We start from the raw sequence: 57566 nt of genomic DNA, 5'->3' as shown, positions 1-57566 counted from the left end.
TCTCCATTTAATTTTGAAAATAATCAAATAAGAAGTTAAACGAATAAAAGAGGACTGAAGAAAAAATGTTAAGTTTTTGTGATAATATTGAATATTATGATATTTTTATGAAAAAATTGATTATTTTGAAAGTTTGTATGGGAACACGAGAAATTTTCGTCTAAAATATATGGTCGTTATTTTTATCGTCAATGGATTTCAAAATCCTCAAACATGTATGTTTCTAGTAACGCAAGCGTGAAGATACCTACGTTACTGGCTTACTGGTAAATGCATTCTGTCTTCAACCCAATACTGGCCACCTAAATTTATGCGTAATCCAAGTAAAACAATAATAACATAATAACAACAACAACAATAAAAATAAGTAAAAAGAGAAATTAGAGACCCAATCGAAGAAAGAGGCATTTGATCATCCAAGGTTTATCTACAACCCTCTTACAAGGCAAATCTCAGATTTAAAACTTTTAGACGGCACACTAGAAAATTCACCTTGCAGCTAACTAGAGCAGCACCCAACTCTCCTAAGAACCGAGGAATCCTCCTTGACATTGATTCTCTCCCCCTGACCCGGCACAGTTGTGGCCGCATCATCCCCCATCTCAACTGCCCTCTTGCTGACAATCTTGTATATACTCGTCAACACCTCCGCAAAAGCATTTTCCACATTGGTGGACTCCAAGGCTGATGTCTCCATGAAATAGAGGCCCTCTCGCTCTGCAAAGGATCTGGCATCCTCGGTTGGGACCGTAACCAAGTGGCGCAAGTCACACTTGTTCCCGACCAACATGACAACCATGTTAGGGTCAGTGTGCTCCCGCAGTTCCCGCAGCCACCGCTCGGCATTTTCAAAGGTCGTATGGCGTGTTACATCGTAGACGAGTAGTGCACCAACAGCACCGCGGTAGTATGCGCTTGTGATTGCACGGTATCTGCAAAGATGTTGAGAGGAGAAAAATATATATATATATTATCAGTGTGCAAGAAATAATTAGAACTGCACTGGGTAGCCATGAGCAAAAAATAAATAAAGGTGCCAATTTCTGAATGCATAGAGGGAGGAAGAGGAGTGATCATCCCATCATGTACCTGATCACAGGCAGATCAGCTTTTTACTGGACTAATATCTCACTGATTTTGAAGTCAGAAAGCTTTTTATCCTTACTGTACAATTGTAATGAGAGGTCCGGATGCTGCCCGTGTGATCATCAGGTACCTTAGAACAAGGGAATTTGGAGGGGGGAGCCAAAATTTATGTGTGTGGGTGGGTTGGGGGTATTAGATGCTGGTCCCCACTCTGCCACCCCGGACACTTTGTTTGCCCCTTACTAGAATGAAATGAGATGACCACAAGTACACATCATTGATCCAAAACAGCACAATAAAGCACACTGCAAAACTCAAAATTCGGTAAACCAAACCTATTTTGAATGTAACCATTTCAGATGGTATAACCACCGTATTAAGCTTTGATTTTAACACATTATATTAGTTCATTCTTTGTTATTAAGAAATAAGAACTGAAATAAAATGGAATTATACATTCATGTAACATGATCTACTAAAAAGGTACATGTTACATCAATCAGGTGCACCTTGATTGGTACAGAATATGAAACTTTTATTTGCTTTACAGAACAAATTGGATTCAGTTCTTGAGAATATATTGCAGATTTACTTTTAAGAAGATATATTGCAGAAATTATAAAAGAGTAAGCTCGTAGTAATTGTTGCTGTCAAATCCTTATAAAGCAAGTAAAAATTTCATATTGTGCATCCGACTTGTTCTGTAAAGCAAGTAAACATCAGTAATTGTGCAGCAACAATTACTGATGTTTGCTTATTCTATAAGCTTACTCTTTTATAATCTAACAAATCAAAGATGGGTTTAAATGTTAAATTGACAGCAACAATTACTGATGTTTGCTTATTCTATGAGCTTACTCTTTTATAATCACTGCAATATATTTTTCTTAGAAGCAAATCTGCAATTTAACAAATGAAAATCACCACATTTTTGTACCATTCCTTATTCTAATTCTCATTTGTATAGTCTTCAAACTATACTTAAAAGCATATGTATATAATTTTCTTGTACCAGGTTTCCATTTTGACAAAGCTTGTTATTTTAGAATTTAAAAACTTAATTAACTCCCCTTGACCAGCTTGAGCTGAGGTCATACAACTAAAAGGATAACTACTACTCACTAATTGTGGTATAACAGTAAATCAATTATCCATTAAAAAACTGTAAGCAACCAACCACGGATCAAACTAACAAAACAACCGACACTTCAGATTTCAGGTAGGGTTTTGTAGAATAATCTTCGGCTAATACCTTTCTTGTCCAGCTGTATCCCAAATCTGAGTCTTGAGCACCTTTCCTTCCACCGTGAGACTTCGTGTGGCGAACTCCACACCAATAGTCGACTTTGATTCCAAGTTGAACTCGTTCCTAGTGAACCGAGAGAGCAAATTCGACTTGCCTACGCCAGAATCGCCGATCAACACCACCTTGAACAGATAATCGTAGTCGTCTTCAGTTCTGTAGCCCGCCATAAATACTTTCTGGATTAAATTTTGGAGGTGGCAAGGATTTTGAAATAGAGTGAACAAGCTACGAAAGAGAAGATGAGAAGGCGGTGTCTTTACCTCTTCAGTGGGAAAGGCACAATTTATTATTTTGTAATTTAACTTTTTAATTTAGATATATATATATATTTTTTGCAAGGGATGTGATGAGATGAGACACATATAGGCGCGGCTTCAGTCTTCAGGTCACGGAGGGAAGTAAAAATTGATCAAAATTGCCCCCGCATTTAATAAGTTGGCAGCTGGGAGCGTTTCGTTCATCAGTTTTAAAGCTCGTAAAAACCGCGTACCAACTACCAGGGCTGTCAGTAGGGCTGGCAAAAAAATTCGTAGTTCGTTATTCGATTCAGGTTTGATTCAAGTTCAATGCACAAACTTCTCCATGCATTGCAATGCACCATAGTCTATCTCTCTCTCTATATATATAGGAGATGAAATTGTCAAAATCCGATAACATTCTTCTTGATGCAAACTTCTGTACAAAATTGCAGACTTCTTATTGATACTTATTCACAAGTATTGATCTTGGTATTAGGCATGTCTTAGAACCTGAAACAATTCACAGGTATTGATATTAATCAGAGAATTTTCAATGCTTTGTTTATGTTGTTTGCTTGCCAGTACATATTGGTTTACATGCTTTACTTATTCACAGGTACTGTTCCTGACACATTTTGCACAAATGAAAAAAAAATGTGCTGGGGGACGCCCTCGGGGATTAGTACAAATTAGAGTTGTAAATTTCGTGCTCGGGGACGCGCTTGGGGATTGGTTCAAATTTAGAGCTGTAAATTTTTGCTCGGGGATGAATTTGGGGATTCGTTTTTGTTTTAAAAAATAAAAATTTAACTCATTTACAATGAAACTTAAACATTTGAATGCAGTTGATTAAACGTTTTCCTTTATATGTTTAAATTATACGATTGTTTCGCTGCATTTGGCTGTGTTTTTGTTATTTTTTTTAACAGAGCGTTTTTCTCTTCAGGCAACGAAATTCTATACAATAAATAAATATTGGTACTGTTATTGCGCTGTATGAAGTAAAACCTGATCTTTTTGTCACCGACATTCTAGAAAGTTGGGAAATGCGAACGGGTACTTTGTTTGGGGTACAATTATCAACTTCCATATATAAAATATAATAATATAATAATATTTGAGCAATAACTAATTAATACTTTTGTTATTTAGTTTATTATTTTTGTTGTAAAAAAATATTAAACATATTACTTTTATTTACACGTCTTATTCTTTAATTAAATAATTAAATTTGTCGGAAGATATATTATTGTTTTTTAATTCTTTCATTTTATAAAAAAATATAATTTTATTGAAATTGATTGCACATTTATTTTTATTTTTTATTAGTAATATCTTTGCATATGTACGAAATAAATAAGTTTTGATGGTCTAGTTGTAAAATATAATAAAACTAATTATTATACTATTATTATTTATTATTCGCCCGCTACTATTTCATTACCCGATAATTTTAATGAGTAAGGATAGAATAGGGTAAAATTAATTATTAATGGGTAAGAGTTAGTATGAATAAAGTCATTCTTAGTGAGCATGGATATGAAAATACTTTCACTCTATCTGTATCGTACCTATTGCAACAAATATCCTTGGAACTGGCCGTTTTTACTATCCTCCCTCTGTGATTGCTCTAATCGGGTAAGCTTATAGGAATAAGGTATGTATTTTGGTTGTTGTCGATGACGAGAACCCGACGAGTTGTCTCATTTCTTCTCTCTGTCTTCTTCTTCCTCCTTTCTCAATGGTGACTGTCCTGGTCCAGTTGATTAAGTTCCCGGTTTTGGTTTGATTCAGTTTCATCTCGGTTGAGTGGTGACTGTCTTAGTTCGGTTTGATTTAGTGCCCTCTTCTTTCCTCCTCTCGAGTGGTAACTGTCCCGATCTGGTTTGATTCAGTGCCTCTCGGCTGTGAACTCCTCTGGGCGGTGTCGAATTCTGAAAGAAGAAGACATTTCATCATCAAGAATGAGTTCGATGCGGCATAGTCCACGAGATATCCAACTCGAAGAAATTACTACTGTCTCTACATTCTCAGAGAAGAAAATCAAAAAGTCCACCTATTTGTTATTTGAGCGTGAATAGATCAATTCGCATTCTCTGATTTCACGTATCTTTTATTTTCTGACATAGCAAATTAGATGATTGTACAAGTAACTCAATATATAGGTTTTAATGATTCTTAATTTTAACAAAAAAATTAATAACTACTTTGTAAATCATTGGATCAATGCAATCGCTTTCAACCAAAAAAAAATTCAAGACGACATTTTTTAATGATGAAAATTGTGTAAATTTTATATTGTATATAAAGTTTATATAAACAAGATATTATTTATCACTATAATAGTGTGAATTCGTATTCTTCGAATTAACCTTTGACTCTCTTTTTTTTATTATAAATATGCAATTCATTGTAGCAAATCTTTATGTATGGAACATCCTAAAACATATGATCAACTAGGTGCGTCTGTTGCGGCTTTGCCACAACCCAAATTTGGTTGGTTATGCTGACGTCCATTTCTTTTTTCTTCTCAACGCATACAATATACAGTACCATAATCTCACTTGTTTTTCTGATAGCGCAATCAACTATTTGGAATGTTTCCTTATTCGGAATATTTCATTATTGTCTCAACTAATGTTTTAGCAAATGAACCACCACTTTACGTCTTGAATCAGCATTTCAGCTTGCAAGTCCTCAGTACAGGCCTTCGAATATCCATATCAGAGTTAATGTAAAAGCGGAAGTAATACAAATAAAAAGTCAGTCAATACAACCTGACATGTTCCAAATTAGTTTCTGATAGTTCAAACGAAACCAATTAGTACGAAATTCTGGGAGTTATCTTGAAAAATCTTTTTGATTGAATGTGCACAAAAGGAATCATACATCCAACCCAAAAGAGGTTCTACTTATAGTCATACTAACAACATCAGAAGTCACAGCTTGTGGTAAGATCCATTATTGACCAACGAATGCTAAACTACCTATTTTGAAGATTTACAAATGAGGCAATCTTTCTAAATGCTACAACTTTTATAGTATATAATAACAGAACAAACAATGAGGAAGAAGTGAGTTAACATATCAATTTATTTCTTCAAAATATAGGCTAGAAGGATTCCTAGCGAAGGCCACAATGGCTGTAGAGAAACCAATTTGCTTGTTGCTCACTTCCCGTCTAAGTGATTCCTGCATTTTGAAATTTTGTGAAATCATACTTATATGAAAAGCAGCAGTTTGGTTAGTTAGAGTTGTTCTGAGTGCAAATACTATTTGACTCGGAATGTTACGAAAGAGAAATAAGTCATAAAATAGAGAGTTAATTGTAAATTCAGGATTGTCCCCCCCCCCCCCCCCCTTTCCTTCCTTTGAAGGAAAAATCCTCGACTTCTGATTGTCAACGGAATACTTGTTCGGATTATTATTCTTTTCATCAAAATACAACTACATAAGACTGAATTGAGGACACGAATATGGACATGGTTTTCCTTCTTATCCAAATCGGGAGCATTTCCTTTATTTTGGCAAGATCACCAACATTGATGTGTTAGTTGTGGTCCATCCTAAATTATATTCAATTTCTAACTTGAATTTGTAAGTGACAACCTAGGCCTGATTACATCTGTTAGAATTTGATGGGACCATATATGTACACCTTAATGACAGCAACTGATAGTGAAAGAGTGAATGAAACAGTAAAGCTCCTCTGATTTCATTCGAGCTGCTCATTTTTTTAATCTTTTTTTTCTTCCTACGAACCACTTAAATACATACTGGACTAACTTGGAAACTTATGAATTGACTAAATGTAGAATGCACGGCCTTCTTCCAGTTAAATACAGAACATGCAAAAGGGCAGATATGAAACTCTTACATGTCCAAGTAATGCCTAATTCTAGTTGAAGTATCTCGATATACTACCAGTCAACCTCAAAACTTTTGGAAATTGCTAGTGCTTGTGAAGTCATCCCTGCGTAAGAATGGTGGAAATAAAGTGAAAATATTAGAATTGGAGGAGAGGATACTGTAATACGGACTATGGAATACAGTGGTACAAACCCAGTAACAATTGGTTAATTGTAAATTGTAGAAGGGCGACATAATTAAATTGACATGGAAGAATAAAGTAATCAAATGTAGGGGGACTGAACACCTGCATAAGAATGGTGAAGAGCGACGTAAGGGTTTGTGCTAGCTCTTAGGACTGCAATACATTATTGAGAGAAGAAAAGAGGACTGAAAGCAAAGAGACGAATGATAGTAAATTTTACATATTAAATGCGTTGGAAATCACTTAATGTGGAACTTTTAGACCATCTAAAAGTGCTGATGTTGTAACTATCTAAAATGATAGCGACAAAATTATGTGAAATGTGGATTTTACATTGCAGATACATTTTCGTATGAATTTTTGTTTAATGGTTCAGCTCAACTATTTGAACTTTGAAAGGAGGAAAAGAAAACGGTCTGTATCACAAACCAAGCTGCGCTATGCATAGTACAATGGACTGATCTTTTTCTTTTCCCTTTTTTTCATATGTTAATTATTCATGCATGATATACCATATAGATCTTCAAATAGCTGTCTACAAAGGTTATATGCATTGCTATGAGAGCTTAGGTTAATCAAGTGACAGTTGCGACACAATTATCCATCTCATCACTTGTACCTGGCACACCCAAAAACAGGCCAATTTTTTAGGATTTAAATCTGCAATTTGGCACTTGGCATTTTGGGTGAGGAATATAAATATTGCAAGTTTAAAAAAATATGTATTATACCTGACCTATATATTATGTACATGTAGAGGGGAAGAAAAGATTACACGGTCGATAGCAGTCACACCGAATATAGCCTCTACAGAAACTGCTTCCCTAAGAAGATGACCATCTGAACCCTGGAGAACACATAGAACCATGTTGTTAGCAGAAAAAAAAATAAAAAAATTATGTGAAATGTGGATTTTAGATTATAAATACATTTTTGTATGAATTTTTGTTTAACGGTTCAGATCAAATATTTGAACTTTAAAAGGAGGAAAAGAAAACGGTCTGTATCACAAACCAAGCTGCACTATGCATAGTACAATGGGCTCATCTTTTTCTTTTCCCTTTTTTTTCATATGTTAATTTTTCATGCATGATATACCATATAGATCTTGAAATAGCTGTCTGCAAAGGTTATATGCATTGCTATGAGAGCTTAGGTTAATCAAGTGACATTTTTGACACAATTATCCACCTCATCACTTATACCTGGCATACCCAAAAACAGGCCATTTTTTTAAATTAAATTAAAATCTCCAATTTGGCACTTGACATTTTGCAAGTTTACAAAAATCTGTATTATATCTGACCTATATATTATGTACATGTAGCGAGAGAGAGAGAGATAGAGAGGAAGAAATGATTACACGGTCATTAATTTTCATACCAAATATAGCCTCTACAACAACTGCTTCTCCGAGAAGATGACCATCTCAACCCTGGAGAACACATAGAACCATGTTGTTAGCACCAAGGGTAAAAATAAAGGAAAAAAAACAGAGAGAAAATCAAAGTAAGAGTGGTGGAAAACATAAAGCATAAAATGATGCACTGCTGTTATTTTCTAGATTACTTATTCTTACTGTCGTGTGATCCTCAAGGTCATTGTCCTAATCGAAAGATAAAAGTGTGAACAATAGAAATTGGAACAGTGAAGCTATGGTAACATGCATAGTGCTGAATGATCCGTAATATGAGTCAAAAGCTTCATTGTGAAAGTCTAAACAATCGACATGTACCAGTTGACACGATATCTTTAGGGAAATATAAGTGCTGACCAAATTGTAAATTTGTTTGACAATTTTCGTACTACTTATTTAGTTAGGTAGAAAATCACATAATCTAGTAATACTAAACCATTGAAAAGGATGAAGGTAGAAAATCACTTTATCTAGCAAAATCTATACAATTTAGCAGGGGAGGCGAAGGATTAAGGCAGGGGTAAACTAAATTAAGTATTACCTGAAAGTTACACTGAACTTGTAAAAATCATATGGGAGTTAAAAATTAGTGAAATTCTCAGCTGGTGAACCAAGAATAACTTGGGTGGCATTCCTTTGGGTGATTGCTGCCTGAAGCTTCAAGCCTGAACTATAGAAAATCATTGCATTTCATGAGCAACAATTAGGGGAAAAAAAATGAAGTATGCAGATATAAATAAGAAGTTCAGATTGTTGGTGACTCTTGAGGCAACTAATGTAGGTTGCAATTACTATTTGAGAATGCAATTTGATTATAAGTGTACGAGAATTGCCAGAAAGGGAAATAATGCTCCCAGAAGGAGATATAGCCCTTGCCAAGGTGGGTAAATCTTCAATTGGTCATTATGGCAGGAAATTGTACAAAATCAGAAGGAATTACCAATTGAGCTAACTATTAGATTTGGTGATAAATTATCTATGATCCAACGACTATCAATTTGAAGGGACGAATCAATTTTTAGTGAGAAACTGCAATAGTTGGGGAAAACTTTGATGGGATAAAAATATTATACCAGCGAGAGGTAGCGGAGCAGATGCAGGCTGAGTCGACGGGGCGGAGGTTGAACCTGCGTTTGGCAGTAGATGGAGAGGAAGTTCACCAAACCGCAGGAGAAAAGGGGAGAATACACGCCGAACATAAAAGGGAAAAACGCGGAGGGCGGGAAGTGAAACACGTAGCAGGGAGGAAACACGTGGCGAGCGAGAGTGAGCGTAGGCGACCTTGTAAGTGACGCGAGGCACTATGGAGGCGGGTTTTGCTGAGATCTTGTGGGTAGGGGTAAGTGAGGGATCCGTTAAGTGAAGCTGACGACTGGAAACGTCAGTGGAGTGAATCTGAGTTGTTGAGAACACATCAGACGGTAGAAAGAGGTGGTTACACTGTTCATTGCTGACCTCACAACTCATTGAAAATTAAGGTAGTATAATAAGTACTGTTTGAAAAGCATCTTCGAAGAAAATGTCACTTGAGCAACACATGATGTCTTCTGAGTTCTTATTGATATATTATATGCGATCTGACACAATATATATATATTTTTTTTGCATAAATATGAAAAATTCATTTTAAGATGCTACACATGTTAAATGTCTTTTAATAAGCTCAGGCAATCGTGATACATTGATTACATTCCTTAAAAAAAATATGTTGTGAGAATGTGAGTTTCAAATTCTGACAAATAACAAATGGACTAAATGAGTTCAGAAATATAGACATAAAAAAGATATCATATTTAAAACGTCTAGCAAAAGTACTTTGGAAACAAAAATTCATAATAAAAAATATCAAAATTTTCAGAAAAAAATCATCTTATAAATTAATATAACTAGTTTTTAACATATATATATACAAGAGTGAGTCTATGGTACTATGCATATCACGGGTTGTTACCGTGCTACGGCTCTATATTCGAGTTTTCAAATCCTAACGGTCGATCCGAACTGTTCATCTTGTTCTCCAGATTAATATGTGTTTGGAGACCAAATTTTACATTTTTTGAAAATTTTTTACTATTTTTTTAGATATTTAAAAAATCACTTGATCTGAAAATTCTGGACCATCCAAAAACAGTGATTTTCAATAAATCTAAAAAAATAGTAAAAAATTTTCAAAAAATGTAAAATTTGGTCTCCAAACACATTAATATGGAGAATAAGATGAACGGTTCGGATCGACCGTTAGGATTTGAAAACTCGAATATAGAGCCGTAACACGGTAACAAATCGTAAGATGCATAGTACCATAGACTCACTCTATATACAATATAACATGCAGTCATAGATCCTCTATTAAAATTTGGTAACTATAAATATGTGCATGACCCATAAGAACTCACAGAGACCCTTGCCATAGAGAATCAAGAACTGTTAGAAAAGATTAATCTCGTCTTAGGATGAGATCGATGGCTCCGTAATGGGAAAGACCATGAGTCCATGATCCACAATTGCATTAACAGTGGTGGATGTATATATATTGAATGAGGGTAAGTTTGTTTTCAAATTTTTATACTTATGCATGATTTTTAATACAGTTTAAGATAAAATGCCATGAATACTATAAACTTAGGTTATGTTTGGTTGTGGAGTAAAGTTAAACCGGATTAAATTTCTTACTCCAAGCTAAACTGGAGTAAGTTAACCATGTTTGGTGAAGTAAGCTAAACCACCTCTCTAGGTGGTGTAACTTACTCCGATTTAGCTCAAATCTTACTCCATCTTAAACCGTCTAAGTTATTCCTCGTTTGACTCCTTAAGCGTGGAGTAAGGAGTTTACTCAACCTCTTACTCCACAATCAAATATGGCCTTAGTCTTTATATGCAGCATGCAAATTTTATATAGTTGATTTTCATTTATATTTGATATTTATAGCTTAAAAGTCTTATTCCGTCTCTAATTAATTGTATAAAGAGAAATATCTTCCGACCACATTAGATCAGGCTTATATATATGATGAGCAAGCTAAGCAGAAAAGATAAACTTACTTGTACGATCAGTACTCTTGTTTCAGAAAGCAAGCAATGGGAATAGGGGTGTCAATGGGTACGGTACGGGTCGGGTGGAGACATTTTCATACCCATACCCATTAAAATTGACCTTACCCATACCCTACCCATACCCATTAAAAATTGATCTTACCCTACCCTACCCTTACCCGTTAATATTATCGGGTAACGAAACGGTAGCGGGTGAATAACGGATAATACTAGTATAATAATTAGTTTTATTATATTTTACAAATTAAACATCAAAAACTCATTCATTTTAACACATATATAATTGCATTTCTAATAAAAATTAAAATAAATGTGCAATCAATTCCAACTAAATTATTTTTTATAAAGAATAAAAATTGAAAAATACGAATATACATTTAAGTGGGTTAGAAATTGAATTAAATATACATTAATTTAAGTGGGTTGGGAATTGAATTGAATATATATTTGAATTTTATAATTACCTTATAGGGTAACGGGTACGAAATAGTCATTACCCATACTCTTACCCATTTATTTAACGAAAAAAAATTCTTACCCATACCCATACCCAATAAGCTAACGAAAAAAAAATCTTACCCATACCCGCCTTATCGAATACGATACGGGTCGGGTAAACGGCTAAAAAGGTACCATTGACACCCCTAAATGGGAAGAGTTATAAATTATGCTTTGTATAAATATTTCGGTCAAGCGAGAGAGACGCATCTGACGTGTACATTGATCCACATTTCACAAGCGGTTGAAGGCCGACAACGCAACTCTTTTTAAGCTGAAACACGGTACCGCAAAGATATAAGTGGTCTGTAGCTTTGCGGATCTTGTAAGAAGGCCGTCAGACTAGCCCATTGGGAAAAACACATCATTTTAGATCGATACGGTTCTCTCCGACTCTCTGTAGCTGGTGGGGATAAGTCGATAATATCATGTTCTGTTTACTTGGTTTTTGCGTATCCAATTAGCAAAATTGCTTCAATTTAAAGTTTATGTTAAAGGAAGGACTGACCAAAGTCGGTAAGCTTTCGACATAGCGAAAGGGACTTAAAAGTCAGCGACAGTGAGCTCTCAATCAGTGCAATATTATTGCAACGAATCTGAATATTGTATCTCTAGACAGTGACCTAGTATATATTTTTGGATTCTATACGCCTGTATCGTTCCTCTATACAGCATTACACAATTTGTTTCTACTTTCTACGTGTTCCGTCTAATTTTCAACTTATACAGTACTCGGTACTTTTCTCTCCAATTTATACAACGTAATCAATTAGTCCATAAAAGCGTAATCAATTAACGAATAGAACTATTGGCTATTTTTACCGGAGGTGATTGAACAGGTTTTACTCGTTTCGGTTAATCCACTACTATGAAATTTTATTTTGGTATTTAATGGGCCGAATTTTCTCCTTTAATTTCACATTAAGTAGAATTACTATGGACTAATTTGTCATATAATTGATTATATTCAACTTCGGTAACTCAGTTGAATATTTCGTAATAATATTTTTCTTAAGAAAAATTAACCTTTGGTCTGTAAAAAACCCAAAATTTTTAAATATATCATAACTCCAAAAATAATAAATCAAATAACCACGTTTTCTGAAAAATTCGAATTTTGATACGGCCGCATCCCTTAGATGTGGCCACTTTTATGGGGGCTGCATCTAGGGGATGCATACCATTTCTGGGTGGCCGCATCTAGGGGCTGAGGCCCCCTTTTTTTCTTTTTCTTTTTTCTCTTCCCCTGCACGTTTTTTTTTCCATAAAACGTGATTATTTGATTTATTAATTTTTGGGGTATGGTGTTTTTAAAAATTACGAGTAAAAGACATCATCTTCTGTGTGTATGAGAGGTCATAAGTTAGAAATTCCAATAAAAATTCTTATGAACATTGGAATTTGAAAGGTTAATTTTTATTTCTCTCTAAAAAAAATTACTTACGTTAAGAAAAAGGCATTTCAGATAGTAGATAGGGCTTAAAAAAATTGAAAGCTTTTCTTAAATCAACTTCACATTTCCCTTAAAGAAAACATTGAGCTTAAATTTGTTACATGTGGAATATTGATGTAACTTGTGTTGGGAAATTAATAAGCTGACAGATTTAATGCATATAAATAGCTTGACTTCAAATTAAAGAAGTGGCCCAACTTCACATAATTTATAGAGAACGATGAGTTTTAAATGCGTTACATGTGGAATATTGATGTAACATGCGTTGGAGATTAATTACGACAGAATAATATATCCGTATGAATAATTCGGAGTAGATTAGGTGTTCTAAATTTATCGAGCTTTTTTTTTAGTTTAACTTCAAAATTCATCAGATTAATTTGAAATGACAAATTTAAACGGTTGAAATCAATATAATTCACAAGTGATGCGTTCACAAGTGATGCGTTCACTCAAATAAATTAATTTTAATGAAAAAAGTGGCCTAATTAATTTGTCCTTTGATAAACTTAAGAGCACCCTAGATCTGATCGAATATTTGATTTTAAATTAAGGAAGTGGCCTAATCCGAATAAACTTAAACTTCAATAATTATGGAGGTGCAAATCATGTCTTAATTAGAGACCAAAAAGAAAACTAGGAAGCATAATTCCTGGACATTATGCCAAAATGAAATACGCGAAAATAGATCACTAACCGTTGATATCCAGTTACAAAATTTTTTTTGAAGGTCAGTTAGCGAGCGCTTACCGACTATTTCATTAAAGAAATAAAAAGAGTTGTACATAAATATTTACACCACCGGACTCAGCAAATGAAATTTATAACGTTTACAAAGTAAACAAAACACTAAGGAAAATGGAAAACAGTGAAGCATGGTTGAATCCCGTCATTCGGTCAAATGACCAGCAGCCACTGTTGTACTTGTTGCTGGGTCTCTGCCGCCAGACGAGTGGCGCTCTTCTCGTCACCCTGAAATGTCCGTCTGTTTCTCTCCCTCCACAATGCCCACACACCTGCCGCCCACGTCGCATCCCACGAACCGCATGCTTCTTTATCCCCTGGGCGCCTATTTGCTATCCAGAAATCAACCACCGTGGAGATATGTCCAGCGGTACCGAGAATGGCTGCTACACCGCACAGGCGCTGCCAGAATGCCTCGGCATATGGGCACAGTAAAAATATGTGATCTCTTGTCTCCTGATTGGCATTCCCACACAGTTTGCATCCATATGCGACATGGCATCCCCTTCCAACGAGAACCTGCTGAGTTAATATTTTGTTTTGGATTGCTACCCACAAGAAGACTCTAACCTTGTACGGGGCCTTTATCTTCCAGAGTTGCTTGTAGAAAGGGCATACGAGGCCTCTGTCTTGCATGATGCGATAGGCGGAGGCAGTGGTGAAGGTGCCATTCTCGGTCCAACGCCAAGACAGTGAACCGTCATTTGCCCTTACTGCCGAGATGACAAACAACGGTATGAGGTCCTGTAAACTGCGTATGAAAAATGAATCAATTTGCACTGCTGCAAGGTGAGCCACCGATTGGATGCCGTATAAACGATTAATCGTCATAGCCCAGTGTCCCTGAGGTTCACTCTCAAGTTTCCATAACCACTTCAGGAGAAGTGCCTCGTTTTGCGCCGCAAGATTAATGATTCCCATCCCTCCATTTGATCTTAGTGCGCACACCCTTTCCCAATTAACAAGACAGTTACAAAAATTACAAAAATAGGATGTGGGTGGTCCATAAGTGTGTCAATAGGATGTTAATCCAAAAATTACAAAAATAGGTGTCAATTCCCATCCCTCCAGTTACAAAAATTACAAATGTTTGTTGGATCTTAATCCAACGTTAAAGTGATATAATATGGAATTAAGATATTAGACAATCTATGTATTCAATAGGATGTGGTCCACAAGTGTGTAAAACAATTTGGACAAATATTAAATCATTGATGGACTGATTCTGAGATTTGCAATTAAGAAAACTGCATTTTTGAGCCCAGTGCGGGTGGTCCACCCGCACTGGATCTGAGTGCACCCGCACTCAGAACTTAGCCAAATTATGGGAGGTTTTTGGGAGCCCAGTGCGGGTGGCTCACCCGCACTGGACCTGAGTGCACCCGCACTCAGTACTTAACCAATTTTTGGGAACTTCAGAACAATGCAGGAAAAAGTCCGAGCGCAGTGCGGGTGAACCACTCGCACTGAGGACTTAGTCGATTTTTTGGAAGTTCAATGCAGGAAAAAGTCCGAGTGCAGTGCGGGTGATTCACCCGCACTGAGGACTTGGTCAATTTCAGAAGTTCTGTTTTAAGCCTAGTGCGGGTGGCTCACCCGCACTGAACCAGAGTGCGGACGCACTTAGGATACATAATATTTTAGGGGCTGAATTTTAAGGCGGTTACTTAGACACATTTTGACCCAATGCGGGTGAACCACCCACACTCGTGTAGCCAGAAGTGTATAACTATATATAGATGGGTCCCCAAGGCACAAGATGAACCAACTCAACTCAGAATTCTTAAAAGAGGTTATTCTTAGACAGAATTCTGAGAGTCTTCTCACTTCTTTCACCATCAAAGAATTGAGAGGAGAAATCCATTAGAAATTTGGAAAGGATTTCTCAAGGGCGATCTTGTTACTTTGGAAGACCTAATCTAAGATTCAACCAAAAGGGCGTGAAAAGAAAAGCTTGCAAGAGTCTTGTCTCGCGCTCACGGAGACGGTTGCTTCTCCAACCTAGGGTTTGATATTCCATGGCAAACGACATGGAATCAGGTATTGTATTCCGCACTAAATATTATGTTTTGGATCTCTTTGGCATAGGACGGTCTTAGCTTAAGGTGGGGATTGTTTCTTCTTCCCTGGGGTGTAAGTGTTTGACTCCTAGATGAGATGTAATTGTTTGATCTCTAGATAAGACGTAATTGTTTGGCCTTTATGATTCCCAACAATGTTGACTTTGAGACAGTATAAGATTGTAATGTCATTAATATTTTTATTGTTTTTTTAAAAGAAAAATAGAGGTCAAAGTCTTCAAAATTTTATACCTCTATTTTTTTTTTATGGTCAGCGTGAAGTGCTCATACCAATACAATAAAGAATTTTTTTCATAGAGTCTCGAATCCACAATCTCTCATATCAGAAAACATGTATCTTTGTCACTATATAAATTAAAGAATGATTCTTTAATATTCTTATTCTTAGAGAAACATTTTCAACAAATTACAATTTCTTACATTTTTAATATTTATAATAATAATATTATTCACATCATTCTCTATTTTATTTGTAAATGAAATCGTTAATTTTGATAGAACGATCAAAATTACAAAACCGTAATAAAATGCGTGTGGACTATAGACAAAGTTGCCAAGCTGCTTGTCGTTTGCCTCATAATAGGAGAGAAATTGGAATATCTATTTGCACAATTTACAGTGACAGAAGTTTAAAAATTCAAATAATAAAATAACATTGCAAAATTCGACATAATGTTACTTTTTTTATGCGTAAATATTTTTTTTTACATTTGAATATTGTTTGCTAAAATCCAATAATTTGAAACCACTGTCCATATTATTGGATTTAGTGAAGCTCTTGATTACTAATCAAAGAAAATTTGAATATTGCAATTTTTACATGTGTAAAAAAAGTTTTTACAATTGTGTAGTTGATTATCTTAAATTATTCTTAAAGAAAGAGCTTTATCAATTAGTTCTGAGAGTGAGAGCTATTTGTCATGAGCGAAAAGGATGTCAACTGTGTGACTCATGTGAGTGCATTACTTTAACGAAACTCGAAGGAAGTATCGTAGGACCTCCGGAGAATACTATCTTGGAAGGACACAAAACTGGGTTGATTAACAGTCATAAGTTATTTACTCCTTACTGGTATTAATTACATTCAGAGTTAAATCTTTATTCTGAAAAAAGAAAAATGTGGCAGAGAGGAATAATGCAGTATGAGACCACCAAGATTCTTGGACAAAAGCTGCCCAGCCAACAGAGCCTAAGCAGAGTTGACACCGCAAAACCTAGTTTTTTAATGCCAAGACAACGAGAGAAAATTGAATGATACCATCTTTCACCAGTAAGTAATCAGGCCGTAAGAAGATGCCATTTGAGAAATTGCTTGTAACTTGAATTTAGTCGTCCATCTCACGTCTCCTTCCAAACCAAATGCCGACATTACTGTCAGTCTATCACTTTCTCTATGTTATTCTCTCTATTCCCCTGGATCTCATCCTTGTTCTTCTACACCCTCAACCCGTGTGGTAAATTGTGTTGATGTAACAATGAAATTTATAATTAGAATTTAACAATATATTTGTATCTGACAAAAAAAAATTATCAACGGAAAAAGAATTATGAAATCATGTTAAAACATTAATTATTTTTTATTAAATACTGCTCAACCAAAATGACAGTCATAATGTGGTAATTGCAGTATGAGAACTATTAAAGGAAAGATAACATAACACTTTTACAAGAAAATCGAGAGTCATTTTTTTAAAAGGTCTTTTGAGAAAATCAAACTTGCAAATTGACTATCAAACTCAATCGAAAATGCTAATATGCTACGCGTAGCATAGAGGGCCTCCATGCAACGGCTCAATATTTGAGTTTTCAAAATCCTAACGGTCGATTCGAACCGTTCAACATAATCTCCATATGAATATGTACTTGCAAATCAAAATTTACATTTTTTAGAATTTTTTTACTATTTTTTAGATAGATGAAAAAATCACTTGATGTAAAAATTATGTACCATTCAGATCAAGTGATTTTCTACCTATATAAAAAAATAGTAAAAAAATTTTGAAAAATATAAAATTTGGTTTGCAAGTACATATTCATATGGAGGTCATGTTGAACTGTTCATGTTAACTATTAGGATTTTAAAAACTCAAATATTGAGTCGTTGTACGGAGGCCCTCTATGCTACGCGTAGCACCGTAGCCAACTCCAAACTCAATAATCATTTTTCATGTTAAGTAGCTTGGTAGTTTTAGATTCATTCAACACAATTGGTTTACTTGTTTCTAAGTTGATATTGGACAAGCCGACTTCCCGTTGAAATCAAATTTCAACTATGAATATACCAGATTAGGTGTATGCCCATCTAAACTCCACACGCACACTTAGCCATAAAAAGCAGCGCCACATAAAGATCAGTAAACTGCGCAGATATATGATATATCCACTTCACCCACCATCTTACCTAAATACTCATCAGCAGGGAGGTTCGTTGCCATTTCACCATTGTAGCATTTCTCACTTGTACTATTCCCAAGTTGTACTTCAATAAAATGATACCTCTCTCAAACACCCAGTTCATTTATGAAGAACCATCTATTCAAATTCTTTCTAAAGAGATGTCTGAAAGTCTTCTTATGAAGTTCGCAGACAGGAGTGAGTTCGATTTTGATTACGAGAAAAGCGGCTTGTGGTCGCCACTGGTCCCTCGGTCAGTGTTTTTGAGCTCATCAGGGGTAATATTGACCAATGATGATATGCTAGAAGAGCTAAGAATGGCCGCAGATTGTCACCGATACAAAAAAAATAGAAAGGTACACTAATCAGAGTTCAATATTTCTTGGATTATGAACACAAACACAGAATGTGTTCAATTTTGAATTCTTCATTTGTTTCCTCTAATACATCCTGTTTGAATGTTTATGACTTTGTGTTTTGCATTTGACTCTCTTCGATCGGTTTTGTAGGTATTCTGTTGTTGGTTCTTGAGATCATGGCGGTGTTGTGCATGAATATCCTCTGGGATTTTATCTTTTCATTTTTTTTTTTTTACTTTTTTTTTTCGGCGAGACATATTTAGTACTTAGTAGGGCACTGAAGGTGTGTCATGATAGCAAAACGAGATATTGTTATATTATGCAAGAAGTACATTACAAGAATGGGACAATATCCTCGTAAAAAGTGATTATCTACGAGAGTATACCGATATAAAGATGTTTTTTTTTCTATTAGTAATAATAGTATTTGCAACGATATACCGACAGCATTCCTCACGAATATTGGTATTGCCAAGATAGTAGAGTAAGAAATGAAGTGTAGTGTGCTACCATGATAGTAAAAAGGGATTTTTTTTTTTTTTTTTCTTCTTATCTTCTGCAAGAGATCTGTATATAAATATTATCAACATAAAAGTGTTTATTTTTTAAAAGAACATTTTTTGAACCAAATAGCTGCATTATTTTGTAACTGCTTCGTTCCTTTATTTACATTATAACTACCTTCTCACTTGCTCTTCCTGAAAACCCACTCAGGAAACAAGCTAACTATATCATGTCAAAATTTAATCATTATACATCATAATATCTTTCACAGAAAACTTGAAAGACAATGAAATTGTTGTCAGACGGGGGCTGGGATCCCTTCCTGCAAAGCTTCCTTGCCAGTAATTCCTTCTTTCAAGTTCTTAAAATAGATCTCATAATCCTTCTCTGGCGGTGGATTTGTGGGGTCCACTACAAAAGGCTCACTGAATGGCACTGTACTTTTAACCTACATGTAATCACCAAAGAATTAGAGAGCATGACTGAAAATCTATTAAAAAATGACCCTCCAACAACATACCATTTGTTTTTTTAAGTAATTGTTGTTTCTGCCGGTATTAAGCTAGCTAGTGCCAATACAAAGTTCCAGTTAGGTTCAGCCTTTCAGGATATACATATCTGAAACACCATACTCAAATCTTATAAAGTTTCTTTGTAACAGTATTTGCTTTACCTCGAAAGTCTTGTCACAAGCATTTGGGCTATCTAGCGCTGCTATGCATATCCGTGCAATCTCCTCTCTTGCAATCTTGCCCTGCAATTACAGATATTAAAATCTCAAGTTTATATGGGTGGGGACCTCACAAATATACAATAACCATCCTGTAGAATCCTCTATCATATCCTTATACTTCAAAAAATGCTCAAAATCATTCCTCCATCAGTTTTGTTCTTAAAAGAGACGAGGGAGAAAAGAGGGGCAGTATGGGGATTTTCAGAAAGATTGGGAACTCCAGACAGATGAAGGGTACAATTGATATACTAACATTTGAATATTTTTGTAAGGTTCTTTTGGATATATTACACATTGAAAACATAGCCAATATTTGGGAGTTTTGTAGGAAGGCACTTTATATTTCTTTAAAGAAACCATATATACTACAAACTAAAGATACCGTTATGTTGTCTCCTTGGTCAAATATAAGATCAGCTCCAGCTGGTTCCTCAGTCAATGCACAAGGTCGAACGATTGCGTAAGGAATGCCACTTTCTCTTATCACATCTTCCCCCTATACCCAGAAATTTGTAAAATAAATAAATAAATAGATGGTCAAAGAATGGAAATAACAGAATTGTAAGTTCTAACTTGATACTATCTGTAGGTATAATAAAAAGATCATGTCATAATCCTGAAGAAATAATTACTACCACTCAAGTTAATTTATAATTAATTTAAATTTTCCTAGCGTTGAGTCCTTACCCACTTACCTCTTTTTGTTTTTGACCTAGAAATGAACCAACAACTGGTGGTGTAGGGACTACAAAACTATATAGACTATGGATGGGAGTGATATATTTATAGGGGAATGATGAGAAAACAAATATAGAGGTGTAGATGATGTACAATGGTCCCCTAACAAACCCCAAAATATCTTGTATACTGGTGGAAAACAAGAAATCTCTCAAAAACACCACATAAGGATGGAAATGACCTATATAGAGGGAAATGACAAGAAAGCAAGAGTAAATTGGGCATCTGCAAAGAAATTGGGAAAATGAGGTCCATGAACGATATTATTACAGTTTGAAAGGGTACATGATATTTTGAAGGGGCTACTCATGAAATTGCCCATACAAAGTTCATTGACATCTTTAAAATACAAAGATTAAAAGTGACACACTGACCTTCAATTTATATGTTAGTATAAACCCTAACTCTTTGTTCAGTCGAACGGCAGGAGGCTGTTTGCTTAAATCAAGTCCTGGCCTGTCAGGTCTTGTCACTCCAGCAGAACTAACATGCACAAACCTATAGGCACAGAACCATAAGATTTGAGCAACTCAGAATTGGAAAAATGAAGCTTATCAGAGTACAAGAATTAAAATGAATCTTATGAGAGTAAACAGGGTTAAACTCAGGACTAATTGTGCAGTTGAGGTTTCATGAATATATTTTTGTAATTTGAGGTTTAATTTTGAGATTAATCTTTATCGAGGGAATTAACACTGGTATGTAACAATACCAGTACTGAAACCGAAACCCTTCATTTTTTTACTAAGGACACAGTAAAAATAACCTCGGTGTGATTGGTTCATCAATATACGCTCTTATAGAAGAGAAAGGAAGCTCAAATGGGCCCTCTACAAAAGTTGGATTCAGCTGCCCATCATATTCAAACTTGCTAAACATAAGCTATGAAGAAAAAGATGTATAACCACAGTTAGTCTGTAATTTGATGTCAATAATTCTCACAGACCATAAGAACATGTGCCAACTTTATTAATTATACTCGTCCTAAGTTCAAAAAATTGGGTATACAGAAGGGAATTCAGTGGCACATTCTAAACTTGATTGTTTTATTAATCACACAAGTCACTATTAAATATTCGAATATCACACAGCCATGCAACATGAGAATATCTCATATATCCCCTAATTTCTTAGAATATCTCATATATTAGAATATCATACATGTAAAAGACACGAAAAGCAGCACGTGTCTACCTCAGCTCCTAATTTACTTCCCAACAGGCTTAGAATTATACATTCACAGGTGGATACAATGAAATTGCCCCTTAACTATCAAAGTTGCATGGGTATATAGGTTCAAAAAGTGTACAGGAAAAACGGTGAGTAAGTCTACCTGCAATGAGAAGATCTGGCTTGGATCAAATTCAGGCGCATCCGGCAAAGTCCGAGCACGAAAAATTGCCCTTAGCGAAGAAAAAGGTACTTTCACCTGACCACAAGATACAGGCAACAAAAAGAAAGCCAAAGGTCAAAACAAAATCAAGCATTAGCCAAACATGTATTTGCAAAAGAAATCACCGAAATACTAGCATCAGGTAAACAAAATGGTTTTTTTTTTCTCGACATAGTATACTTTATAAGATAAAAATGTATAACTAATATGAAAAATATGCTGTGGACAAAAAAGAGTGTATTGTGTTTCAAAGGGAAAGGTGTCAGCAGCTTGGCAATGTATTTTTGTGGAAAAAAGCATGGTGCTAGTTGTAAATAATTTTCAATTTGTAATGTACCGTCTGCCACTGGTCTTTGACAGTGTCAAAGCCAGCAGTGTTGCCAACCGTGTCCCACTCAGTGCTTGTACGTAAATAAGCTTGTAACGCCTTCCATCCCCCTTGACTCTTAGTTCAATCCCATCATATGCAGAAAGATCCTCAGGAACTGAAAAATTCTGCATCACATGAAATAATAGCCATATCATTACTCCAAGTGTGCTTCTGGAAAGACGGCATATTAACAAATAGGACGACATTTCTAATTCAGAAAAAAAAAATAATAAGAACATTTGCAATTAATATTGTCCATACAAACAAGAAGTTCTAATATTGTCCTCCATACAGGAGGTCACAGGTTTGAAGGCACTGTAGTTGAGTTGAAGGGCATTGACCCTCATCTTATGCTCAGAAGAAAAAAAAAAAAAACTCCTGATAAAGACCTCCTTTGATCTTCACCTACCAGGAGATCTATTTTCTTCTTTTAGATACCAGTGGAATTAGGAACATTTGCAATTTTGTGATAGTGCAGTGGCTACCTCATGCATAAGTCTCTCAGAACAAGTAAAACGAGGAGCATAAACAAACATTCATTGTATGTGGCTTCAACCACAGGTATGTGATATTGCCGCTGTCGTACCACTAGGGTTGATACATACTAAAATCTGGCAATACATGCTTGTTTCATGTTTCAAACATTGTTACAGATAATGCGAAGAATGGCAAGCACAGGTATGACTAAAATGTCTATAATTTGCCTTTATAAGATCTTATTAACCATCGTTTTAATTATTACATTATTACCTTTGTTCTGATACTTGTGAAGCCACCATTATTTGAAGTGGAAACAACACCTGCAGAACAAAATTTCCTATGTAAGTTTGTATAAAATGCACGTGCATCTAAGTTGAGCTTATTATTTAAGGCAATAAAGGACCAAACCTTTAAACAAGCCGGTGGGCCCACCAGTCTCAGATCCAGTCGGGTCGATTTGAAATGAACTTTCACTAACACCTCCCATTACCACATCATCTAGTGCCCCCCATATAAGCTTCCCAGAAAAGTTGCCTGTTTTACAAAAAAAATTGAAAAAAATGTTATTATTAGAAAGAGAGTACAAAAATACTGTCAAATTTCAAAAAGAACATTTCAATTATACCCTTGAATCCAAATAATAGTTTCCCGTCCCTAAGGCCAAGACTGTTCTTCAAGGCATTAATCAAATTCTGCATCCCCTGGTACTCTACTTTTTCTGGTGGGTCTCCTTTAATCTGTGTATAAATCAATGAACAGAGGAAAAAGAATTCATACTGATAAATTTAGGAAGTGGAGAGATTTTTTTTTTTGTTTTGAATTCTTTACTAAGAAATATACCAGCAATGCTAAAAGATTTTAATGTTTGAAAGAAAGGAGTTCAGATTTACCTCGGGTTCAAAGAACTTGATTCCCTGTAAAATTAACAAGGGCAAATTAGTCGCATCTTTTAGCTTAACACATATTAAAAATATCCAAGATCAGATTTAAGTACATTACTTGGCTATACTTTTGGCGATCAGGAGTATCACCTTCTTTCGGGCCCACTATAACAGAAACTGCATTTATGACTTTTTTCACCCCCTTAAAATATTCTGGGTTAAGGGTCTCTGCTTTTGTGATATCTCCTGTGCTCTGCAAATGTGATCAATTATACCTTTAGGAAAACTAATAAATATTGTAAAACCATTCCCTTTCAACATTTTCAAAACAACTGCTTGTTTTATTTTTCAATACAATTATTTAGTGGGAAGAAGTAGCAAAGCAGACCTTAAAAAACCTGTTATCATTCATCTTGAAAATAAGGCAGCGAGGAAATTAGATTGAAAGATCTTAATTTGTATCATACAAGATCTATTCATTTCATTTTTCATTGTAAACCTAAACCCACTCAATTAAGATTGGATATCACATTGCAGATCAACTAACATTAGGGCCTACTTTTTAATTCCTGAACAGATTCATATTTGGAAAGTTGTGTAAAGAGTGGACTTCCAACAATTTTCTGATAATGCAGGTTCATTTTGCAAATTACCAAAACGATTAAATTTAACACTATAAGAACAAATGCCAATAACATCTGCAGATTATGGCTAACCAAATCGATGTCAGGTCCAAACATGCTTCTCGCCTTCTCTTCATTTCTAACCTAAATAAAAAATAAATAAATCTACAAATCACAAATTGATAATCCAAATAAGAAACCACAGTCTAAGATTACACAAACCAAAAGTTCGCTAAAAGAAAAAAGAAATGGTGCTTTATGATCAAACTACAGTACCAGAACTCGAACAGGGACCCCTTTATTGCGCAAGATGTCAACTACTCTTCTACCGACCCCACCAGTTGCTCCAGTGACCAATACTGTTCCAGAAGCTTTCATTTTCTTGGGAATTTTACTAGGTTCTGAGTTTGTCACCTTATCAATAAGAGACTCTACAAACTATAAAAAAATAAAACACCTCTTTAGTGTGAAATGATGCAAATTTCTCTAGTAAGTTGAATTTAATTACACTATGCTGAATAATTATTATGTACAGATTGGATTAATTAAATTCGTAGATGCTAAAACATAGTTAAGAAGATCACAAAATCAACAGAAGTAATAAGGGATCTGATAACAACCACAACGAAGACTCGCAAAGCAACACGAAAATTCCAAATGGGTAAATTGTATGGTAACAAGCATATTACTACATTGAAATGAAATATTGGTAGAAATTTCGAGACGCCTTCTATTGGCCTAAAAAATCAGCTCTCCAATAATAATACCAACTACAAGTGTCTGATCATACAAATTGAGAAAATATTCTTTGAAATTAATGGGTACTCCAAAAGGGTGCATTTCAGTTCAGGCATTCAAAGGGTCATTAAGGAATTAGGATGACTGCATTTGCAAATATTGCGGATGATTATATTACTAACTTGCCAAAGGATAATATGAAAATGACGAGCAGAACTTACCTTGAGGGGATTTGGAGGCCCATTGAAGAAAAATAGAGTTCTCAAAAATCGACCGATGTCCCACGAGTCACGTGTAGCTGATGCAAATACTTTTCCCCTATTTGTTTTAAAATATGATCTCTGGCTTCTTCTGTGAGAAAAATTGGATATTTGATTGTGACCAACAACAAATGCCTTCTGAAATGATCTTACAGAACAACTAGTGGACGAGATCCCCTGACCAAAAAGCAGTGAAATTAGTTTGTTGCCAGAAAAGATCCCTTGCAAGTCTAAATGCTTAAGATAAACCTTATTGCCTTTCAGCCATTGCTTCTTTTACCATCAAATTGCATCCACAAAATCAATGGATCAGAAATTGATAGCCTGCCCTTATTTAACTCAAAGAATAGTCTATATACATAACTTGCTAGTAAGTAGTCAGATGTCAATATTCCACTACCTTAGCTATCTTAACCCTGACCAGAATGTTTTGAAGCCCAGAAAAGAAACAACTGTGATCGTTTTTTACTGCCTTTAGAAATAGTAACTAACAATTTACTGTACTTGCTAAGACATCCAAAGTTTCTAATACTTGAAAGACAATGCATTGTGCATTGCAAGCAGTCAATCACTTAATGGCTAAACGACATTTTATATTAACTGAACAGTTATTTGATTTACAACCAGCTCATACTAACTATTATTTTTTTTATTGGGTTCCCACGAAAAATCTTCCCCGTGGAACTAAATCCAATAGGTGGTACTGCAATCATGCTGAGCGCCAGTTGCAAAATAAGAGAAAAGTTGGGTGCTACTTGCCAGTACTTATAGAGTAAAACATCAGGTGCAATGTGGGAAAAAACACTCCATGTTCGTGAGGATTTATCAGGCTTGAAACAAGTAATTTCATGTCCAATACTTGAAGAAAACACTTCGCCAAGCTAGTATCTACTGTGGAAATTAATTCCACCTCAAAAAGATATTAGAACTCGAGTCGAATTTACCTGGGAACGAAGAGGAGCAGGAACGGAGTAGCGGGAAGAGACAATTCCAGTATAATGGCAACAATCCATGATTCTCGCACGGGTAATCACTACTACACTAAGGACATTAGTTAGTCCATGTAGATATTTCTAGAGAAGAAAGGAAAAGAAGCGCAGTGAGGTGTGAGTAAACGTGGACCGTATGAACGAACGGAAGAGATTACGACACGTTGATATGATTGTAGATCTGACGGAGCCGAAGATGAATCGTGGCGAGTTATTCGAAATCACATCCTCTCCAATACCTGATAAGGGAATCTTTTACAATTACTAAATCTGGACCGTTCTTTTTAATGTGGCACGAATCTCAAAGTCCAAAAATACTGTGGTGACACGAATCCTAAACCGGTTGAGATTTAATCTCAAACCGTAAAATGAGGGTAATCCTCTGCAATACCTCTCATACGGATTCGAGTTGTTCCGGGTGAGTCCGCCTTTGGAAGCTTTTTAGTTTCCTTGGAATTTCATCTTCGTTTAGGGTAATTCCGATTATTTGTATAGGAAATTATTATGTTTTCAGTTTCAAAATAAGAACTTGTTCTATTATTATACTTTCAGATTACGCGTCCTTAATTAATTAAATTGGGTCTTGTGATTAGAGGCGAAGCTTGTAGTGATTGGAATTTGAATTCAAGATCTCTTAATTATCAAATAAAGTTTTAATAATTATTAAATATTTGATTATTATTGAAGGGGTTAGACTATATAAAAAGTTTTGAAAAAAATAAAATTTAATTAAATTTTAATATATATAATTAAAATTTCAAAATCATAGAAATGGTTTAGCCATCTTTCTAATACACTAAGATCCATCTCTACTTGTGATGAATTTTGTGTGTGTGAAATCTGGACAATGTTTTAAGTTTTTTATACTGAATTGAAATGAAAATTATTTTTATCTGACAATTAACATTATAATATTTTTGCAGTATATATAATTTTTTTTGTATAACATTGTTATAGATAAAGAGTATTGATGTCTTTATACTGAACCTATGTTATCCAGATACGCCATTTAGGGCTCCGTATTCGTATCGCACACGTATGGATACGGAAACGCATCCGATACGGACCCGATACGTGTTGAATACGCCAGCTGGCGTATCAGAGTACGTGGTGTATCCCTAACCCTCTGATACAGTCTCCGATGCGGATCGAAACAGAATGATACGGCTTGAATACGGAGCGAATACGGCAGCGAGCCTGGTCTATTCTCCCGTGAGCCGCGCATACACCAAACGACTGGAGCAACTGCTGTGAGCCCGTGTAGACCAAAGGAATATGATCAAAAATTCGCTCCCAGCAAGAATCGAACCTGAGTACTCGTGCGAAAGTAGTATACACCTAACCACACCAATAACTCAAATTTTGTTGTCAAGATCTAGCAGTTATTATATTTAACTTATACTTGAGTTGTTTGCATCATCTAATTTTTTTGACATTTACTTTATATAATACTAGTATTGAATTAATAATATAATTAAATTAAAAATTAATATATATAATAGACGTATCGTATCCGGAATTTTTGAAAATTGCCGTATCTCCGTATCTGTATTCATACAACATAGTAATTGAACAAATATAGTAAAAGCATGTATATTATACTTAAATTCTTCAACAGAGAGAATCTTGTCGTCCAATTATTCATGATTTGATCCCAATATATATATGGTGTTTGTGCAACCCGTCCTTTTGATATCTACTGAACCATAAGCTGAAAAGATAAAGAGTTTTGCATAATTTTCGTTTTATTTTAAATAAATCACACGCCCGAATTACATTTCCAACTCCAAAGATATTTTCACATAGAAATTCCATAATCAAATGCATGAATGACTGACATCTTTAACTTCAAAAATATTGTCACGTCTCACATATAATAATGACTGACTAAACGAAGTCGAAGTGACGTCAAACTTCGGTTGTAATAATTATTATGTCTTTTATAAAAAAATTTATTGGGTTAAACAGATCCAACTGTATTCCTTGAATTTGTCTGGGCTTATAATAGGCTTATATGTGTATATGCTCTTATGACGATCTGAATTTGCTCCAGATTGTTAGATTTCGAACGAGAAGTACATGGTACATTCAAAATATATTATCATAATTTAATAAAAAAAACTCTATAAACTCTATTAATTGTTTTACAACAAATTATTTAAAGAACAACTAGTGGATGAGATCCCCTGACCAAATTGCAGTGAAATTAGTTTGTTGCCAGAAAAGATTCCTTGCAAGTCTAAATTCTTAAGATAAATCTCATTGCCTTTCAGCCATTGCTTCTTTTGCCATCAAATTGCATCCACAAAATCAATGGATCAGAAAATTGATAGCCTATTAATTTGCAATGGTCCGAAGACAACGGTTTTGTAAAATAATTAATAAATAGTAAATAAATTAAAAAAAATGTAAATTTTGATTTGCAAGCACATTTTAATATATCCATCATATTAAACTGTTTGAATCCACTATTTGAATTTTTAAAATTTTTAAAATATAAGTGTAATTCGGTATCACAAAAAAAAGAATGTAAGTGGATCCTCCTCTTATTTGATACCCATCCCATATTTGAACGGAGTGAAATTGGACAAATATATATAACAAACTATTTTGATTTCATGCAGTTCACAACAAACTAATAAAGACAAAATGATAAAATATACTTTTCAGAATGCTAACAAAAAAAAATCGATTTTTATTTTCAAAGTAAACATAATAAATTCAAAATTCCGCTGATTCTACAATTCACAATAAAAAATATTATATGCAGTTAATTTTTTCTTATACCAATTTACAAAACAAAATTACCTGTAATCTTAAAATCAACAAATTAAAAAAAAAATATATATATAGCTACAAAATCCACGAATTAGCAATTTTTATTCATTAAAATCTGCAAAAAAAAAAAAAATTAACATTTTCATGTACACCTCATTTCATGAACTTCGATTTAATAAAATAACATAATAGTAATCTGTAAAATAATAATAAAATAAAGTAAGTCCAAGAGCATATACAATGTCGAAATTTAATACAATTAAATTAGAAATAATTGAAATTAATTTAAAGTTAATTTTAAAAGCACTGCATTCATACAATAACTTTAATTGTTTTAACATTCAGAAATTGAAAAAAAAAATTCACACATTTTAAAAAATTTGTGGGTGAATAGAAATTAACATTTTAACCGACATGACATTTTAAATTAAATTTCTTTAAAGAAAAAATTTATATTTATAATTTTTTTGTACATTCAAAATTTACAACAAATTCTCTGGGATTTGTCAATTGTCATACACTCCCTCCTCTAATTCTTAGCTTTCTCCTCCTGTCTCAGGTACCTGATGTGCAAGTGTCAAATATGAACCGTTCTTTTTACTTGGCACGAATCTCAAAGCACACCCCTATAGTTTTAGTAGGCACTAGATCGAATTTGACCCAGCTGAGATTAATCTGGACCGTCTGTTTTGTTAGATTGCACCTCAGGTACCTGAGGGGACACGGACTCACCCTATCGGTGCTGCACCTCCGTTGTGCTCTTCTCAGATGCTTCTCCTACATTCACGGCGGTCTCTCCTATTTCCTCCTTTTCTCACCGTAAGCTCCTCTTGCTCGTCGCAATCCACTTGCATATGCACGGTGAGTGAATTTTTTTTTTTTTTTTAGTTTTGCTGAATACGTAACTTCCTAATTTAGGGGGCCTCGATGGTAGATAGGGCTAATGACTCTGAAGGAAAAACAAATGTTGCACGACCTGATTATGACAATCGTCAAAATGAATTAACATTTAATTCAACAATCTCAATTAGAATGTCGCCCAATTAGATACCAACCGCCACCCGGATAGAGTTTAGGTACCTATGATAGTTTTCTATTTCTTTTTCTTTTTTTGAGAGAGACAAAAAGCTACATATTATGTAACTTCAGTGAAATTTCAGGAGTTTATACCACTCAAAATTAATAAAACACCAGTGAGATTTTGGGAGTATGTACTTGCAGAAGAGAAAATTTGGGAGTCTGTTTACCAGCATATTAATATCGGCGGTGGTCACTTAACTATGTATATTTGCTAAAAGGGAAACACCATAGCAAATAAGCAAATAGCAAAGGTTGATACTTTTTTTTTTTACACACTTAGCTGCACACCAGAATGTATCAAACAAAGATAACTAATTAAAAAAAGGGGGTACCAAATTGAAACAGGAACAATTAATTTCGATGAAAATGAAAGGAGCGGAAGGTCCATTCTCTGGAATTAAGTTGAGGGCATAATACAAAAGTAGCAGCTAACTATAAATAAGTACAATTAAGGTTTCTGCACAATTTCCACAATCTATGTATTATTCTTTCACACAAAATCAACAAATCACACTATGTCTCTTTAGGAAAACACTAAAAAATCAATCAAATTACAAAAGATAGTAATCATTCTTTCTTTGTTCCAACATCTTTATCATCTTCCAACGGATAGTGGAGCCAGTGATATGCCAGGTGTCGGTGCTTGCGAGTGTCCTGCTGATTGTGGATCTGTTGACGTACTAAAGATATCCCCTCGAACCTGTACATGCGTACCAGTAGTGGCTGATTCATACTCACTACTGGTTTCTGAATCCATCGAGCATTCTAGAACCTTCACTACTTGCGACATGGATGGCCGCCTATTGCTCTCCTTTTGTAGGCACCATATTGCAAGCTTGATCATTTCAACCACCTCTGTCTCGTGTGACAGTAAATCCTCACTTTGGTCATCAACAATATCCATCAGCTTTTCTTCTTTTATCTTATCTTGCAAAACATTGATCAAATTGGTGCTTCCTTCTGGTTGATCTGGGTCAATGTTCTTCCTCCCACTCATGATTTCTAGTACAACAACACCAAAACTATAAACATCTGCTTTCTCTGTAATTTGTGAAGTCAACCATTCAGGTGCTAAATATCCCCTTGTACCCCTAATTTTGGTCATGACATGGCTTTGGTCCCGATCAATTAGCTTTGCTAACCCGAAATCCGAGATCTTCGCATTAAAATTATCATCCAAAAGGATGTTACCTGGCTTTATATCCAAATGCGCAATTTTCACCCGACATTCATCGTGCAAATAAGATAAACCCTTTGCCAGATCCATGATTATTTTGTACCTGGTTCTCCAATCAAGGGCATAAGGCCGCTTACTCTTAAATATCCACATATCAAGTGACCCCTTGGTCATATACTCATAAACAAGAAGCCTATGCCTCTTTTCAGAACATATACCAATTAATCTGACAAGATTGATGTGATGGATACTACCAATAGTCATGACCTCTGCTAAGAACTCTTCCTTACCACGCGTAACATCTTGCAAGCACTTGACTGCAATTTTGGCCTCACCAAGCTGTCCCTCGAAAACTGGACCAAACCCACCTTCCCCGAGCTTTTTCTTGAAATTATTGGTTGACTTCTTTAGCTGACTATATGATAGTCTATTTGGCATCCCTGCAACACCCAAAAGATACTCTTCATCTTCCTGTTTCACCTTTACTCGCTTCCCAATAAAAAAAGCAAGCCAAACCAATATGACAAGAAACACTATCAACAAATGATAAAAGCTTGTTTTTATCATTTCCCACAGAGATTTAGATACATGATATACCTGTACCTTAATGTATGTTGATGAGTTATAACCCATGCCTGGTTGACTGAGGATCAGTGAGAAAACCTCACTTAACATGTAACAAGACCCGTTAGTGGAATTCATGATATAGTTGAAGACGGCTGCCTCACAACTACAGTTCTTCAGGCATGCCTGTTTACAACTCTCTTCATTGGTAATCCAACTATCTATAGAGTTGAAGTATGTGCTGTTATCAAGTTGAAGAAGTTGCTGATCTTTTGTATGGTCACATGAGATTGGCACTACACGTTCACACCCCAGATTGGGTTGTTTGTTGTCGATCTCTTGGAAGAAAGGATCATTTCCCGGAGATTTATTTCCTTTTTCACTGGGGCAACTGCATTGGCCTTTATAACAAATCCCATAAGCCCCACACACTGTTGGATATGCACAATCATCTGGGAACACATCAAATACGTCTCCTAACGGCTTCCAAAGGGAACGGTCCCATTCATAAAGTCGTAAATGCCCATCTGGCTCGAGTCGCATGTATTGGGAAGTTGAAGCCGAGGGCAGTGTAATCTCAGTTGACTTCATACTGACATTACCAAAATTCACAAAAATGGAAAGGCTACCATTAGTAAAGGTTGCTGAGATGGTGTAGTTGTTCTTATATTGCGGATTTGTCACCACAGCGGTTTTATTAATCTTCTTGTGGAAGTACAGTTGCGGCGGATCCGAAACAACATATGCATATAGGCCATCTGCTGTTAATGTGAGATAGAACTGACCTTGAGTCAAATTCGTTGCCAAGGAAGCGTTGGTGACTGTCAATCTCTGACCTTGTTTAAGAGATTGACCAAAAAGGAGCATATCAGTCGGGTAGTCAAATGATTGCCAAACCACCTTATTCGCCTGGCTGACTAATACCAAATTCCCTGAGCTGGTAAGGTTCATTTCCGTGACTGACATGTTTGCTGTACCAGATGACCACACCACAGCACCACCAGTGTCTTTAAGCATCAAATTGCCATCTTTGGTCAATTCAAGGGTAGAGTTGGGGCCTACAGGCTTGTCCGGGTTTGCAGCCCAGACAATCCGAGGCCCATTGCTGGATGTAGCGCTTCCTGAGGATCGGCCACTGCTGACACTACCACTGGAGAGAATGAAGACTGAAAAGATGAATCGGTCGCATGGTGGTGTACAGAAAAAGCCGCACGAGAAGGAAGATTTGATGCCTGCCGGGTCTTGCCGAAGAAATACTGGAACAATGGTTGTGCCATCACTGTACGAAAAATTGCTGATTGTTAAAGGGTTGTTGATCCATTTATATGGGGCACGTGCGGTTGCATTGGGTGAAGGTGGATCAGATATAGCAAGAGCATGTAGGAGGTAAAATGATGTGAAAACAAAAAAATAGATGAGAGATTTCATGGATCAATTATTGTTGATTTTGGAATTAAAGGGGAGAACTGATGGAAATTAGAGATGGAAACAGGAAAAATGCAGGTTTATGGCAGGAAGAGAGGAGACCTCTCCAGCTACCTCCCACCTGAGCTCTCTCTCCCCCTCTATCTCTAATTCATCTTTCTTGTATGATATGAAGTTATGAAAATAGATTAAGTTAATTGTTAAGTTGCCCAACTGGACAATTGGTGCAGGCTCAGGTAAAGAAAAGGAAATTGATATTTAGAGGAGCTGTACATGCCTCCACTACATGTAGTGGTAGCCCTGTCATTCCAAGGGCAATTTTATTTATTTATTTACTTGTTTATTATTGCCTCAGATTTTTAAATGTTTCAAGTGCTGATTGTTTTTTAAACAGCTGCAACCAAACTATTACAAAGATGATTTTAATAAAAAAAAAAAGCTCAAATCTGTCTTCCAATGTAATCTTGCCGAACCAATATTGAACTAATGCTTATCACAAAAAAAAATACTTTGATTATATTTGGAATGCTACCCACTTTTCTGATGGCAATATTATATGTTGATAAAGAATTAGATAAATCCATCCAGAGGTTGAAAGACAACTGGGAGATATATATTTTCCAAAAATTGCTCAAGCGCGTGTAAATATTTCACGTCTTCACATTCAGGTACTTGACTCCCAGGGGACAACAAACCGAACGTTTGATCTGAATCTAAAAGTTGGATTGTCCAAGAGTTGATCAGATGTCGGAATGTTGTCCGCTTGATCAGTCAGGTGCTTAAAGGGTGGTGGTCATATTTGATTACTTAACTCTGTGAAATGACTATTGTAACTCTCACATTAATTTTATTTACTTTCTCATTTTTTTAAGAAGAAACTTTATTTACTCAGTATTGAATTTAGAACCAGGTGATTTACCTTTTCAAGAAAGGTATAAAATCCACGGAGTAGAATATTGCATTATTGAGAAAAAGAAAATCAAGGAAACACGAAAAACAGAGATATAGCCTATCAAATAGTGTTTTCTTTCATGTAAAAAGGTCCTTTTCATGTATAAGTATTTTGATTGTGTACATGCATATGAATTTAAATAAAATTTCTTCAAAATATTTCTTTTGTACTTTACCGTATCGTTTGTTCTATGTATAAGAAAATTGTAATGAATATCGCTAAGTAGATTAGACAAATATATTCAATCCAACTAATCGTTTATATTTACCATATATATTAGCAGGAAGTAATTATCCATAAATTTTGATTAATCATTGACCGCTTAACATCTAATATCCGTCTGTTAAAGACATTTCATTTTGTTCTATCAAATTTTGGAGAATAAATCCTGTAAAATTTTAATTAATTAATATATTTTTTGAGGAGCGATCCAATTACACCATATTTTAGTGACACCGGATTACACTCTATATTTTTAAAGTCCAAACAGTCGATTCAAACCATTCAACATGATGGATATGTTAAAATATGTTTGCAGATCAAATTTTATATTTTTAAAAAAAAATTTACTATTTATTAAGATGGATACAAAAATTCAATGGTCTGAATATAGCGATTTTATTAAATATTTAATAAATAGTAAAAAAAAAATAAAAAAACATAAATTTTGATCTGCAAACACATTTTAATATATCTATTATGTTGAACGGTTTGGATCAACTATTTGAATTTTGAAAACTTTAAAAATCGAAAATATAATTTGATGTGACCAAAAAAAGTGTAATTCCTCATATATTTTATTCTTGTAGACCTTGCATTGAAGTGAGTGGGCGCCCTGAAAGCAAAAGACAAGTATGCAAGAAAAGTGACCCAAACATTACACAAAAACCAGGATACCAAATTTCTGTATTTTTTTATAGCGGGAAGAAAACTATTTTGAACTGTCTGAGCTTTGATCTCGGATTTTAAGGACCGATTACGACTGAGCCCATGAGCCATGTCTTGCGAATGGGGTTTCAGTAAGCCGCTGAGATCTCTTCTTAGTTCTTCCCCTCTTGCTTGCAGCTGTACCAAAACTCGTACCACTGCTGGCAAAAAAAAAAAACTCGTACCACTCTCTCCTCTCCTTTTTTTTTTTTTTGTCAGCACTTACAGACACCGTCACCTCCTTTACCCTCTTACTTCTTATGCACCGCCTTCCCACAACACTAACCAGGACAAAATTGGGTCGAGCATGGCCATGTACTTGTAGACCTTTACGCACACTAGGTGCTCGATCAAAAGCCTCTTAGAGTGCGGGAGCAACACCAACTCCATGTGCCACCATCTTCGACCAGCAGTGATGTCTCTGATAGTAAAACAGTGTTGTTACCTCCTAATCGGACTTAAATGCCTCCTACCTTTAACACTTGGGTTTAATTCGAACTATACAAACCCGTGCAACCCTTGATGCGCACATGCACACAAGGCGGTTGAGATTTACTACTGTCTAAGAAATCCACTCGTCCGGGCAGTCGATGATGTTGTCGAGTTCGTTTACTGTTGGGCTCCTGTCTCCGTTACTCTGCAGCAGTAGCATTGCCCTGTCTTTGTTACTCTACAGACTCACTCCAGCTCGATTGGAAGTTCATTACACATACTTTACATACATGTGCACGTATAAATTTTGTGGGAAAAAAATTATTAATTTGGTTTCAACATTCTGGTGTGCTACCCCTCCCATCCCCAGACAGGGGTAACATAAGATGTCTGATGCTGACAGTAAGCTATATAATACAAAAAAAAATGTTTCACAACAAAGTTCAGCAATGCTATACAAAATCATACTAGAAGTTTCAAACTTGTAGCAAAAATAATGGTGCTACACATCATACTTGAGATTGCTTACGTACATGGTATATACAAAATAATTAATTCTTGTTTGCATTTGCATGTTCACAGACCTTCCACCTCAGCTGCTAAGATAACTCATCTACCTGATTGCAAAATTCTATAATTCATCTAGGTCCTGATAAGAGTGACTCCAGTGGCGGACCTGAAAAGATTGTTGGAACATCTATGCTCTGCGGTTCCACCGGAGTGACATTGAAAAAGTGTTTTTCAAGGTCTGCTTCAAAATCCATTGCACCTTCCAAAATCTTCACAACCACCGGCATAGTAGGTCTTCTGGTACTATCACTTTCTAAACACCACATTGCCAATTTTACCATTCTAATGATATCTTCTAAATGTGATTCCACAAAAGCAATATTACTATCTATAATCTCTGGTAATTTGTTGGTTCTGATCTTATCCCTTAACAAACTTATAAGGTGCACATTCTCTTCTTGCTGTTTATGATCTAGGTTTCTTCTGCCACACAAAATTTCAATGACAACAATACCGAAACTATAAATATCAGCCTTCTCAGTGATGACATTTGTTAGCCATTCAGGGGCTAAGTAGCCTGGAGTGCCTCTCATTCTGGTTATCACATGGCTTTGATCCCTATCAATTAGCTTAGCTAACCCAAAATCAGAAATCTTAGCATTCAAATTGTCATCTATAAGGATATTTTGTGGCTTGATATCGAAATGGGCGATTATTTGCCTACAATCCTCGTGAAGATATAACAGTCCCTTGGCCACATCAGTTACAAGTGCTCGCCTAATATTCCAATCCAGAAAAGCACTTTGTCGCTTGTCAAAAATCCACTTATCTAGGGACCCGTTAGGCATATACTCATATACCAGGAGCCTTTCTGAGTTTTCAGCACAGTATCCAACGAGTCTCACCAAGTTGATATGATGAATACCACCAATTATCTGCACTTCGGCCAGGAATTCATCTTTTCCCTGGCTAAGGCTATCTAAGCGCTTCACAGCCACTTTCTTTTGCTCTATATTCCCCTCGAAAACCGAGCCAAATCCTCCACTACCCAGCTTTGTGGAGAAGTCCTGGGTAGCTAATTTCAACTCTGCAAGGGAAAATCTTTTTGGTATTTCTGATAACAGTGGTAGGATATCCTCTTCTTCCAATTTGTTCTCCTTTTTCTTAATCTTACGAAGAACTGCAAATCCGATGGTTAGAATTAACAGAAACAGGCATCCAATGGCAGGACCAACCACCTTCCAAGTAATGGAGCCCCTAGAGCTTGAACCATTTTGCACTTTAATAAATGCTGATAGATTGTAATTATTATAATATAAATCTGATTCTGAAGCACTAATGGATAACACCTCAGTTGAAATATAACAACTACTTATAGAGCGGTCAAAAAAGGCAACCTCGCAAGAGCAGTTTTCCAAGCATGCCTGCTTGCAGCTCTCCTCATCTGTTGGAAATGAATAGCTTGAAAAATTGTAATAAGTGACATTGTTTAGAGTTAGTAGTTTGTGATATTTTTCAGCCTCGCAGGAGAGAGGAATTACAGGGGAACAACCAGTGCCATGATCAGCTTGCAAATCGTTTATCATTAGAAAGTATGAGGTGTGTGAATCGTTTTCAAAGGGGCAGGAGCATTGGCCTCCCTTTGTGCAAACTCCATATTTCCCACTTGACATGGGATAATCACAATTATGAAGTGAAAGGATTTCAGTTGAACTCCATCCATATTTTTCACGTATGGGCCCCCACTGGTACAATCTCAAATGCCCATTATACTCTAGCCTAATAAACTGGGTGGTGTTTCCCATAGGCAAAGAGATAGCAGTCCAATTGTCAGAAAACTTAATCCCTCCATTGGTATAAGTTATATTATTAGGAAATTTTGTGTCAGATTTCTCGAGAATTTCACTGCTTGAGTAGTATATAATAGGAGAATTGTGGCCAGCAAAAGCACTCATTATATTACCGACAATAGTTAAGTAAAATAAACCTGGTTCTGAGCTTGCTTCTGAGGCATCAGCTGTTATCCTCTCCAGTTGCCCAAGTGTTTGGCCCAGTACCAGCGTGTTGGTTGGATGATCAAATGATTGCCAGACATAGGAGTTATTGGAGTTGAACAATGCCAAGTTCCCTGACTCCAAGAGTGTCATACCAGTAACTGATATGCCCTTGGTGCCAGTGGACCAAACAAGGGATCCATCAAAATCACGTAAAATCAAATCTCCATCCTCTGTGAATTGCACGGTTGCATTCTCTTGTACTGGGTGGTTTCGGTTAGCTGACCATACAATCTGGGCACCGTTCATGTCGCGGAAAGTATAGTCACTATCAATTGTGATGAATACACCAAAAAGAAAAGTCCTGCAACTATCATTACTACAGTGGAAGCCACAAGCAAAAGAGTAGTAGTTGGTATCAGTGTTGTTACTGCGATCGGACATCAGGAAGGAAGCCTTTTTGCTAAAAAGAAATGCCCAAACTGGGACTTCAGATGTTCCCTTGTTGTTGAACAGGGAGTCATTGTTGGTCCAAAGAGCAGGAGCCTTAGCTGTGAAGTTGAAAAGGTTTGCGTGGAGAGTTTGGAGGTACGCAGGCACAAGGAATATGATCTGAGCAAGGAACAGAGATCGCATGTTTGGGTGCATGGGTTAGTGATGAAGAAATAAGTATTTTAAAGATGAGGTGGAACCTTCAGATTAACAGTTAATTGGACTATGAAGTTTAAAGGAGAGATGAGAATATGAGATCACGAGAGTATATATCTTTCCTTGTTAGATCTCATCAGGAGAGTCCAAAGAAAGCATGTTTATTATTGTGTATTTGTTTATTTTTCCTTTTTCTCTGTTTCTCGTTTTTCAAAGTAAGCGGGATGTTGGATCTTCAATTACGTGTTTGCCATGAATGACTTGGAATTTGCGGTCAGTCATCGGTAGCTGAATAGTCTATTCAGCTGCATTGTATGCTATTATCATACTCCACTGACACTACGACCTAATAGTAGTGGCATGGTCTCTTATCATAGTCGCCATAAATTTTTTGAGGGTTGGATGGTGGATCTACTGGTCAAGGTGTGTATGCGTATATTCTTCCACTAAAAAAGAAAGTAAAATTAGACTCTCCTAATATCTAAATGGTACTTATTTACTAATCTATTAAGTTAAACACTTTGGATGTTTTAGACCCAAATGAAGAGCATCCTACCAACCAGTTTACTAATAAAAGACGTTAATTTGGTAATGAAAATGCAACTGTGCAGTCCCAAGCGGCCATCGTTAATCCCAATTATTCTTCCTTCAAATGGAAAAGCAATCCTCAGCTTTATTATACTTGTAAACAATTTTGTTATAGTTTATATTATAATATTCTGTACTTAACTTCAGTTCGCTTTCGGAATTTGCTACTCAGTGAGATCATTGTTATATTAATCTGCATCCTATGTTAAGTTACATGTTACTTTAATAAACTTAATTAGTAATATTGTTAAATTTTGGTGCACCTTTATGAAGGTCATCGACAGCATTGCAATCTCTTTTTTTTTTTTTTTTTGAAAAAGTGGTGATCCACCGATTTCATTAGAAATCAAAATATTGTTTGCTTTTAACTCCAACCAACTGGAGAGAGAAGCGTTTGCAGGATATACTGGCTAATACCAGTAGAAACAAAAACACAAAAGTCATGAGGGCATTTACACAGAAACATGCCCAGTTAAATATCCAAAGCATTGCAATCTGAAAAAGAATATCAAATAAATTTATAGCATTGTATAAACTATCCATAGCTTTGCAAAATTGATCTATAGCCAATTATTAATCATGTTCATATAGCATTAGTATGGATCTTGAAACATTTATCAAGACGAGATGGACATTTGACTACAAACCTTGTCCAAATAATTCAGCATGAGGTATATCATTTGAAAATAAAAAAGAGATACTTTTATGAACTAATTTGGCAAAATGACAATCCCTTTTTTCAGCAAACTCATGTTAGCTCCGATGTTAAAATTGATAGCCCATACAAAAAAAAACAGCAGTTTCAAATTAGATCGGTTCACTGGTTCTAGTTCAAATTATGAACTAGAGCTGTCTGGTTCCATTGGTTCTTTGTTTTTGGGGTCCAACTAAGGGTTCTTATGGTGCGATCAGTAGGTCCAGTCGGGTTACAATAAAGCACCATTTAAAGAAACGGAGATGCTTAATTTTAATAATGCCTCTGTTTTGACTTGTGTATGCTAAGACAGAACAAAGGTTTCTTTCACAACAGGTGAACAGCATGAGCTTAGTCACTAAAAAGAGAAGATTATGGGAAAAGAGATATGCTTTGTGTAAACCAAGAGCCCCAACCTTAAAAATAAAAAAGCAACAATAAATCCATCACGGCATGGCTCAGTGACAATAATCAAATTTGTATAGCTACACATTTACAGGGAAGCTCCTTCAAATTGCTTAGGTCTTCTGAGTTACTAAGAAAATAATTTTAATTGCTAAAGTACATAAATATCATCAATTATTCACAAAAATATATCCTGTATATCACATTTTCCTTAAATTTTCATTTTCTCTTCCTATAAAATATACCCTTCACTCAAGTACAACCAAAGAATCTGCAGCAATCATTTCAACACAAATTCCCAATGCTATTTGGAACCCAATTAAAGGAATTGAAAAGGAAAAAAAAATCATAATGAAAAGTTTCATCTATGGTACCGGTACGGAGATCGCCACAGGCTGATTCATCGTCAAATCCCCACTCCCCAAACTAGAGGTCCGCCCTAGAACTCTACTGGGGTCCAAAAGCTGACTTTGATCCATTACAGTACTGTTCTCCATCATCACCATTGAAGGAACCACTACTGTCATGTCACCGCACCAACGTTGCATAATCTTAACAAGCACAGTGGCTTTCCTTCTGGCCCGTTTTGTACCAGTCAGAACAATCCCCTGTACCAGTCCACCCAGCCCAGGGGTTCGTGCTACTCGGTGAGTCAGCACAGGACCACATCTTCTGCAGATCTCCTGCAATGCCGCCACTGCATTCTCCTTTCCTTTCGGGCTTCCTCTCTTCATAATTTTAATCAAACCCGGTACTGTACCCTCCACTCCAGCAACAGCGTGTGCAACTGCTGGCTGCTTTGAAATTAGCGCAAGGGCACCTGCTGCCTCCTCTGATACTGATTCATTCGACAGAGCATGGGCCAGGGCCACTGCTGCGCCTGATTCTAGCATCTCAACCCAGCTTTCGGGATGGGTCGAGAGGTTGAATAGGGCCATCACAGCATCCTTTCTACCTCTCGGTGTACCTTTCTTTAATAAATATGCAAGTGATTCCACCGCACCTGGTTCAGAGAATATTCTTTTTTTGTAGTCATGTACAACGGACAAGCTAAACAATGTGGCAGCTGCATTTTCTCGGCCTTCTATAGACCAGCCATGCTTTAAAACTTCAGTAATTAAGCTTAAACAACCCTCTTCTTCCATTATTCGTTTTTTATTTGTATCATGTATTGACAGGTTTAACAAAGCAGTTACCGCATTTTCTTGCGTAACTGGATCTGATGAGCTGAGCAAAGCACTGAGAAATGGGACCGCACCAAGCTCAGCTATATATGCTCGGTTTGGCTTACCAGTCTTGGCAAGAAGCCTCAATTCTCGTGCAGCAATCCCTTTCGCTTCATCAGAACCATCTGCCAACTGGCAGACCAGAATCCGTGCGGTTGCCATGTTAGCTGTTATTGTCGCATTGCTGGCACAAGCAGCTGCAATGGTCTCGGCTAAGCCATCAGTAACCTCTCCCGAGTCGTATGGCACACCCAAAACCAAGCACCAGAGTGATATAAGACTGCGCAAGGCGCGATTGGGGGTGAGCCTGGAGTCAGATAGCAACTGCCCCGAGTTGGGACATGTGGAGTGGCCCTCGTCCATCCATTGAATAATGGAGGCACGATCATACGTCTGACCAGTTGAGACCACCACTGGGTCGCGCATTAAATCAAGTGAAATTGGACAGCAAAAATCCTTTGGCACGGAGAATGAGGATGAGTCACTGCCACTCCAGCTCAGCATCCTTCGGCTCAATCGTTTATTTCCATCTCCCCAACTGGGAGTCTCCATTTGAGGAGGCCCACTGAAAGAATCAAGACTGAAGAGAGAGAATCTACTGTACCGGACAAGTGCCACGGTCCCGCCAAGCAGTGGGAGGTCGGCATCTTCTTCTTGATTGTATATCTGTTCTTCTAAAAACTCAACTTCTGACCTACAAGCTGACCCACTAGAAATGCCCAATCTGTTGACAAGAAAAACTCGCAATTTTTGGGTTTCAGGCACTTCACCTTTGGCAAATTCATCCAAAAATTCGAAAATCATTGTGCGCAGTTCCTGCGCTTCTTTTTCTGGGTCCAGTCTTGGATTCAATCTCCCACAATTTCTACGTAATAACTCAACTTGATCTCTAACATCGGCTGAAAGTCTTAATCCTTCAATTGGTAATACATCTAAAAGAGTCACCAATTCCTGATTAAGATCGCAAAAATTACCTGATATTTGTGCGCTTTTCAGCACAAGCCACAGTCTTGCAGAATTCTCACAATAATCAAGCAACATCTTGGCACGATAAATCAAAATATACAATTCTCTGAAACAGAGAGTTGCTGAATCAGGAAACCAGCGAGGGAAGAAACCAGAAGAGGACTCAGTCAAATACTGAAATAGAGATAACAAGATTTTGATTTTACAGAGGAGAGATCGAGCGTGCTTTTTATGGAGGTGAGAAGGAGATGGATGTGATTGGATCAGGTCTGTTGACAGAGAGGCTAGGGTCTGAACCAGGGAGACGCCGGAGAGGTCTGTCGGAGAGAAGAAAGCGCCGGCGAGCGGCGAGTAGTGGCGCCGGCGCTGAGAGAGGAACTCTAGGTTTGACATCATACTCCGTTTAGAATCCAAGAGCTAGGATTAGGGGTTTTTTAGCTTGATTACTTGCCAAAACTGTATCTCCGTGGGAGAGGTTGAGAAACAAGGTTAGGTTATGGCGGATTGACTTCTCTTGTTCCTTTGACGGAGCTCTTTCGTTATTCCAGTTCTTTTTTCTTCCTTTCATTTTTCATTTGAGAAGCGTGTGTTATGGATTTTGCTCGGGATGTGTTACTGTTTCAGTCAGGATAAATGCTTAGAAAGATTTGGTGTATTTCGTACATGTAAAGCAGATTCTCTTCTTCTTCTTTTTCTACAGTATATATAATTTAAATTTTATGGTCTTCCTGCGGTTCATGCTTTAAACAAAACATCAGGTCTTTGTAATGATCTCTAATCCGCGGGTTTATCTGAAATTATCAAACTCTAACTAAGTATAAGCCGACAAGGCGGGTTATATGGGCAGCAGCAAAACGATAAATTGTGCTTTCGGTTCTTCCGGTGAGATGGTTGGAACTTGGAAATTACAGTCAATACCAGCATTCCTGTTCAGTCCTCTCAAGGGTAAATAAGTCAAAATACAAAATAAGGAGGCGAGAGGGACCGAGGGATGCGAGGAAATGTACGCTTTGGAAGCGGTGGCGCCGTAAGGGCAAATTAAAGTCAACGGAAGGTAGCTGACACGACACTGGAAAGAGACGGTGCTTAGTGCGTATCCTATGAGATATCTCAACTTTTGCGTGACCGACGTGTCCGGTGCTATTCGGTGATAGCGCATGGGGCCAGTATTATTGGTGCTTTGAGATTCGTGGAGAACTTATTTAAACGGTTTAAATTTTCCGTAAAGTCACGCAAAGTTTGAGATATCTCAGAGGATACGAATTCGACGGTGCTTGCTATTGGATTTTTATGCTTTCAACCTTTTAGTTATAAAAATTCGTTTTGAAGGAATTGCTTCCCGAAGCAACCAAGCGCCTCCAAACGGATTCGGTTCTCTGATTGTACCGTCCACGTGTTGAGTTCCTCCTCAATCTCTTTAAAATAACAATAATAATACGATGGTACACCTTTTTTCGTTTATTTTGATTTCCATTTGATTTCTGACCTTATTGTATTTAGAATTCATAAACTATCACAATCATTATTTTAATTAATGGGTAAATTTCGCTATAGATCACTAAACTTTGTTATTTGTCACGAATTGGTCACTCAAGTTTGATTTGTCCCTTTTGAGTCACTCAACTTTGTTATTTGTCCCAATCAAGTCTCTCTATTTTTTCCATCCAAAATTTTAACGGAATATGCTAATTCCATTAGTATTTTGGATGGAATATGCTAATTCCGTTAATATTTTGGAGGGAATAAGTATATTCCGTTAATTTTTTGGACGGAATAGGAATATTTCATTAAATTTTTGGATGAAAAATTATAGAATAACTTGATTGAGACAAATAACAAAGTTTAGTGACTTAAAAGGGACAAATCAAACTTGAGTGACCAATTCGTGACAAATAACAAAGTTTAGTGACCTCCAGCGAAATTTATCCTTTATTAATATTTCGGTGGAAATCGTGGAATGTTCAAACTAATGAATTTAAAAGTTTTTTTTTCTTGGAGGAGTGGGTCATATTGTTTTATATGAAATCATGACGAAAAGATCAACGCATTTGAACTATTGTAATTGATTTGATTCATTCAATATATGAGCTATTCATCCTGCACAAAAACTATTTAATTCTAAGGGGATGCATTATTGATGAAAAAGTAAATCGTTTTGACTTCATCGTATAAATATTGATTTCTGGAATATTCATGCAAAAACAGCGGCAAAATAGAAGTAATTAATTGGTTTATATAGGTGGAAAATATTGCTTTATGTAATGTGTTATCGTGTTAATTATAATAAGAATTTGATCATCTTATTTTTTTTTTCAGTTGTCTTTTAATCATAAGTTGTGTGATTTATGTTTTTGTGGACTATCAATTTTTATGAAATCAACCTACAAAATGCTAGAATCGAAAAAAAAAATATATAATTTGGATGATTTGTAAACTTAAAATTGATTAATTACAGCTCAATTGTCAGATGCCGAACTGAACCAAAATGAAATTCGAGCTATTATCCGATTCATATACATCCCTAACTGAAATATAGAACGTCCAAACTTACTCTTTTAATATAGATAAATAAAAAAAAAGGATTATGGATGACAGAACAAATATATAGACCCAATTTTAAATGCACCAGGGGCGCGGAGAAACCGAGAATATGAATTTTAATTAATTAATTAATTTATTTGAATTTTAAATTTTAGTTGGTGCAAACAAAGGACAGCAGCCTTAAATCAGAGAATTGTTTTGCCGAAAAGAATAAAAGGTCGTTTATTACAGACAGGTGCGGAGGCAATATTTTTAATACATGTGACTCAATATATGTATAAAAATTTATAGAACTCAGTTTTTATTCTTTAAAAGAAATATGAGAGTCAAGCTTAAAAAAATTAGAAAATAAATAAGGGTCAAATTTAATATACACATGGCAATTTTATCTTGAGGAGGATCTAACTACATCAATTTATATTGACATATCTTGACATTATAAGTTATTTTTATAATTTTAAAATTCAAACAGCCGATTTGAATTGTTCAACATGATTTCCATATTAAAATGTACTTGGAGATCAAATTTTACATTTTTAAAACTTTTTTAGTATTTATTAAGATGTGTATAAATAGTTATTTTCAGGCAATTATGAATCATTGAAAAATAACGATTTTCAAAAATTATAAATAAATAGTAATAAATTTTCAAAAAATGTAAAATGTGGTCTCCGAGCACATTTTAATATGAAAATCACGTTGAACCGGTCAGTTCGACTGTTTGAATATTGAAATTACAAAAATGACTTGTAAAAATATGGTATCAAAATGTGTCGTCATAAAATGTTGTAATTGAATCCCCTTTTTTTCTTTCATATTATAATTTATAATACAAGTTTAAAGGATTTACAATAAATGGTGATCAGTTGATCTCGATTTAGCACAAATAAATCCTCCCCTTATTACATGAGATTACGGTATCAGGGTTCATTATAATCATTAATGGAGAATGATTACAAATATCATTACCAAATAGCAAAAGTGTCTTTTCAAAGAAAACCTTGATTAGTTTAACGTCGTATTTTTAAATTATCAAACGAATGTATTAGTTATATGCTGGAACTATTTAATGTTAAAGTACGAAGAATTGTATGTTAAAATGCAAAGTCAAAATATCTTGGGGAAAACAGTTTCTTGTTGAACGACAAATAAACAACAGTAAAGGGCTGTTAAATAAAATGATAAAATCAATCTAAGGGAAATTTTCCCTAAATTAGGCGTCTTCTAAACACTTTTTTTTTTCTTTAGCAAACAATTTATTTTTTTAATTACTTTACCTAAAAATATTTTTTCTGTAAATATACTTGTCGTAATTCTTTTGTTTAATATATATTTTTTAATTCATAGACCTAACACTGATGATTACGAGTAGGGGTGTCAATGACACATTTTCATCCGTTTACCTTGTACCATATTCAATAAGACAAATATAGGTAATTTTTTTTTTCATTTAGCTTATCAAGTACATATTATGATATAATATATATATATGAGATGGGCTACGGTGAGTTACGAAGTAAAGCGACTATTTTACTTCACGCTCATATTTTGTGATTTTAAAGTTCAAAATGACGATCTGAACCATTCATCTTGTTCTCCATATTGAAATGTGCTTGGAGACCAAATTTTACATTTTTTGGAATTTTTTTACTATTTATTAAGCAATTTTGAAAGTCGCTGATCTGATGGTCCAGAAAATTTTACTGTTTTTTACTGTTCACAGCAAAACAGCAATTTTCAAAAATGCTTAATAAATAGTAAAAAAATTCCAAAAAAATGTAAAATTTGGTCTCCAAGCACATTTCAATATGGATTAAACATCTAACGGTTCAGATCGGTCGTTTGGACTTTCAAAATAAAAATACGGCGTGAAGTAGAAACATGTTTTACTTCGCAACTCACCATAGCCCATCTCTCTCTCTCTCTCTCTCTCTATATATATATATATATAGGAATATGCTAGCATGCTATGCATTACATAGAGCCCCTCCGTGCAACGGCTTGGATTTCGACTTTTCAAAATTCTAACGGTCGATCCGAACCGTTCATCTTGTTCTCCATATCAATATGTTTTTGGGGACCAAATTTTACATTTTTTGAAATTTCTTTACTATTTCTTTAGATTTATTGAAAATCGCTGTTTTCAGCAAATCTGGACCATAAAAAAACAGCGATTTTCAATAAATCTAAAGAACTAGTAAACAAATTCCAAAAAATGTAAAATTTGGTCTCCAAATACATATTAATATGAAGAACAAGATGAACTGTTCAGATCGACCGTTAGGATTTTGAAAAGTCGAAATCCAAGGCGTTACATGGAGGAGCTCTATGCTATGCATAACATGCTAGCATATTCCTATGTGTGTGTGTATTAATATAACATGTAAGAGTACGAGTAAAGGCTATTCCTTATCTGTTATTCTATACATTAATACTTAAAAATAAATATTATAAAATTATATATACATGAGACTTATAAGCATAACATGTAAGAATACAGGAGTATGAAAATCATAATAATGATTTGTTAACATAACATGTAAAAGTACATGGATATGAAAATGCTTCCACTCGATCTATTTCGTACCCATTACATCTCTAATTACGACTTCAACTCTCTACATAAAATCATAGATTCAATTTTTCATAAAAGAAATTTAAAAACAGTGTCGGAGTTAATGAATTTTTATTTAAGAAATACAAATATTGGGGTTTTAATTTTATGATTATGCTCATGAGGCAGTCTTGTGAGTATTAATAAAAAAAATATAAAAATCGAGTTTGCATGAATTTCTTGATCCAGAAAAATTATTTGCGTGGGGATCTCAACTCTATTGCTTGATAGTAGTTAGTGTAGTGACGGTCAAATCAATCAAGTCTGGCCTCTAAAGCTAAAGCAGGGGCGTGGTATCAACTATCAGGCGTCCACACAAAAAATAAAGGAAACAAGGGAAAAAGAGAAAGAGAAAGAGAAAGGTTACCGGTTTGATCTTCGAGACGTTATTATATTGAGAAAAATGTGATGGGGATTGGGGCATCCGCATCTCGCCACGTTAAGATATCCTTATTTCTTTTATAATCTCAAGGGCCTCAACGAATCTAATTTAATATTCTATTGGCCTGTATTTTTAGAACTTCTTTCAATTAAGATCTCTCAATTTTTCTACTGAAAAATTGAAATTGACCCCTTGAGAGATTCCGGAAAGGAAAAGGTGCGTTCCACCAAGTACTTCATAGTATTTTTTTTTTTTTTTTCAATAGACCAATATCCGTTTTGAATTTCTATTATATGTATGCGGGTACTTCGTATGTATCATACTGGTTAACATATTAATGCAGCAATTTAGCATACTATTTCGAAAAAGGTGTAATTTTATGGACATTTTTTCTCTGAGAAAGTTCCACGAACCTTCGATTTCAAAATGCACATAAAAGGAAAATTTATCTCAAATATTATCGAAGCAACTGGCCTAACATTGACTCCTCATATGGCAATTTATGGCAAGTCTTTTTCGTCTCAATCATACGAGAAAGACGTCTCGTAGACAATCTCATTGAAAATGCCATAAATTAAATTTAACGCGGATTTGAAATTTAGCACATCGAATTGTATGTGTTTTAGATACTTTCCTCTATGTGAAGAGCAGCAGTTCTTGTGGTCTACATTTCAAAGCAGTTCAATAAAGGCTGCTTAAAGCTTGTCCATTTGTCTATATACATTTCTACGATGCATAGCTGTCACACGTTTCTAGTTAAGACCGGAATCAACTAAAACCAAACACAAATATGTATTTATTTATTTTATTTTTAAAAAACACCCATCCACACGTAAATGCACACAAGAATCCACGTTTTTGGCGAGTAAAATAGTAGTGATTTTACGTACTTTGTTTTAATATGATAATTTTTGACATTTCTTATAATTTGTGAAAAAAAAAATTGATACTTCATTCAATACCACGTTGATTACTATCAAATAATAATGGTTTAAAACTATCTAGTACCTTCTTCATGTAAGTTCTACCTCGCCTGCGCTAGGTATGCAACTATGCAAGCATTTTACGCCTCAGAAGACTTGAAGCATGTCGTCCACCCATATTTATTAAACCTCAGCTCTGGAACATGCAACGTTTGCTTAGTCAATTGCAGATTTTAAGTTTGGATGGCTACCGCCTACCGGGAACCTTATCATTGACTGGATTTGTTGCTACCAAAAAGACACGAAAATATATCTTAACTGATAATCAACTTCAAAAGGATACTCAAAGTCATCAATCATGATGTTAGTGGGGGGAAGGGGGGAAATAAAAATAAAAATCAGGGCGAAGGTTATAGCTACATTTTCAATTTAATTGTTCAAGAATGAAACAGTTACAAAATTACCCGCAAAACTCTCCAAACCAAATCCTGCTTCAACTCTTCAAACTAGAGATACCAATAAAAATTAAAAAAATTTAAATTCTAAATCTTAAATAATAACCTTCTTTAGTACCGGTATCCACTCTCAGGCCCATATTTGCTCCTGAGACTATTATAATGATCAAATTTAGCATTATCACTGTACTCTGGCTTAGAGTCATTCTGGCCAGAATTAACCTCTCCACTTTTCTCTCTGTGTCGGTGCCGAACCCGCTCCTTGTTACCCTTAGAGCCCACCTGACCTGTTTCACCCATTCCATAGAACTCTGCAAAGTCTTGTCTCTTTGAAGATCGGTGCTTGCCAGAGAGAGAAGAATCCTTGAACTTTGGTACTTTGCTGGCTTTTGCAACCTTTGGTGGGGTTTCAGTTGCAATTGTGTTGTTAGTAATGGGAGTTGTTTGGAGAATGGGGGTTTGAATGGTCTCAGAAAGGGGTCTGGGGATCTTTAATTTTTGGGTTATTGGGGTTGTTTCTTCTTTGTCTTCAGGCAATATGAGTCTGTCTTTAAGGGGTGTGAGGTCGGTTTTGGTCTTGCTGCGTCTCAAGCTGAGTGGTACAGAATTTAGTAGCATGTTCCCTGTCATGTTTTAATCTTCAATTCAAGATCCAGTGGTTTAGTACCAATAAAAAGAAATTAGGTTTACCGACTTCTTACCGTGATTAGTTTGGTATCAGTCAGGTGTGTGTACTAGGCAGACCTGACCATATCCCAATGACTAATTTATCCACTTTTTTTCAGATATTTTTTGGGTTTATATTCTTAGGTTCTGCATGATCAATGAAAAATTGGAGGCATAATAAAGCCTTAAATTTCAAGTTCTCGGGTAAAAATAAAAAGAAAAAAGAAAACACAAACACTTAACAGCAACAGAAAACTCTGCATTCAGTACCATGCCAAAAGGTCTAATAATTATATACCAACATCTACAAATAACCTAAGTTTTATTTTTTCATTACCAATTGCTTCAACACTGAACTTGAAGAGATCAGTCGAGAGTGTTCCAAAAGTAGGCCATCCTGCACTGGGTTCATCTGTTAGGGATTTAGCCACTAAAGGCTCTTTCTCTATGGCATCAATATTTTCAACTTCCTCCTCTGGCTCTTCTTTCTGGCAAAACAGGAACAAGGACACTTCTAATCAGAGACAGTAAAGCCATGAAAACAGCTCTTACCTACATGGTGTTGGATCATGCTAATCAGTACCAACTGTTGAGTATGTCCCAAACTGGTTTGAAATGTTGGGTCTAGCAATGATTTGTCATACCTGGCCTGATAACAGGACTGGCTACATTCTAAACCAGATTGGAACAGGTCAGGTCAACCAAATGATTGGCATGAACTATGGTTGGTTTTAACTGTGAATTCATGCTTTGGATTTTGTAAAAAGGTCAAGAGGGCACCGTTTTCTGGGAAAATAATGAGCTGAAATAGTGTTGAGCCAAGCAGAAGATGTATCCAGCTAATATTGCACCAACAACAAGCACTAAATCTGTCATAAAACAAAACATAGCCCACAGTAAGAAGCTTCCAGAAAATGCAGTAACACAATAAATAACACACAATAACAAATTGTCACCGTCTTTAACAGAAAAAATGCTGTACCAGACTTTAGAACATGACACAAAAGGAGCTTTACTTTTTTTTTTCAAACAATAATTTACTTTTCCTGAGGCCTCGGTAAGTAGAGCTGAAGGAAACTACCGAAGGCATCAAATCCTACAGGTCAGAACTCAGATGAGCTATTTTTATCAAACAAAGGTTAATCGTATTACACTGAACACTAGTATCAGGAAATGTATACTGGACCAGCTGGTAACGCTTTGTTCCCAAAAAAAGATTTCACCTTTGTATTATTTTTCTTTATATAGCTGGAACTTTAAGTGCATAAACTAATCCTAAAGGACAGGCAAAAACAATTTACAAACCTGAAGATAGAACTGAGTTTTCCGGGAAATCGCAATCCTCCTGCTGAAGAGAGATCTGGCGAAGCGCCGCATTTCCTCGGTCAATGACCAGTAAAGAGCATGTCTTTTTCAAAAACACCAGATCAAAATCAGAGGAAAATTTTGCATCCTCGCTCGGTCCATCTCTATAACCAGCTATATTTGATTTCCCTCCAGCAATTGTCGTCACACCTGGAATATAACCAGTTTCCAAGTTATCATTGCATAAAACATAAAAAACACAAAACAGAAATTAGGAATTCTCTGAAGGACTGAAAATTTTATCGTTCATAATTCCCCACTCAAATTCTGGAAAAGAGGCTGCACGTATTTCCATAATTTTTATCCTAAAATGCTCCTACTCAATGAATTTCCAATGCAAAACAAGCAGGAGTCCTCTTTCCATAGTTTTGCCATCTAGAGTACATGATACTTGGATTAATTGAGTACATGCAGAAAAGGGGTAATTCATCCGTACTCCTGTGAACTTTCAAATGATCATTTACATCATCCATAAAGGATTAAATTTCTTTTGTACCTTCCCCGCCTCGCGTACTTCAAATGTTTCAAAACATAGACAAGGAAGACAACAGACATTTAGGTCTATGTCAGAAGATATTATGAGAGGAGCATAGGTTTTTCTTTTATGTACAATTCACATATGTACATCACCTTCACCTATATTCCAAATGGAAAAATTAAGATAAGTAAATCATAAGAATTTTAATGCACAAACCTCCTTCACCAATCTTGCGAATTGCCATGTTGGCAGTATCAGCCACATAAACATTTCCTTTGTCATCCATCGTAACTCCTTTTGGGTGCTTAAATCGTGCATCAATTGGTTTCCCATCCACATGACCAGAATACCCTTGAGATGATCCAGCAACTAATCTTGCTCTGCTATCTGAAAAGGTTTTTATATCAGAGAATGATTAAACCAAAACAAATCATAAGATCAGGGAAGCAAACTAATCTTCCATATGTAAGTCGGGATCTTGTATTTGCATACAGATGCTGAAAGTACTCACTAGTCAGTACTATATTTGTTAGATAATACTCAGCAGTCCAGTGCGTAAACAATATAGCAAGGAGTCAAGAATTACCACTCCTGCTCCAATAATGAACAGTTAGGTCAAATAGTATGCACCAGGTGCTGCTATAGTCATAAACAGTTGATCACCAGTATTATTATATTATCCCATTTCACCCAGTGATATTTCTTATTAAATTAGCTTTTGGCCTAATTTAGCCTATAAAAAGGGTTCTTTCAGCATACATCCAGCTTTTATGTACATCAATTTGATATCTTAAAAAAATATTGTTCAAATAGAAAACTAAAATTGTATATGTGTTCTTCATACCTTAAATAATACGTGTATCAAATTTGGGTCATCTTCAATCAAACAATTTAAACTTTTAAGGGTGGGGTTTTAATGGCTTTGTGATGAATGGCCAATCAAATTCCAAACTGACTCAAATTGCCACGCCTTATCTAAATATTTGAGAAGATATCAACAATTTTATTTTTTAATTTGAACAATATTTTTCAAGATATCAAATGGATGAACCGTAAAAGTTGGATGTACTAGAATTACCAAAAAATAATACATCAAAATTGGAAACAATATCTCCAAATAACGTACCAGACTTGTTATGACCAGTATTTTTGGTCCACTATGGTAAATGATGGTACATTTTAACTGCAAGTACTACTTACCAAAGATTACATTCAAGCGTCCCTTCTCTCAAATATAAACAAACAAATAACAGTAATAATGATAATAATTAAAGAGTACCAGTAATATCAATATCAGTATTATGAAATAATAGAACAAAATAAAATGAAAGAGCTAAGCTGATTAATCAATTTGTTAAACTAAAAAAGCATACATTCAGAGAGAGGTGGTGTGATGCGAACAATGTGATTGTTGATGGAGTCGACAGTTAAAAGCTCGCCTTCTGGTGAAACCCTAATGGTGTGAGGCACAACACCTAGCTTGTCCCCCTCCACTAAGGTCTCCACAAAATATCCATTCTCAAATTGTAGCACATGCCCACCTTCTGTCATACAATGCATCCAGCATGTAATGTGCAAGCAAAATAGAGCAAGAAAAAAAAAAAAAACCTAGCCTGTGAAAAAGCAAGCCTAAAGTATCATCCTATCTTCTTTCTGCATAAGCATAAATCGGGAAGGGGCGCTAATTTGGGAAAGGCATAAGGAGTGGTGATTAGGGTTATGAGACTTCTTTCCCCCAATTGTGCAAGGGTATAAATCACAATTTGAGCTTATGGAATAAGTGAGAATTATTCTATAAGGTTGGATGTTTAAACATCTAGTTCATCAAGGCATGAAGCTTAAAACAGAAGTTCCATAAGTACCCTTTTAAATAAGCTTGGATTTATATCTATCATTCCTGAAAAATAATACTTTCTCAGCAAAACATGACGGGGACATGGTATTATCGCACTTCCAGATATTGTGAATCAAGCTCAATAAACAGAAAGGCTTTTATCTTAATTTGATCTCATGAAAATATTTATCTAAAACTCTATTTATATGGTTTCTATGAATGGAACCAGTGACTAAGAGGTATCTACTTTTCACAAAAGAAAAAAATCTCATGAGAATATTTTGTACCGTCAGAGAGCATTTGTACAAAATATTTATATTGCAGGGGCATATATGAAAAAAAACCTTATTAAATGAGAAATGTACTATGTACACAAAATTATCTAAAAAGCCCCTTTTGATCGTCATTTACCAGTTTGTGCTGTCTTTGGTGAAGGCTTTGGCCATTTGACAACCGACGAGAGCTGCTTCAGTATATCACCTGAGAACTAGCACGAATATTAATACTTGATCCAACTCAGAAAAAGCCTAGTACTAGAAAAAGAAATAAAAGTTTAGCATTTACCGAAATCACCTGTCGGAGAAGCGTTGGCGTTAAATGTGAGAGTAGCGAAGAGGGCGAGAAGAAATAGAAGATGAGATGATCTCATTTTCATGGCGCTTTCCCTTCTCCTTTTCGCGAGAAGAATGCTCAAAAGGATCTTTCTCTCGAAATTTTTTCCTTTCTATTTGATGAATAAAGGGGTTATGAGTTCAGTAGTTCACAGTTCACACTGTCCAGTGGGAGAGTGTGGACAAGGAGTGAAGATTTCCTGTGTCATAGATAATATTTTTTTGTGTGGTGAGTTGCTTCCAAAATGCCCCAGTGGCCCCTTTATATTGTTACAAGTTACAGAAGGTATTATTTTATGTCGGTGCTCGCTACACTGATTGTTGCTCCGTACCCGCTAGAGTGATTCTACAAATAAAGGGTAGATAGCGGCGTCAATGCACAGAGAGAATCCTTGGGAAACGCGTAGGTATTGTTTCACTTGGGATTTATTGTTTATCAAACTTATAAACAATTGTGTAGAGAACATTACTATACTAGTGTCAAGGGCAGAGTAATTTGCCTACCTAACGGATTAAAATATAAGGAGGCTGATAATTAACCCCCCACCTCCCACCCCGCAATTAACCCCGCACAAAATGCCAAAAAACTCCAGCTGTCATTTTTTTTTCATAAGGTATTAATACTTACGTACAGAAGTATTTATCTCTAAGAACGAAAGTATTTATCTCTAAGCACGAAAGTATTTAGGGGACCATGCAAGTTTTTTTCATGGAAGGTGGGGGGAATCTCAAATCACATGGGGGACCATGCACGTTTTTAGAGGTGGGTTTTCTAATCTCATTTCAATCTCGTCCACATTTCTCACAATCTATGAGAAATTTTGCGAATCTAAAACCACGAACGCTTTCTACATAATTTTCTCTTTTAAATGAGATCCATGATGACATACTTCCGAGCAAGTTGTTACAGAAGTATTTATCTCTCATTGTGCAAGTATTTATATCTATACTTGAAAGTATTTTTTTGCATATAATACTTATAATACTTGATATTAATACTTTCATATGTCAGTATAAATACTTATAATACATGATATTAATACTTTCATATGTCAGTATAAATACTTATAATACTTGATATTAATACTTTCATATATCAGTATAAATACTTATAATAATTGATAGTAATACTTTCATATGTCTGTATAGGTATAAATACTTGCACGATGAGGGATAAATATTTTTGTAACGACTTGTCCGAAAGTATGTCATCATGGATCTCATTTGAAAGAAAAAATTACGTAGAAAACGTTCGTGGTTTTAGATTCGCAAAATTTCTCATATATCGTGAGAAATGTGAACGAGATTGAAATGAGATAAAACTAATTTGGAGAGAGATAGAGTGGGGAGATGGTGGGGGGATAGAATGGGGGGGAGTAATATAATTGTTCAAAATATAACATGTGGCATAGAGAAATTGGAATCTTTCGATCTAGGGTTTCATAAACTTTGTTTGTGCTGACAGTGAAAACCTCGGTATAATTTGTCCGATAATATGTACGGGTCAATTGGATTTGCCTTTCGCGGTTAATGTTCTTTCTGAAAGGATTTCGTGGTAAACGTTTCAAACATGATAAGCGGCAATTCGCATCCTCTGAGATATCTCATATTTTGCGTGACTTTTTGGAAAATCTCAACCGTTGCAGTACGTTCTATACGAATCTCAAAGCTCAAATAATACTGGCCCCTACGTCACCCCCGAATAGGCACCGGACACGTCGGTCACGCAAAATATGAGATCTCATAGGAAACGCACTCAATTTGAGAAGAGTCGGGTAAAACTGTAGTTTGGCGATGTAGAGAAAATTGAGACGAGTCTGTGTAAATTTGAGGAATCCGTATCAGCCCAGGTATCTGTAAGTTATAAATCTGGACCGTTATTTTAGTGTGGCACAAATCGCAAAGCAGATCTCTACAGTAATTGAGTTTGGACTGGTTAGAATTAACCTGAATCGTCTGTTTTTTTCAATTGTACCTCAAAATAGACACAAAATATTAACAAAAATATTTTTTTTTTCTCTTGATGAATCAGAGCAAAGTAGTATATAGGGATCTAAAAAAGTCACGGCACGATACGGTTTCGTCAAGGATGTGCTTGTTACGTGCTATGACTCGCGTGTCCTGTGTCATGGCCACCTTTCAAAATTTGACACGACAAGGCATATCATGCAAAAGATTTAGTCACAACACAACACATGTGGTCACGTATAATTAGGATCATTAGATCTTAATCGAATATTGAATCTTGAATAAACTAACTTAAATTATGACAGGTCACGTTTTGACACGTTACATCATGGTGCAATTAACGTGCTCTGACCATTCACGTGCCATGACCATCATTCCAAATTTAATCACAGTACGACACGACACGTGCTCCAATTTATGGTACATATTCATATACTTAGTAGTTGATCTCTTTTTTCTCCTAACAAATCAATGATTCTTCTAAGTGGAGTAGCGAATCAGACAATGTCTTTTTTTTTTATTATTATTATTTCTTTCTTTTACGCAAATTAGTCTGAACTGACTTTCTTTTCTGTACAATTTTCTTCTACTGAACCGTAAATTAAATTAAGGAGTAGGCACTATATCTATTCAGGGGTAGACACAGTATAAAATATCATTGCGCCTAAAAAAGTTTCGAATTTAGAAGTAGAGATATGCAAGTGCCTACCCCTGAATCCATTTGAATCCGCCACTGCCTCGGGGGACACGGACTCAATTTTGAGATGCACCACCATCTCACTCCCTGGTTCAAATCGAATAAGTATTTATTTATATATATTTTTTTAAAGATCCGTCGGTTATATTTCACAAAATTGAAATACATAATTTCAGTTACAACATCTCTCTGAAAACCAGTATCTAAAGTGTAGAAAACTGTAAATTACAATACTGAAAACATAGAATACGTACCTTTTATACAGGAGGAAT

General features: G+C 35.6%; 6 protein-coding genes and 1 long non-coding RNA gene across 10 annotated transcripts; 1 reads left to right on the top strand and 6 right to left on the bottom strand.

Annotated features, from left to right (window-relative positions):
• Positions 1-368: 368 nt before the first annotated feature.
• On the bottom strand, positions 369-2641 carry LOC144571737 (ras-related protein RIC2-like). The gene is made up of 2 exons (XM_078321108.1): positions 2339-2641; positions 369-932 (listed from the first exon to the last, which is right to left on the bottom strand). Exons 1-2 carry the CDS (start codon positions 2557-2559, stop codon positions 500-502), a joined length of 654 nt encoding a protein of 217 aa, XP_078177234.1. The 5' UTR covers positions 2560-2641; the 3' UTR covers positions 369-499.
• A 16578-nt stretch (positions 2642-19219) lies between these two features.
• On the bottom strand, positions 19220-26506 carry LOC144571449 (NAD(P)-binding Rossmann-fold superfamily protein). Its single transcript, XM_078320730.1, is given in 17 exon segments — positions 19220-19637; positions 19863-19943; positions 20305-20418; positions 21035-21158; positions 21427-21542; positions 21994-22089; positions 22391-22464; positions 22467-22548; positions 23174-23223; positions 23312-23437; positions 23529-23640; positions 23794-23817; positions 23903-24037; positions 24501-24551; positions 24684-24845; positions 25367-25582; positions 26350-26506. Coding segments are annotated over 17 exon segments (1782 nt in total). The 5' UTR covers positions 26419-26506; the 3' UTR covers positions 19220-19487.
• Positions 26507-30723: 4217 nt separating this feature from the next.
• Positions 30724-33421, bottom strand: LOC144571896 (G-type lectin S-receptor-like serine/threonine-protein kinase SD2-5). The gene has a single exon (XM_078321292.1). The coding sequence runs from the start codon at positions 33419-33421 to the stop codon at positions 30848-30850; it is 2574 nt and encodes an 857-aa protein (XP_078177418.1). The 3' UTR covers positions 30724-30847.
• A 2702-nt stretch (positions 33422-36123) lies between these two features.
• LOC144571812 (G-type lectin S-receptor-like serine/threonine-protein kinase SD2-5) lies at positions 36124-38568 on the bottom strand. Its single transcript, XM_078321190.1, has one exon. It carries the CDS (start codon positions 38540-38542, stop codon positions 36368-36370), a length of 2175 nt encoding a protein of 724 aa, XP_078177316.1. The 5' UTR covers positions 38543-38568; the 3' UTR covers positions 36124-36367.
• A 2087-nt stretch (positions 38569-40655) lies between these two features.
• PUB17 (plant U-box 17) lies at positions 40656-43350 on the bottom strand. The gene is made up of 2 exons (XM_078320530.1): positions 40729-43350; positions 40656-40698 (listed from the first exon to the last, which is right to left on the bottom strand). Exon 1 carries the CDS (start codon positions 43154-43156, stop codon positions 40934-40936), a length of 2223 nt encoding a protein of 740 aa, XP_078176656.1. The 5' UTR covers positions 43157-43350; the 3' UTR covers positions 40656-40698; positions 40729-40933.
• A 6273-nt stretch (positions 43351-49623) lies between these two features.
• LOC144571461 (NHL domain-containing protein) lies at positions 49624-54981 on the bottom strand. 4 transcript variants are annotated; one of them, XM_078320752.1, is made up of 8 exons: positions 54592-54981; positions 54430-54498; positions 53558-53725; positions 52401-52571; positions 51647-51856; positions 51122-51210; positions 50679-50829; positions 49624-50298 (listed from the first exon to the last, which is right to left on the bottom strand). In XM_078320752.1, the coding sequence occupies exons 1-8, from the start codon at positions 54671-54673 to the stop codon at positions 49787-49789; spliced, it is 1452 nt and encodes a 483-aa protein (XP_078176878.1). In that variant the 5' UTR covers positions 54674-54981; the 3' UTR covers positions 49624-49786. The 4 variants fall into 4 exon arrangements, with proteins under 4 accessions (XP_078176878.1, XP_078176876.1, XP_078176877.1 ...); XM_078320750.1 differs by having other exon boundaries at positions 54583-54978; XM_078320751.1 differs by having other exon boundaries at positions 53558-53728; positions 54592-54978.
• Positions 51218-51746, top strand: LOC144571462 (uncharacterized). Its single transcript, XR_013517515.1, has 2 exons — positions 51218-51479; positions 51590-51746. It is a non-coding gene; the product is annotated as an uncharacterized LOC144571462 (long non-coding RNA).
• Positions 54982-57566: the final 2585 nt, after the last annotated feature.

The sequence above is a fragment of the Carex rostrata genome, chromosome 19, assembly GCF_964058835.1.
Source record: "Carex rostrata chromosome 19, lpCarRost1.2, whole genome shotgun sequence".
In the NCBI taxonomy this organism is placed as follows: Eukaryota; Viridiplantae; Streptophyta; class Magnoliopsida; order Poales; family Cyperaceae; genus Carex; species Carex rostrata.
This window is presented reverse-complemented; position numbering and strand designations above follow the sequence as displayed.

Bases quoted from the DNA above. Each gene is read 5' to 3' on its own strand.
- LOC144571737 (XM_078321108.1), bottom strand. From the start codon at position 2,559: ATGGCGGGCTACAGAACTGAAGACGACTACGATTATCTGTTCAAGGTG. The intron at 933-2,338 runs GTATTAGCCGAA...ACATCTTTGCAG, and splicing joins GATACAGCTGGACAAGAAAG to ATACCGTGCAATCACAAGCG.
- LOC144571896 (XM_078321292.1), bottom strand. From the start codon at position 33,421: ATGAAATCTCTCATCTATTTTTTTGTTTTCACATCATTTTACCTCCTA.
- LOC144571812 (XM_078321190.1), bottom strand. From the start codon at position 38,542: ATGAACGGTGCCCAGATTGTATGGTCAGCTAACCGAAACCACCCAGTA.
- PUB17 (XM_078320530.1), bottom strand. From the start codon at position 43,156: ATGATGTCAAACCTAGAGTTCCTCTCTCAGCGCCGGCGCCACTACTCG.
- LOC144571461 (XM_078320749.1), bottom strand. From the start codon at position 54,673: ATGAAAATGAGATCATCTCATCTTCTATTTCTTCTCGCCCTCTTCGCT. The intron at 52,572-53,557 runs GTATGCTTTTTT...AAACCTTTTCAG, and splicing joins CACACCACCTCTCTCTGAAT to ATAGCAGAGCAAGATTAGTT. The intron at 50,299-50,678 runs GTAATGAAAAAA...AAAACATGACAG, and splicing joins GTTCAGTGTTGAAGCAATTG to GGAACATGCTACTAAATTCT.